This window comes from Malania oleifera, chromosome 1 (genome assembly GCF_029873635.1).
Source record: "Malania oleifera isolate guangnan ecotype guangnan chromosome 1, ASM2987363v1, whole genome shotgun sequence".
Taxonomy (NCBI): domain Eukaryota; kingdom Viridiplantae; phylum Streptophyta; class Magnoliopsida; order Santalales; family Ximeniaceae; genus Malania; species Malania oleifera.
In genome coordinates, this window is record NC_080417.1 from 128,958,751 (window position 1) to 129,030,839 (window position 72,089).

General features: G+C 36.1%; 1 protein-coding gene across 1 annotated transcript; it reads left to right on the top strand.

The window, feature by feature from the left end:
- The first annotated feature begins 20,541 nt into the window (after positions 1-20,541).
- On the top strand, positions 20,542-47,907 carry LOC131151367 (polynucleotide 3'-phosphatase ZDP). The gene is made up of 13 exons (XM_058102616.1): positions 20,542-21,025; positions 21,393-21,452; positions 25,698-25,757; positions 25,841-25,897; positions 25,997-26,056; positions 33,678-33,749; positions 34,265-34,321; positions 36,687-36,763; positions 45,157-45,238; positions 45,370-45,486; positions 46,834-46,961; positions 47,166-47,235; positions 47,735-47,907. Exons 1-13 carry the CDS (start codon positions 20,672-20,674, stop codon positions 47,780-47,782), a joined length of 1,242 nt encoding a protein of 413 aa, XP_057958599.1. The 5' UTR covers positions 20,542-20,671; the 3' UTR covers positions 47,783-47,907.
- Positions 47,908-72,089: the final 24,182 nt, after the last annotated feature.

The window sequence follows — 72,089 nt, forward strand, 5'->3', positions numbered from 1 at the left end:
TTTCGGGGGATCGAGCTACCCACCAGTGAACCAGGGTTGTACGATTGATCAATTCACCAGCTTAAAACCCTATGCTTTTGAGGATGACACTAACCCGATCAAGGATGAGACTTAGATGCAAGAGATGGAGAAGATAGTAGTAGTGTTGAAATGCACTGAGGAGTAGAAAGTTCTTTTCGCTACCTTTAAGCTAACTAGAGAAGCTGAACAGTGGTGGCAAGCAGTGAAACTATTGGAAGAGCAACGAGCAGTACCTATAGTGATGACCTAGGGTCGTTTCAAACAAGTCTTCTACGACCAATATTTTCTCACCACCACCAGGAATGCGAAGGCGGAGGAATTTTTTAACTTGACTCTAGGGCGCCTCACAGCTCAGTAGTATGCTGCTAGGTTCCTATAACTTTTCCGTTTTGCACCTTTCATGGTCCTAGATGAATATCAAAAGGTGATATGGTTTGAAAGGGGCCTAAATCAGAGGATTCATGAGCACATGACATGTTTACAGATACAAGACTTCACAGAACTGGTGGATAAAGCCACCATTGCAGAGTCGAGTCTTTAAAAAGGTGCAGAGGCGTCAGAACGGAGGAAGAGACCAATGTCTTCTAGCCCTCATGCAAATGTCAGACAGGGGTCCTAAAGGGGAGATAGAGATACTACGGGTCAAAGTCTAGAAAGGAATAATCGAGGACGACAACGCGATTCGTCACACCCCCACTGTTCTAGATGCAATCAAAGGCATTGGGGAGAATGTCGGGGTAGGGGTAGGGGTGTCGTGTGCTATAGATGTGGCAAGTATGGCCATATAGCCCAGGAGTGTCGAGAACCGCCGAACAATGCACCTGCTCTAGATCATAATTGGAGGAACAACCCGATGCCTCGTGGCGGCCGCGGCCTGGCGCGTGTTTATATGCTTAGTACAGCAGAGGGGGACAATACTAAAGGTGCAGGTAATATGTTTACATTTGCATAAGTAATAATCTTGTTTGACTTTGAGTGATTTGATACTGCATATGTTAGAACTAATTAAAATGTATGAATGTGGTTAGTTAGTTCTTAAAATTGTGAAAATATGAAATTAATGAATTTCGAGGACAAAATTCTTTTAAGGAGGGGAGAATGTAATAACCCGAACTTAGAAAAATAAAATAAAATAAATAAAAGGTAAAATGGGGAAAATAAAATAAAGGGGAAAAGAAATTTAAAAAGGGTATCAAGCAGGGACTTGTCGACGAATTTGTTCTCCTCGTCGACGAATATCCTTTTGGGTTTCATTGACGAGCACACGTGTCTCGTTGATGAGGAATTACCGAGAGCAGGGAAAATTGAGATTTTTAAATGCTTCGTCGATGAACATTTTGACCTCATTAACAAATGTTCTTCTTGACTTCGTCAACGAACCCACGTGTCTCATCGACGAAGGCCTAGTTATAAATAGGCCTTGGATATTCTTTTCTGCGAATTTCTCTCCTTTCTCATTTTCTCTCTCTAGGTTTCGTTTTCCCTACTTATTTTCTTCAAATCCAGCCCGAATTTAGCCCGATTCAACGATCAGAAACTACCATGAGGTTTCTGAGAAGATTCTCTACAACATAGGTGGAGCAAATTTTCAGTTTGGAGTACTTGGGCGCTACTGCAAAACTAGGGTAAGTAAGGTATTTTAATATTAAATTAAGTATTGGAAGCGTGCAGGCCTAGGAGATGATATATGTTAAATATCTTGGGCTTTAACTAATTAAGTTAGGATTTTTGGAATACAGGGTCTCGTTTCCTGTTCAATTTTAGGCAAAATCCCAAGGAGCAGGTAAGGGGAAAACATTATAGCGGCTTTTTAATTAATTTTTAAACCGATTAAAGTCGAGTATATAAACTTATATATATTTAGGTATAATTTTTTGAATGGTTAGACTTTTGGATCAAAAGATGATTTTAATTAAATATATCTTATTTGGGAAAAACCGTGTAGTATGAAAATAACTTTCATAATTAAATGGTTGCGAGCAGTGTTTGATTATAATCATTGTACGCTTATGGCTATTGTTTGGGTTGTAAATTCTGCTTGGTTGTGAATAGTGCTCAGCTGTAATTATTGTTTGATTGTGAATACTGTGGTGAATGTGTTGATGTGCCTGGATGATTGGTTATGCAATGGATGTGTATTGTTCTATGGTTTATGTAAATTGCGATATAGTGTTGGCAGTGGTATAAGGATGTCGTTATATGGGCGTTTATATTAAGGGGGTAAAACATTGGCAGTGGAATGAGGAGTTTGTTTTACCAATTTACTATGAACGGGATTATGTGTGTGAATTTGTAGCCTGTGTGGTTGAGAAGCTTGTGTAGTAACTTGTGTGAATGTGAGTCCTATGTGGACGTTATTCCTGTGTGGATGTGAGTCATGTGTGGACGGTATTCCTATGTGGATGTGAGTCCTGTATGGATAGTATTCCCGTGTGGATGTGAGTTCTGTGTGGACATTTAATTATGTGTGAATATAGACCCTGTGTGAGTGTGAATGAAGAATGTGTATATCTTGTGTGGATTTGTTGTGATATAAGTATACATGTGGATCTCTGTGAAATGATTTGCATTGGATGTGTGTAAATTTAATTACATAAGTATTTATGGTAAAGTAAAATTTTCCACCGAGGGATTGCTGAGAAAGGTGAGTGCCCTGGTAATTTTCTGTTGGTATCAGAGCAGAGGAAAACTATTTGTATGGGCAGGTAAGCTTCCCTATTCTCGGGGAATTTGTGTAACGCCCCGACCCAATAGGGGGGCCCGAAGTGCTACTAGTCATACATGGTCTGCACATATCTGATAACATACATAGACAATCCGCCCTAAACAGGGACATACGAGTGTATTCATACAAATCTGTCCTTTTATACATTACGGAAACATAAACATTCTTATAGATTCTAATAGACATACTAGAGTTTCTAACTGTATCCTTACATACAGACAATCGTACTTAAAACATAACCTGTATTGCATTCTCCAAAAGACCACCTGAACTAAGTCTAGTCCATATACAAAATACTTAGGTAAGCTAAAAACAGTACTAAGCTTCGATGTCCCTCTAAAAGCCTAGGACCTGTTTCTTGAAGGACCTGAAACAAAGGTTGTAAGTTAGGGTGAGACACTTATCAGTAAGGTGGAAGATATTACATTAGTGTGTGACAACATAAGTTTATTTTAGTTGAAAGTAGTTACATATAAAGCATATTCTCAATACTGTAATATAGGAGATATATAGATATAAATCTTGCAATAGCTAATTCAACATCATAACAAGCGAGAGTTCCCGAGGTTAGGGTAGGGTACAGGCACATACATTGTACAATCCCTCTGCCCAGTACTCAAACTTGTGACTTTACCCATTTTTTGTTTTTAAATCATGCATATGTATATTTAGAACATTGTCCAACTTGAAACATCATAATAACTATGTCAACACTACCCCGTGGCATGGGTTGTGCGATAATAAAGCACTGATCAAGCCCTGTTCGTGCAGGCATTACCAGACATCGTAATTTACTCCAATCCGTCTTGGCCATCACCACCCTGATCCGTGATCAACTAATGACCCTTTGTACATAGATACCCACACTGAGAATCAAATGTGTGGTTGTACTGTATCTCATTTCTAGCAATGGTACCGCGCTTATATAATAACATTAAACTTTTTAAGGATTTCATAATAATGTTGAGCTTCATAAGGCTCTCATAGTAACAAGCTGCGATCCCAATATTATATATACGATTTACAGTAAAACATAATAACCTATTTCAAATTCATAAATCACACGTACAGTTCCAGTATTTTCACAATCTCATTCATGCATTCTTTCATACATTCTTTCTTTCATTCAAACTGTGGTATAAACCGACACACACACTCTCGGTTTAACTTTTTCACATATAGAGCTCGGTATCTAACCATCACTTGTTTTCCATATTTTCTGATAACAATTTGGAACTTCAGTTCCCATAATTCATATATGTATTAATCAGTTACACATATTCCATTTCATAATATATGTCAGACTCATTTGGGTAAAAACAGACCATACATAGTATATAGTTCGAAAACATCATTTAAACAGAAAATAAGGAGTCCAGACATCTCCTACATTAGGTTTAATACAAATAAAGTAGTTTTGGAAAGTTTGAAGATCATATGCCAAAACTTGACCTTTTACCAAAACCGTAAAATCGACATTTTTAACCAGTGAAACTTTGAAAATAAGTAGTCATATCTTACATATATACATAAACTAATTTTCTAGCGGTTTAGTTTTTCAAAAAGACTGATGTAAACAAATCCCCTTACCTTTTTCCCCGAACACTGAAAACACGAACTACACGGCTCCAAAACAACGAACAGAGTTCTCAAAACCTAAAAAATCAAAGAACAATACTTTAATAAAATCTTATTTACTACAAATCTACCGAACCAAAAATGAACTTAGACACTTACCTCGATTTTGGGATAAAACTCAAAAATCCTCAAAATGAAGATCCGATCCGCTATAATCATAGAGGTTTTCCCCCCTGATCCATGTAGTAACGTCGAATCATGGATTCGAGTGTCGAACACCAGATGATTTAAGAGAGAGAGAGAGAGAGAGAGAGCTCGCAGGTTCTAGAGAGAGCGAGAGAGCTTTGGTGATTTCTTAATCATTGAGCAACTAAAAATGCTATTTATAGACCCCTTTACACGGTCAAATTCGTTGACGAGTCAGCGCCTTCGTCGACAAACACCAACCCGATATTTTTCCAGTCGCTCTGGATCTTTTCGTCACCGAGACTCTGAATTTCGATGACGAATCCTTATAAGGCATTCGTCGATGAGAAATTTGGCTTCGTTGACGAAGCTTGCCAAAATTACTTTTTTACCCTTTTCTGATTTATTTTCCTTATTTTATGGGTTCGAGTCTCTACACTTTGTCTGGATACATAACCCGAGGACTTACTGTAGTAACCCGACCCTGAGAAAAAAAAATAATAAAATAAAATAAAATAAATAATAATAATAATAATAATAATAATAATAATAAATAAACATAAAATAAATAAATAAATAAAGAGATATTTTGGAGAAGATATTTTGAAAAGAGATATTTTAAGATATTTATATATAAATATCTTGGAGGAGATATTTATTTAGATTACTTAAGGGCTAAGTTAGGTTTTATTTTATAAATTCTCTTACTCTCTCTCTCTCTCTCTCTCTCTCTCTCTCTCTCTCTCTCTCTCTCTGTGTAAGATCCTTCGCCGTTCGTCGTCCGTTTCCAAAAACAGAGGGTATTGCGTGGATCATAAGAGGAAACTCTATACTTTTAGTGGATCGGATCATCGCTTCGGAGAGTTTCGGGTTTTTCCAAGAATTGAGGTAGGAATCTTATCCTAATTTTGATAGGATATTTGGATAGCAGTAGAAAACATAGTATGGTTATGTTCTGTGGTTTTAGGTTTTCGGGATCTCGGGTTGTCGATTTGGACCGTTTTCATACGAACTTTCATTTCGAGTATAAGGTAAGGGGAATTTGATTACAACGGCTATTTTGGAAAACTAAACCGCTAAAAAATTAGTTTATGTTATTATGTATGATTTAACTGCTTATTTGTGAAATTCTACTAAGTAGAAATGTCGGTTTGACGATTTTACGATTTTTGGTAAAAATGAGGATTTCGACGTGTGATCTCCAAATTTTACAAATATTGTTTATTTGTGTTTATACCATAGTAGGAGAGGCTCGAATCCTTTATTTATTCAGATAAACTATGTATATTGAATTTCTATCATTTAGCGGGTTTTTGAAGCAAACTTGTGTGATATATGTTGAAATGGAAATGGATGGAATTTTATGTACTATTGATATAGAATATAGGAACGAAGTTCCAAATTTGTTATACTGAGAATGTGATAAACGGAAGCCGGTGATACACCGAGCTGAATCAGTAAACAAAGAGGGGTAAACTGAGTGGAAAGACGCCGGTTTGAACCCAATGCTATTATTTGAATTTCTGAAAAATACTGGAATTGCGCAGGTTATCATATTTGTATAAATTGAATTTATGATACATGGAACCACAGCTTGAGAGTCCCGGGAGGGTCGAAAAATACTTTCTTTGCAGGGTTGAAATAAACTACTGTTATATGATACGACGCGATATTGTAGCTAGATGTACATATGCAACCACACGTACTAAACGATGTGGGTACCAAGATGGTCGACTAGCAGGGTGAAACCATTGGCTGATATTGGGCCAATGGAGGTAGTCAGATCGTAAGTAGGTACTCGACAGTGCCTGCAAGAACAGGGCATTGGACGAGTATCAGTGCACAACCCGGGCCACGGGGTAAAACTGGTTATAGGGATATTTTGCTGTTGGTCATCTGATAAATCATTAAATGGTCGAAAGACAGATGTGTGAATTTTGTAATATGAATAATGATATACCTGATGCATTACTGTATTGAAAATAATTTATTTATATTCTAGATGTTGAATGAAAATATGCATGCATGCAGTCACACACTGTTGTAACTCCTTCTTCCTTACTGAGAGGTGTCTCACCCTATCATACAACCTTTGTTTTCAGGTCCATCAGTACGTCGGTCCTAATAGCTAAAAGGACTGGGGAGATTGTTTTTGGTTAGCTTATGTGCATCTAAATCTTGCATTAAACCTAGATGAAATTCCTGTTGGAGGATTGTAATAACAAGAATTTTATCCTATGTATGACTTTATGAGAAATGGTGTGGATGTATTAGTAAACTCTCGTATAAGTTTAGTAGAAATCTCAATGGATATTTATGTTTTTCCGCAACATTTACATTGTAATTATGTATGATTTACACCCGCATGTCCCTGTTTAGGGCGGGTTGTTTCCATATCTTGAACAGGTATAGGTATTATGTATGAATTAGTGATGCCTGGGTCCGTATAAAGGGCTGGGTCGTTACACTTACTGAGTAAGGTGAGCGCTTTGGTATTAGTACTAAAGAAGAGGGAAACTACTTGTATAGAGGGCAGTCTTCCTTATTCTCGGGAATTATCAGTAAAAATAATTATGAATGTGTGTATGAAATCTGATGTCAATAATGTTATTAAGGATGCATTTTGTTAACTTCTATTGATGATGAATAATGATTGATTGTATCTTGAGTATATTAAACTTTTTGCCACACACTACTTTAGCTTTTTCTTCCTTACCAAGAGGTATCTCACCCCGACGGTTTATTATTCTTTTCAGGTCCTTCAGGTGATCGAACTTAGAAAGCTCCAGGGCGGGGATTAGTTTTGTGAGTGGTTAAGGAATGGATATATATATATATATATATATATATATATATAAAACTCTGGTATGTTATTTGAGGTTGTCTATTTAGTTCTGCTACGTGAATGGTATTAGAGACGTATGATTGGTCTCATAACACCTTGGACCCCACTTGGCGGGTTTAAGACGTTACATTATGTGTGTAGGGCCACGAAATGGGTGAATTGGTCATGTTATGTGTGAAGGGCCATAAAATGGGTGAATTGGTCATGTTATGATGTGATATGCCGGTCTTATACCAAGATAGTTATGATATGACGGTTTTTATCGATTATGATATGATAGATATGATATGACAGTGAAAACATGCTTTATACAGATTTATGAAATGATTATTATGAAATGAGATTAAGTTATCAGTTATGTTATATAAATTGTAACGACCTGCTCCTTTTTCACATATATTTTTTTTTTATATAAATAAATTTTCATCACATCATACAATCCAACTCAGCAGGTCACAATCCACCTGAGCCCGTGGGCACCAGGGATATAACAAAACATACAGCAGAAGCCTACGCAGCAGAAAGTATAAAATCATATACATCTCATCATAATATGCATAACACATACCAGAGTCACTACAATTACTATCTCACAGTATATACATCTCAAAAATGAAATCTAGGGACAATCCCCACAAAACCTAACTGTCCCTACCAAAAACTTACCCTTCCAAAGAGGGCAAACAACTGATCTAGATCAGCAGGGCTTTTCCCGCTCTCCTATCAGCGGCTCCTGAAAAATGTATAAGATTTAGGGGTGAGACACCTCTCAGTAAGGGAAATAAACTAATACCAGTGTGTGGCAACATGAGTATTCTCTATTCTATATATACCATACATAACATATTTAATACTGTTTATCAAATCTGGGAAAACATATGCATATCAAAACATGGCAGAACATACTACATTTTCATAAACATTTCTCATCTCATATCATAATAATAATAACATAAAAACAACCCTGGTAGGTTAGCTGGCTGTTGTCATGTATTACCCCCACATGACTGGGTTGTGTGGCCCGAAGGCAGGACCTGACAATGGTTGGCCGACCACTGCCAAGTCAAACAGTAGTCTGTAGGTCTGATGGGTCTACCCAGACTGGTCCGTACACCAGGGGCGATAACAGCACACTTCTTGAAAATAACCACATCGACCATCCAATCTCACACCACTCCGTACAGCGGCGTTAACACAGATATCATGATCACGAGGACCATGGACACATAGCAACGGTACCGTGCAAGTGCTAGCCTAGACCAAGCCAACCAGGTTCTGATATCATATACATATACAAAAACCGTGATACATAAATATCTCATATCATTTATTTTCACATCAATCATATCATTTCACATATATACGTGTATCATAAAAATCATTGGCCCGTACGCCGGTATTACACATTTTAACATAGCACGGCCCGTACGCCGGCAAATCACATAGCACAGCCCGTACGCTAGCAAATCACATAGCACAGCCCGTACGCTGGCAAATCACATAGCACGGCCCGTACGCCGGCAAATCACATATACATATAAAAATATCTTGGCCCGTACGCCGGTTTTCCATCATAGAAATCCATATCGTCCCCATTCAAAAAAAAAAAAAAAAACAGTATTTCACAACATTTTTATACTCATGCCACACTAAACAAATTTTCTACGTATTCAACATATCATCATTTAAACAGTATTTTCCAAATATAAATCATATATATAAATATATTTATTTTTCTTGAAACCAGATGCTATATATATATACATACATTTTCTCAAAACAAGACTAGTTTAGTTTATCCCCTTACCTGATTCCTGAAAAGCCCCTAAGAAAATCTTCCCCGTACCCACAAGGTTCTCAACTCAATACCCTGAAAATGAAAACTCGCAGAATTAAAGTTTAGTATTTTAGTACGTACACCATTTTCTATAACTACCACTAAGTCAAATTCGACTTAAAAAGTCTTACCTCAACTTAGGGATGATTCCCAACGTTCCTAATCAATACCTTGGAACTGAAAATTTCCAGTATTAAAGTTTAGTATTTTTACGCGTATATCATTTTCTTCAACTGTCAAAAATCCAAATATTGAATATAAAGCCTTACCTTGGATTTGGGATGAAATCCAACTTCGTTTCCCTGACGATCCGCTCCGGCAGACTTGTAGAGAACTTCGTCAGGAGCGTCGTGGTGGCTTCGGTTTGTCGATCCGGCGTAAAACTAGCCCGAAATCGAAGAGAGAGAGTCGTAGGAGAGAGAGAGAAGAGAGAGAGAGAGAGAGAGAGAGAGAGAGAGAGAGAGAGAGAGAGAGAGAGAGAGAGAGCACTTCCAAAAAATATCCAAGTAAGCTTCTTGAAGAAGCTTTCCACTTTCTATATATATATATACCTTTAACCTTTATATTAAATATATATCATAATAACTTACTTATATATATATATATATATACACACACACACACACACACACATATATATATATACATGCTTCAATATATATATATATATTTTCCTTATCATACTATTCATTTTACTTGTTAATTTAATTAATTAATTTAATTTTATTATTATTATTATATATATTTTTTAAAATTAAATTTTATTATTATTATTTTTTTTCCCGGTTACTACATTCCTCCCCCCTTAAAAGAATTTCCTCCTCGAAATTTACTGTTTCCGCAACTCGCCATCCTTTAATCAGGAAAAAGGGTCTACTCATTTTATTACCTACCCTCACTTATGGCGGAGGAATACCGTGGTTACATCTCGAGTCTTGGAAGATTACATATACAAAAGAAAACCATTCTCCCAAAACTAAAGTACTACACTATTCAACCATTACATGTACCTGCAACAGAAAACTACTTAACTATTTACATTTATTCACTTAGACTTCTTGAAATAAATGCGGATACCTCTGCTTCATCTGCTCCTCAGACTCCCAAGAAGCCTCTTCTACTGCATGATTCCTCCACAAGACTTTTACTTGAGGAATCATCCTGTTACGTAGCTCTTGCACTTTCCTATCCAGAATCTGTACTGGTACCTCCTCATATCCTAGTGAATCACTAAGCTCCAACTCATCATAATTGATGACATGAGAAGGGTCTGGGACGTATTTCCTCAACATAGCAACATGAAATACGTTGTGAATTCTGGACAATACAGGTGGCAAAGCTAGCCTGTAGGCTACCGGTCCCACTTTATCTAGAATCTCAAATGGACCGATAAACCTAGGACTAAGTTTACCCTTCCTCCCAAATCGCATAACCACTTTCATCGGAGCTATCTTCAAAAATACGTGATCACCTACGTCAAACTCTAAATTCCTGCGGCGATGGTCGGCATAACTCTTCTGTCGACTCTGAGCTGCACTGATTCTGTCCCTGATAAGACGAACTTTATCACATGCCTGCTGAACCAGCTCTGGCCCCACTACTCGCCGCTTACCCACTTCATCCTAGAACAAAGGAGAACAACATCTCCTACCATGTAGAGCCTCAAATGGTGCCATGCCAATACTAGACTGATAACTGTTATTATACGCAAATTCTACTAATGGCATGAACTGAGTCCAACTACCCCCAAAGTCTAGTACACACGCTCTGAGCATGTCCTCTAATATCTGTATCGTCCTCTCAGTCTGCCCGTCTGACTGAGGATGGAATGCCGTACTAAATGATAACTGAGACCCCAGAGCCTCCTGCAAACTCCTCCAAAATCGTGATGTGAATCGTGGGTCTCGATCCGATACAATAGATACAGGTACCCCATGAGAACGTACTATCTCCTGAATGTAAATCTCCGCTAAACGGCTGAGGGAGTAGCTGATCTTGATGGGAATAAAGTGGGCGGTCTTCGTCAATCGATCAACAATCACCCAGATGGCATTATGACCATGTAACGCCGTCGGCAGTCCTGACACGAAGTCCATCGATATGTGATCCCACTTCCACTCCGGGATGAATAACGGCTGCAACTGCCCTGTCGGTCTCTAGTGCTCAACCTTTACCTGCTGGCACGTCAAACACTGCGCTACATATTCGGCAATCTCTCTCTTCATACCACTCCACCAGTATGACTCTCGCAGATCTCTGTACATCTTCGTACTACCGGGATGAACTGTATACAAAGATCTGTGAGCCTCCTCTAGAATAGTCTTCCTGATCTCAGTATCGGCAGGAACACATAATCTGGAACGGAACCGCAAAGCTCCGTCATCTGGGATACTGAACTCCTCCCCCTGCCCACTCTGTACTTTGTCTATCACCTCCACTAGCTCTGGATCTTCCTTCTGGGCAGCTTTAATTCTCTTCTGCAGGGTAGGCTGTACCACTAGGCTGGCAATACATACTGGGAGATCACTCTCCACCAACTCTATGCCGAGTCTCTCCAGATCCATTCTGATCGGATGCTGGATCCCCATAGTCGTCAACACTGGCTGCCTGGATTTCCTACTCAACGCATCAGCTACCACGTTTGCTTTCCCTGGGTGATAACTGATGGTACAATCAAAATCCTTAATCAGCTCCAACCACCTTCTCTGCCTCATATTCAGTTCTTTCTGCGTAAAGAAATACTTCAAACTTTTATGGTCGGAGAAGATCTCACACTGCTCACCGTACAGGTAATGCCTCCAAATCTTCAGTGCGTGTACCACTGCAGCCAACTCAAGATCATGGGTAGGGTAGTTCTTCTCATATTCTTTCAACTGCCTGGATGCATACGCCACTACCCTGCCATGTTGCATTAATACACAGCCAAGTCCCTTCAAGGACGCATCACTGTAAATGGTATACCCTTCACCCCTACATGGGATGATCAACACTGGTGCTGTGACTAGTCTCTGCTTCAACTTTTGAAAACTTTGCTCACAGCTATCATCCCACTCAAATCTGACATTCTTCCTCGTCAGTCGTGTTAAAGGCCCTGACAAAGCTAAGAATCCCTCAACAAAACGACGGTAATAGCCTGCTAGCCCCAAGAAACTCCTGATCTCGTGGACATTTCTCGGTCTAGCCCAATTCACTACAGCCTCAATCTTGCTAGGATCCACAGAAATACCGCCTCCAGATACAACATGCCCCAAGAACACGACCTTCTCCAGCCAAAATTCACATTTACTGAACTTGGTGTACAACTTCTTTTCCCGAAGTGTCTGCAAAACCTGCCTCAAGTGCGTCTCATGCTCCTCATAGTTCCTAGAATAGACCAGTACATCATCAATAAAAACAACAACAAACTGGTCTAGGTATTGGTGGAAGACTATTCATCAAGTCCATAAATACCGCAGGAGCATTCGTCAAACCAAACGGCATCACTAGAAACTTGTAATGCCCATACCTAGTCCTAAAGGCCGTCTTTGAGACGTCTTTTGCTTTCACCTTCACCTGATGGTAGCCAGATCTGAGGTCAATCTTCGAATACACCCGTGTACCCTAGAGCTGGTCAAACAAATCATCGATACGGGGTAGAGGATACCTATTCTTGATTGTCACTTTATTTATCTCCCTATAGTCTATACACATCCTCATAGTCTCGTCTTTCTTTTTCACAAATAAAACTGGAGCTCCCCACGGAGATACACTGGGCCGTATAAAGCCCTTATCTAGCAGATCTTGCAACTGATTCTTCAATTCTGCTAACTCCACTAGCGCCATTCAATAAGGTACTTTAGAAATCAGTGCTGTACCGGGAGGTAGATCAATAGAGAAATCCACCTCACGGTCGGGTGGCAAGCCTGGTAACTCATCTGTAAAAAACATCCACAAACTCCTTCACTACAAGTGTGCTAGCAAGTTTCGACTCATTCTCTGACATCTCTCTCACAACCGCTACAAACCCCTGACAACCACTCAGCAGTAGTCTCCTGGCCTGAATAGCTGAAACTAGTTGAGGCGGGGATTGTACATGCGACCCTACAAACTTGAATTCTGCTTCCCCCGGGGGTCTAAATATCACCTCTCGTGCACAACAATCTATGCTGACAAAATTAGCCGCTAGCCAATCCATGCCAAATATAACGTCAAACCCATGCATGTCTAACACTATCAAATCAACAGACAATGTTTTCCCCTGAATCTCTACTAGGCAGTTGCGGAGTACCCTACCACACCTCACTACCGACCCAGTCGGTGTAGATACCAACAGTTCAACATCTAATGATTGTGTTTCAGCCTCACATAATTTAATACACCCCAAGGACACAAACGAGTGTGTAGCTCCTGAATCAAATGATGCAATAACTTTAAAAGAAAACATAATGACCATACCTGTCACCACGTCACCTGACGCCTCAGCCTCACCCGGCGTCAGAGTAAACACCTTGGCTGGAGTCGTATTCCTCTGCTGGCCCCCCCGTGGTGCCTGATAACCTCCCCGGTATAGTCTAGGAGCTGGAACTGCATCTGGTGGAGTAGGGCAGTCTCGTACCATGTGCCCCGATCTACCGCAACGATAGCACACCGGAGCTGCATCTGGCGGGGTAGGACAATCTCGCACTATATGTCCCGATCTACCGCAGCGGTAGCACACTACACCACCAGCTCGACACTCTCCCCAGTGCCTCCTACCACAAGTCTGACAAACTGGAGGACCCTGCCCTGTCTGCACCTGGCGTCCTCCTGTCTCCTGTTTTCGCCCTCTACCATGATTACCTCTCCTCCACTGACCCGGCCTATGACCCTGCTGGTAGCTCGTGGATGCAGATCTCTTCCTCTGTCCCTGCTCATCCGCATCAAGACATTCACCAATCTCTGCCAAGGCGCCCCTGTCAACCAACTCAGCGAAGTCTTGGATCCGCAGCACCACCACCTGCCTAAATATACTCCGCCTCAAGCCTCTCTCAAACTGCCTCGCCTTCTTCACCTCATCAGGAACAATGTATGGGGCAAATCGAGAGAGCTCGATAAAACGTGCTGCATACTGCTGGACGGATAACTGTCCCTGCTTCAGACTCAGGAACTCTTCTACCTTAGCCTCCCTCACAGTAGCTGGAAAATATCTGTCAAAGAACAGATCTTTAAACCGGTCCCATGTCATAGCTATTGGAGTCACCCTCTGCTGCTCTAATAGTCTCACCACAGTCCACCACCTCTCAGCCTCTCCTGTCAATTTATAGGTGGCAAAGAGGACCCTCTGTTCCTCAGTACATTGCAGCACAGCCAAGATTTTCTCAATCTCCTGCATCTAGTTCTTAGCGGCTACTGGATCAACTCCACCTGTGAACGCTGGAGGATTCATCTTTGTAAATTTCTCTATAGTGCACCCATGGCCTGTAGATGGACCACTCTGCTCTCTCGAGCTCCTAGCAATCTCAGCCATAACCTGCTGAGCCACACTACGTAATACCGCATCAGAGTCGGTCCTAGCTGTACCTGATGGTCCTGCTCCATCACTGCCACTCGCATGGGCACTATTTCCTTCTAGATCCATCATGGAAAATAGCAGTTGCAATTCAGTAATCCTATCCACATAATTTACCCACCTATCCTCACCACTCATCTCAACATTTCTAACTCATTGTTAATCCCCAGTCCTACATTCTAGGAACACAACCCGACAATAGCTTACTATGGTTTTCCTGAAATCGTCACCCCAGGAAAAACACAGAAACTACCACGGAAGTCCTGCTTCTAGACTGTAGAACGAAACCTCAAATCATTTCCTAAACTCTGGTATTGTTCCTGCTGCACTCTAAAGTCTACAGAACCTAGCAACCTAGGCTCTGATACCAACTGTAACGACTTGCTCCTTTTTCACATATATTTTTTTTTATATAAATAAATTATCATCACATCATTCATTCCAACTCAGCAGGTCACAATCCACCTGAGCCCGTGGGCACCAGGGATATAACATAACATATAGCAGAAGCCTACGCAGCAGAAAGTATAAAATCATATACATTTCATCATAATGTGCATAATACATACCAGAGTCACTATAATTACTATCTCATAGTATATACATCTCAAAAATGAAATCTAGGGACAATCCCCACAAAACCTAACTGTCCCTACCAAAAATTTACCCTTCCAAAGAGGGCAAACAACTGATCTAGATCAGCGAGACTTTTCCCGCTCTCCTATCAGGGGCTCCTGAAAAATGTATAAGATTTAGGGGTGAGACACCTCTCAGTAAGGGAAATAAACTAATACCAGTGTGTGGCAACATGAATATTCTCTATTCTATATATACCATACATAACATATTTAATACTGTTTATCAAATCTGGGAAAACATATGCATATCAAAACATGGCAGAACATACTGCATTTTCATAAACATTTCTCATCTCATATCATAATAATAATAACATAAAAACAACCCTAGTAGGTTAGCTGGCTGTTGTCATGTATTACCCCCACATGACTGGGTTGTGTAGCCCGAAGGCGGGACCTGACAATGGTTGGCCGACCACTGCCAAGTCAAACAGTAGTCTGTAGGTCCGATGGGTCTACCCAGACTGGTCCGTACACCAGGGGCGATAACAGCACACTTCTTGAAAATAATCACATCGACCATCCAATCTCACACCACTCCGTACAGCGGCGTTAACACATATATCATGATCACGAGGACCATGGACACATAGCAATGGTACCGTGCAAGTGCTAGCCTAGACCAAGCCAACAAGGTTCTGATATCATATACATATACTAAAACCGTGATACATAAATATCTCATATCATTTATTTTCACATCAATCATATCATTTCACATATATACGTGTATCATAAAAATCATCGGCCCGTACGCCGGCAAATCACATAGCACAGCCCGTACGCTGACAAATCACATAGCACAGCCCGTACGCTGGCAAATCACATAGCACGGCCCGTACGCCGGCAAATCTCATCCACATAGCACGGCCCATACGCCGGCAAATCACATATACATATAAAAATATCTTGGCCCGTACGCCGGTTTTCCATCATAGAAATCCATATCGTCCCCATTAAAAAAAAAAACAGTATTTCACAGCATTTTTATACTCATGCCACACTAAACAAATTTTCTACGTATTCAACATATCATCATTTAAACAGTATTTTCCAAATATAAATCATATATATAAATATATTTATTTTTCCTGAAACCAGATGCTATATATATATACATACATTTTCTCAAAACAAAACTAGTTTAGTTTATCCCCTTACCTGATTCCTGAAAAGCCCCTAAGAAAATCTTCCCCGTACTCACAAGGTTCTGAACTCAATACCCTGAAAATGAAAACTCGCAGAATTAAAGTTTAGTATTTTCGTACGTACAGCATTTTCTATAACTACCACTAAGTCAAATTCGACTTAAAAAGTCTTACCTCAACTTAGGGATGATTCCCAACGTTCCTAATCAATACCCTGGAACTGAAAATTTCCAGTATTAAAGTTTAGTATTTTTACGCGTATATCATTTTCTTCAACTGTCAAAAATCCAAATATTGAATATAAAGCCTTACCTTGGATTTGGGATGAAATCCAACTTCGTTTCCCTGACGATCCGCTCCGACAGACTTGTAGAGAACTTCGCTAGGAGCGTCGTGGTGGCTTCGGTTTGTCGATCTGGCGTAAAACTAGCCCGGAATCGAAGAGAGAGAGAGTCGTAGGAGAGAGAGAGAAAGAGAGAGAGAGAGCACTTCCAAAAAATATCCAAGTAAGCTTCTTGAAGAAGCTTTCCACTTTCTATATATATATATATATATACCTTTAACCTTTACATTAAATACATATCATAATAACTTACTTATATATATATATATATATAGACACACACACACACACACACACATATATATATACATGCTTCAATATATATATATATATTTTCCTTATCATACTATTCATTTGACTTGTTAATTTAATTAATTTATTTTATTTTATTATTTTATTATTATTATATATTTTTTTTAAATTAAATTTTATTATTATTATTTTTTTTTCCCGGTTACTACATAAATTGTATTATATGATATTAGAACCCTGATGGACTAGGTATGTTCAGAGCACGGTACCGTAGCTAGCTAGTAAGGTCAAACAGTGTAATTCCCCTGTGTGCCAATTTGAGAAGTGTTGACAAGAGTATGATGGGTGGATTAGGTTGGGTGTATAGCCGGCAGTGCTGCCACACTATTCAGAAAGTGTCAATGTTGGAGTTGATTAGCCTCGAAGTGTTGAGAAGAGTAGGATACCCACTACGTGTCGACCCGAGAAGTGTTGAGAAGCGTAGGATGGGCGGACCAAGTTGGGTGTAAAATCGTGCATAGTTATGTTTGACTTAGTTTGGTAAGTCAGTCAGGGTTAAATAAAGAAAATAGTAGATTGTTATGGGAAAATATAATAATAGAATAAGAAAGATGACGGAATGTTATGAAAATAAAAAAGGATAATAATAAAATAAAGAAAATAGTAGAATGTTATGGGAAATAAATAAGAGTAAAATAAAAGACTTTAAAAGGTGAACAAACAATTGAATGAAAGGAAGGCAGTGCGGGGAAATGAAATTTGAAAACAACATTACAATGGATTAATTATATACGATAGAGAATAAAGGGGGTAAGCCATGTGCATGGACAATGGGCATGCACCGAGTGGGATGAGCTTCTTTATTCAATAGTGTCACACTCATTTTATAATAAAGAAAATATCATAAAAACAATAACAAATAGTAATAGTACTAATTATTATTATGAAAAATTATAACAACCAATAATAATTGTAATAATAATATTTATTATTATAAAACTAATAATAATAATAATAAAAATAAAAGCATTATTGATAATGAAAAGGCTAAAACAATGATATTATTTAAAGGATAATGATTATTGTAAAATTAATAATAATAATAATAACAACTAACAATAGTTACAACAATAATAGTTATTATACCCCCAGGGTGTGGTTCAGGTGGTAGTGTGGGTTGCGGGAGTGCCTCTCATGAGGTCAGGTGTTCAAACCCTTCTGGGCTCATTTGCGCCCTTGAACTCCTGAATTTACCCTTCTTTTGAAATTGTAGGGTCAACTTCAAGGGGCGCAGGATTAGTCACGTGAACCGTAAAACGGACACGTGGATATCCGGTGCGTAATCCAAAAAAAAAAAAAAAAAAACAATAATAGTTATTATTATCTAACAATAACAAGAACAAGAACAAGAACAATATTAATAATTAGAGGGTCAAAATAATAATAATTATTATTTTAAGGATAAAAATTATAAGATAAATAATATAAAATATTAATTACAGCTAATAATAATTGCAATGACAATAATGCTTATTATTATGAAAATAATAATAACAACCTAATTAAGGATAATAATTATTACATAAATAATAGAAAATAATAATAATAACTAATAATAATTACAATAATAATAAAAAGAGCCCCTAAAATCCTTTCAAACTTAACATGCCAAAAACTTCAAGGCTTTTCATTGGTACAAAGATGTTTTTTTTTTTTTTCCTTTCTTCTCCTTCTTCTTCTTTTTTTTTTCTAAACTCTATACTAGAATAGACACCAATTAACGAAAGAAAAATTCATGTATGGTTTTCCTTAACTTTTTGCAAAAAATGTTGAGAATAAAATTAGAGAAAAACTCAACGGTTCAATTCCTTATAGTAATTTAACATTTGAAGAAATGATTAATCACATAAATCAAGAACCTTTGAGCATTGTATTGATCTCAAATTTAAGGCAAAATTAAAATTAAAATTTAAAGAAAACAAAAAAGAATTATGAACTTTTTGTGATCGATATGAGAAAATTTTATTTCCATCTTCCAGGAAAAAGAAAAAAAAAGGTTTTCAAAAGAAAAAAACTTTAAGAGAAATATTAGTCTTAAAAATTAGTCTCTTCTTTTACAATAACTTTCAAAACACTATCATTTAAAAAATACTTATTTTGAAAGATAGTTCTTATCAACATTATCCATTTATAGACAAAAGTAGATGAATTTCAACAAGTTTGGAGTTCGTACAAATTTAATATCATGAACCAAGATAGTTGTGTTGGTGTGCGCCTTGTCCCACATCGCTTCTATGGTCAGTTTCAAGTCAGTATAAGATCCTTTTAACCCTCTCTTTTTAATACTTAGGTTTTAAGGATGAACTCTCTAACTTGGTATCAGAGCTGGGCCTTAGGTTACTTGACTCCTCTTTGGGTTTGACTCCTCCTTGCCTCAATTCCTCCTATGGGGTCGAGGGAATGAACTCTCTAATTAGTTGGACGAATAAACTTTATCTTGTAATATACCCTATTAGCAAGAAACTTAAATTACTCATAAAAAATTTGAATTATTGACATAACTTTTTGGAGCCAGTAAGTAGGTTCCATTATAATAATAATAATAAGAATTATTATTATTATTAGTAAACTTAAAGTAAGATTGAACTTTAGTGGAGTGTAATGGTGGAGAGTACTCTTTGGAGGTGTTAGGTCGAAATAACTTTAGCTTGAATTATTTATGCAGTGGTTGGAATCAATTAATAATAGCTACAATAAAAAATATTTATTATTATAAAAGTAATAATAACAAAAAGAATAATAATAATTATTTTAAGAATAACAATTATTATACAAATTATAAAAAAACAACAAAAGAAAAAAATAATAATTACACTAATAATAATCACAATTTTAAAAATAATAAAAAATAATAATAGATAATAATATTACTATAATAAAAATAAAAACAATTAATGATAATTACAATAAAAATATGTTTTTTATAATAATAATAATAATAAAATGGGCAGGAATACTGTTATTTTAATGATAATGACTATTATAAAAATTATAAATAATAATAATAAGAGAAATAATAATAAAAGGAATAATAGCTATTATTATTTTAAAGATAATAACTATTATAAAATAATAAAAAATAATAATAACACAACTACTAATCACTATTGCAAAATAAAAATAATAAAAATAAAGAATTAAGTAATAAGAATATTTATAAAAATAACTTATTTTTCACTTTACCCATTACATAATATTAAATACTAAAAATAAATTAAAACTAAAATTCTTATAATCTTTTCATGTTACTAATCCAATTTACTAAAATTTTAAAATTTAAATTTAAACTTAGGTAAATTTAGATAAATTTTAATATAATATAATATAATATTTTATTTAAATTCAGTACAAAACACAATTCAACGTCTCTAAATACAGAATAATTATATTTAAAAAATAATTTCGCCGTCAACCAAACGTGTTAGTGCTGGAAAAGTACACCCGAAGCCGCTGCCCACTTCGTCTTCATGGCGGGAAACACTTGGCCTGCTGTCCTCACTCTCTCATCTCTATGCTAAGCATCGCCAATCTTTCCAGTCTCTCCCGTTACTCTAGCATTTCCCTCGCGATTTCTTTTCCCCAAAACCCTAGTTTCTTACCACTCCTTTCGAATCGTTTTCTGTGTAACTGCGTCGGAATTTCTTCAATGGCCTCCCCAAATGTCGTTGTCGAGTACGCGAAGTCGAACCGATCATCATGCAAGAAGTGTTCGAAGGCCATTTCAGCCAATGCGCTCAGGTTGGGCTTGAGGAGCAAAGACCCGCGAGGGTTTGACATGACCAAATGGCACCACCTCGACTGCTTTCCGCGGGGTTTGGAGTCTATCACTTCAGTTGAGGCGATCAAAGGGTTCTCGGCGCTGAAGGTTTGGCTGGACTCTTGGATGTAGTTTAGGGATTTTGTTTTGTGTTTGAATGCGTTGTTTGAATTGAAACATCTTTTATCTTTTCCATAAAAAAGTAAGAAAGGAAGAAGGAATTGCGGTTGGGGTATTTGGGATTTTGAGAATTGGAGTGAAGTTAGGAATTAAATTACAGCCCGCAAAAGGAAGAACAGGAAGATTTGAAAAAGGAATTTTATCTAGTTAGACTTTTTGAAGCTCAAAGTTTGGTTGATTGTGGAGTTGGGGGCTTACTTATAAGTTTGGTAGTTAGAGGAGTGTTTGTATTTGCCTTCACACTGACACCAATTGAACTTTATTTATTTATTTTTAAATTTTCTTTTGTATTCAGAGTGATGATCAGGAGGCACTAAAAAGGATGGTGGACGGATGTTGTGGGCCTCAGGACAAGGTAAGAGTTGAATTTCTTGAACTATTTTCAACATTTTGTGAAACAACAGTATATTTTACAAAGAGAAATAAAAGTTTTCTTCGGTATGAGTTATCGGAAGGAATATATTAGAATATGCAGGTCTATTTTTGGTAGCTGCTGATCAAAATTGGGTTCTTACAAAGGTAGACTGGCGGATCAAAATTGGACTCTTACAAAGCTAGACTGGCACCAGTTAAAAAAAATTGTATATCCACAATGAAATTTAACCATTCATTTGGATTTGAGACTGGAAAAGTATGTTTTTTGTTAATTAAAAATCTCTCTAGTGACAAGTTTATGAGAGAGAGAGAGAGAGAGAGAGCACAACCACTTGAATTTATGAGAGAATAATATTGATATGCAATACTTTCTTTTCAAGATATATATGCATTCTTATGACAATAAAATTGTTGTACCTCCCTTCCTGCTTATTGTGGGCACTGATTTATTTCATTCATGTTCTATCAGGCAGAAAGCTGTGGTTCATGTTACCATCTTGATTCTTGACTAGTAGCACACATCTCTTAAATGTTGAATTTCTGTGGTGTGAAAATTTTAACAAATGGATGCTTAATCCAAAGTAAATATATGGATTTTGTGAATTGTATCTCCCAACTTTTATACCCATAAAGGAAGTTGCATAATTCAGCTAAAATAATTAAAAAGAGTTTGAAAGTACAAATTAATTTAATTATTTATGCTAATCAGAAGCTAAGAATGGGTAAAATGTTCATAGTTTTATGTCTTTGTTATAGGTGAAGTTGCAACAATGAAGATCCAAGTTCCTAGAAGTAATTGGCATGGTCACATGTCATCTTTTTGTTTGGCCATGAATACCAAAATAAAAAGCAAAGACTTGGGATTCCATACTAATGTCCTAAAATCATTGAAATCCCGACTGTCTTCAACACTGATGAGTCAAGTTCTTTGAAGTCATCATGATGCATACTTCTGATCTTCCTGTATGTTTTAAGGATCAATACAGAAGACAAAGTCTTGGGTTCGCAAACTTAAGGTTTAAAATAATTTATTGTCCTTAAATCTTGGCCTCCACAACTTTCTTAATATATCCCTTCTAGTTCTAGTCTGTACTAATATATCTCTAATTCTGTGCATTTTATGAATTCAAGGATGTAAATAACCAATTCGAAGTTTGGAATGTAATCCATAATGCATCACCTTGTAAAAGCTGGACACAATTGCCTTTCTAGACTATGGGACTATGGGCAGAATGTAGGTGGTCTGACTAAGCAAACTAACACCAACATTCTCATTGTTCAAGCTAAATTTTCGAGAAGCAACTAGATAAAAAAAAGGCGTCCCTGGGCCACAAGGCTCCCTGCTTTGTAAGAGTAGGGGGAGATGAAGCCTTATCCCTACTTTTGTGCAGATAAGCTGTTTCCTTAGACTTGAACCCATGACCAACTAGTCACAAAGGAGTAACCTTACCGTTGATCCAAGGCCCAACCTCGAGAGTTGTATAATTTGATTTCTCTAAGCGATGGTCAGCCTATGAAATCCGATGGTCAGCCCGAGATTTAGTGAATAGGGTGGTCCCGGTAGGTGGTCCCAATTAGGTAATCGAATATTGCAAAAATTAGAAAATAAAGAAAGATAATGGATAGATTGGTTCAAAGTATCAAACAAATAGGAAAGTTTTTAGGAGAAAGAAAAACAGATCAAAATGAGTCAAAAGATAAATCAAAAAAGAAAGAACTACAAATTTCATTAAGAAAAATTGAAAAAAGACTAGAAATTGGAAAGGTAAAAATTTACCAAGTCAAGATGCAAGAGAAATCTGTAAAATGTCTAGATCTGATTCTCAAATAATTAAACAAAAGGGATCATTAGAAATTAATGAAGAATATATTGTCAAAATTGTTAATAAGTCAATTTCATTAGCAACAAGCGAAGCTAGACAGAAAAAGAGACTGCTGAGTCTAGAAGAATTAGCAACCTTTAGGTCAAATTATGACAGGATTCATATAGGAATGGTCCAAGTCGGAGTTTTTCCTTTAACAAGAGCAGGTCTAAAGAAGCCAGTCTGTGTCTTACTTAGAGACGCCAGACATCATGAGTTCAATGATTTCTTGTTAGGAATGTTAGAATCAAATATAGATGTTACCCAAATATTAGGGCATATCTTCATGACGAATCAATATATAAACTCTTTAACATTAGATATTCAAACCAAGAATTATAATATGGATCATAGATCATAAAGGCCGTACCCAGTGCACAAGGCTCCCACTTTGAGTGGGGTCTGGGAGAGGTGGATGTTGGCAAGCCTTACCCCCATTTTTGGAGAGGCCACTCCCAAGTCTTGAACTCGAGATCACTTTTACCGAGGCGGAGGCACTTGCCATTGCACCAAGGCACGACCTCTTATCATAGATCATCAAATTTGGAAATGATTTACAGAGTTTATTACAAAGTCACAACCTCAACAGTCTTTCCTAATGCATTAAAATAAAGTCCAAAATGATCGACCCTTTTACTACAAGCTAACAATGAAAGAACCTCACTTATATCTCAACCAAAGAAATTACATTGGCATGAAATTCTAACTGGGGGAGAATGGGAATTCAATGAACTTAATATACAAGTGAACAATTCAAAGAAAAATTAGAAAAAGAGGTTTCTGAAACAAAATATTGATTCAAATGGGGCTAAGAGAAATAATGATCCATTGACTATTTTTTTATTTTTATTTTTTGAATGTGGTTTATATATATATATATATATATATATATATATATATATATATATATTGGTGTAGAATAAAAAAAGGAATAAGACTATTTAACAAAAATAATTCCAAAATAAATTTTTGAAAGTAGTGGTTTTAAGGAAATTAAGTTATGTTTGGCTTATACAATTCCTATTTTTAGGAATAAAATAGTTATAATAAAAGAATTTGATAGCTTGTATGGAAAAGAAGTGTTATTATCATAAAGTAAATACCATTCTAAAATTTTTTATATAGAGAATATAAATGAGTAATTGTTTGCAAAAATTTTAATATGGAGATGTCTATATATATATATATATATTCATGTTAGAATGAAATAATTATAAATAAATGAGAAATCATTGTTGTCTCACCCTATTCTAAATTTTTCATTATATTCCATCTTATTCCTATAAATAAATTTTCCTCCAAACTAAAATAATCTCAGAAGCATCAAGATGGTTAGAGTTTGAAACTTTATTTTTGAATCACATTTTACTAGCAAGTTTACAAACAAATTCAGATTAAATTTTCTATTCACATCGTATTTATTTAATTAGATATTTCAAAGTCTACACATTAATTGTCCTAAGAAATGATATACCTAAAATTAAATTGTCTTCTTGCATTTGAAAGTATGAAATTCGAATCCTAATTTTTAAGTTTCCATGGATTAGAATAAAATATAACATAAAATTATATTAAGCTTTCACTAGATACCATTTATGTAATTTTTTTTAAATTTTTGTTCACTTTTTTTGTAGACTGCATTATCCTGCTCGCACTGTATTTATTCCTTATTACTGTATTTCTGTAGGCTGCAAATGGGAACAAAGACGTAATTAATTGAAACATAGAAAATTCAAAGAAATTAAGGATAACCTAATTTGGTATCTTGTTATCATCACTTTATTTGTATTTGGTTCCTGCACTGATCGCGTTTGCTTACATATACATGTCTTTGCTGGGTTTTGTTTATTGTGTTGTTAATACATGTAATCTTCAATGGTCTGAACTCCAGCATTCCACACCTTGACAGAAAGCATAAGCAGCCCATGAGTATAACTGATGGGTTGAGGACCTTTTGTAAAACCAATATTTGGATATGCATTAACACATTTGGAGAGCTTCCACTGTAGTTAATATGAGCTCTAAATCTATGCATTTTGCGGACTAATGGAATTTGATCCTTTAGGCATTACCTAGTAAATGCTGGTCTGAATCACATAAATGTTTGTATAGACCATAGGAGTGCAATCCCTTAAGCTCCTTTTGCTATTGAGGGGTTGGGATGTGTGTTGTCCAGGTGGAGGTGTGGGAAGGGGATTTGACTTAATAGATAGATATTTTGCCATATATTTAAAACTGTGCCCAACGGCACTTAAGGGCTAATGTCTTTGATTTTGTACTTACATTCTTCATATTTTATTTTGTTACTCTTTTATGTGAATTTTGTAAACACGTGTATAATCAGTAACATTGTATTTTTGTAGATTTCAGATGGAAACGAAGACATAGTTGAAGAAAGTGTGGAAAAATCAAAGAAATTAAGGGTAACCAAATTTTCTTTATAGTTATTCTCTCTATTTGGGTCGGATCAAATGTCATTGATCCTCCTTTACACTTTTCCATGCAGATTCATAAATTAGATGAAAATGAAGACGATATTAAGGAAAAGAATTCAAAGAAAAAGGTATGCAAGTCTTCTTTGGTTTGGTGTGTGAAGTCTACTGTATAAATGTTTTTTCATGGATCATTTGTCATTGATCTTGTCATATGCTGTTCCATACAGATTCATAAATTAGATGAACATGTAGATGAAGTTGAGGAAAGTAATTCAAAGAAAATCAAGGTATGCAGGTCCTCTTTGTTGTGGTTTTTTAGATTTACTATTCTGTTGTTTAAGTCTTCTTTTTCATATTTGTGTCTATGTTGGGTTTTATACGTCTTCTTGTTGATAGGGTTACTTCCTGTGATCTTTGATAATCTGAGTTCCAATATTCCACAACTTGTGTGCAGAAAGCATGAACACCACATCCTTTTTTGTAGGTTGGCTACTGGTAGGAGTTTGTTTTTAGGTGGTACATTAGTTGGAGATTAAAAACTAGACTGAAATGGGTGCTTGAAGTGGATTGCAGTTCCAGATTTTTTCATAAGCTGACCAATTGTAGGAGGGGGGAAATTATTTAATAGTTGGATGTTGGGTGGAGTCATATCTTTGAGTATCATGTGATTTTGGGGAGGAAATTAGAGTTTTTTAGGCCTCTTTATGTGGAGGAGGTTAATGATTGACCTATGAGAAAGTGAGGAGAGTGGGTTTTCTTTTTTTCCTTTTAGTGTTTTTCTTTGCCATTTCTTTTGCCAATGATGTATTGGGAAGGAGCATTAATTCCACCTTCATTACCCTAGTGCCTATGAGGATATATTAAAGTTGGGTTTTAAGCCTGTTATTTTGCTTACTAGTTAGTGTTTTCATGATTTTGATTGACATGTTGGCTAATATGCTTTGCAAAGTGCTCATTGACACAATCATACCCAAAGTGATTTTATTGTGGTAGGCAGATCTTGGATGCACATTAGGTGGCTCATGAGGTAGGGGATGGTGTTAAGAAGAGACGAGAAAAGTGATTGTCTTGAAATTGGATTTAGAAAAGGTGTATGACCAAGTTTGTTGGAAGTTTCTCATTTAATGTTTGATAAGAAGGGGTTTGGGTGTGCATGGAGAAGTTGAATTAGTGGCTGCCTTTCTTCCTTGTTATTTTCAGTCTTAGGGTCTGTTTAGTATTGTTTTCTGTTTTTTGTTTCTCTATAGTGAAAAAATAAATTATAAAAACGGGTTTGTTTTTGTTGTTAGTTTTTTGTTGTTGTTGTCAGTTTTCAGCTGTTTGCCAAAAAACTAAAAACCAGATTTTATGGTTTTCAGTTGTTTTGGCAACCTATTGCCAGAAATTTTAATATCCAAAAATAGTATTTTTGGATTAAATTATTCATTTTATACGCTTTTAAATTAAAATCAAAATTAAATGATTATATGAATTTAAATATAATTAAAAGAAAACTATACATAAATTTCAAAAAATAATAATAAAGCCAATTACAAAATACTTTTATTATTTTTCAATTGTCATGTTCTATAAAATTTTTATTGTAAATAAATTTTGAAAGTAGAACAATTAAGTAAAATAATTATAATTTTTTTATTATAGTGATTTTATTATTTTAATCATATTTTTATAATATTTTGTTTTAAAGATGAAAATGAGCATTTTTTTTAATTAAGTTGTTAGTTTGTATTAGTTTTATAAATGTTAACCAAACAGGTTGCTGGTTTCGAGTTTTTAGTTTCTGTTTCTGCTTTTTGGTTTTCGTTTCTCTAATTTTTGACTGTGATACCAAATGGCCTCTTAGTTAATGGGAACCGAGCATCGGTTTAAAAGTTATAGAGGGGTGAGACAAGGGGATCCTATATCACCTTTTATTTTCACCCTAGTTCTGGACCTTCTTGTGATGTTGGACATACCAGACTTGATATTAGTTTTGATAACTATAAAAGTCCCTCTTGATGATTATAGAATTCCCTTGAGTTTAATTTTAGAATCATCCCATGCTCTTATACTTAAATTTGTGTTTCATTTGCATACTTAAGTGTGACATGTTATGGTTCTTGCATTTCATTATTGATTATATTGTGTAATATTATTTGAAAAAGGTTGTAGACAGTTCAATACCTAATTATTCTTCCAAGCTTAGATTAAGATGAAAGATCTGTGTATATAGTAGCTTTGATGGGTTCATTAAATTTTGAATAAATTCAAAAAATCAATTTAGATACTTTTATGGCTAGTAATAACTGTCATCTCCTCTTATTGGATGGAAAGTGGAGTGCTACATAATTTTCCTAAATAAGTTCAAAATCACATTAAATTTCTAATGGACAGAATTTATCAACTTTTCAGAAGATTTGATTGTGCACAATCTTTTTATATCTTTAATTTAATTTTATATTGCTTGCTTATGTATAGATTGCCTTTTAGATTTAATTGTTGCCTTTAAAATAGAATCAAATATGTTCTAATTTTCCCAAATATTTGAATTTAAATTTAATATTGCTCTTACCCTATTTTCTTTTGGATAATATATTTTGAGTTATGAATGAAGTTTGACTTGGTGACTTAGCTCTGGGGAATCAAAGGGCTGTCAACCATTAATGGTCGCATGTTTGAAGGCTATAAATCCAAACTCTCAGACATCCATAAAGCACGCAAAATAAGCTACCTGTGCTCCATGAATTTAACTTCCTTAAATTTTCTTTAACCTGATGAGGTTTTTAATTATATTCTGAGCTTGAGTCTGTGAGTTATAATTGTATTCAAAAGGATTCTTGTTAGGTGTGTGAAAGTGTTCTCGGGTGAGAGAGCATGGAGGGATGTATAGCCCTTGTGGTAGAAAAGGTTAGGTTCTTTGCTTGAGGAAAGTGTCTTCCTGTTGGTTTTGCTAAGAGTCTTTGTCATTAGCTTTGATATTCACTATGAAGAGGAGTGATATAGTGGAAAGTTGAAGGATAAAGAACCACTATAAAATTGTTTCGCTCTTCCATACTCTTTATCTTTTAATTGCTTTGTGGTTGGTTTCTTATTGTAATTATTTTAAATTTCTTGCTCTTGAAAATTGAAAACTGCTTTGTTGCATTTTTTTTCCAAAAAAGGAAAAAAGAAAAGGGAAACCGAAATTTGCTTATCAATCCAATTCACCTCCCCTCTTCTTGGGTTGCTCTTTGGGCCAACTAATGTGCTGAGCAAGATATTGAGCAGGTTTCTTGAAGGTTTGAAAGGTGAAGGGCTTCTTTTTTACTTTAGGGGTACGGTTACTTTAATTCAATCTTGTCTTTTGTCCATTTGTATAATTTATCTTGTTCTAGATTTTGGTTCATGTAGCTCATACAAATCATGTAGGATTTTTTATGTTCTGATATGGGTTTTAGTAAGAGACATCATTTGGTTAGGTGGATTATGTTATTGGTCCTAGGAGGGATGAAGGGTTGGGTTTGGGCGATTTGTTGTTGAAAAACATACTTTGGTGGGAAAGTAGTAATGGCATTTTCTCTTATAAATTTATTCCTTGTAGCATAAGGCGATTCATAGTAAGTATGGGTCTTAACAAAAAGGGTGAGGTGCTAAAGCTGGGTGAATGTTAGCCATGCTAGTCACCAGGAATTTATTTCACAGGTTCTCTATTTGTTCTTTCCAAGGGCGAGATATACAGTTGCTACTGGTAAGAGGAATAGAGGATTCAGTTCTGAGAAGATCTTTGGATTGGGAAGCTCTTTCTTTTTGAGCTTCTCCCCGTATTTATCACTTATCTAGTCTCCAGAGTTCCTTTTAATCAGGGAATTCACCTTCTTGGAAATTTCTTTTTGTTCATAGCTTGAACTACAGGAAGATTAATAATCATTCTTTAGATGAATGTTCTTGATTGTTTTATCTTTTAGTTGGGAGGGATGCCAAATCTTGGGTTTTGGATTCCACTGGGCATTTCTTTTGCAAATTGTATTAATTCATCCAACATATGTTCCTAATATTCTTCCCTTTTGATTAGACACCTTCAATTGGAAATTTAAGGTCCCTCCAAGATATAGGCTTTTAGTTGACTGCAGCCCTTGAGAGCACTTACTCAAATGATGTCCTTGAAAGAAGAAGGCCTAATAAAGCTTTGTCTTTTGATGTATATTGCTTGTTATTAAAGTGGCACGAATGCTTCTCATTTTTTTTTTTCTTTTGCATAGCTCTTTCTCTTTGGAGATTTAAAAAAATGATCATATTCTTTCATGAATGTATTTGATTCTTTTCATCTTTCAGCGGGGAGGGACGTCACTATGTCAGATCTTGGGATTCTACTAGGTATTTTTTTTGCAAATTATTTTTATTCATCTTACACATGTTCCTAATATTCTTCCCTCCAAGATCAAGGCCTTTATGGATTGCAGTCCTTAAGAGCATTAATTCATTGACATCCTTGTGAGAAGATGATAAGTTGTTTGGTCTTTTTCTGGGGAACAACAGATTTGTGCTACATCCCTAGAATTTTTGTGTCTCATGAGATTTTCATAAAGGGAAGGCGAGGAAGGTGTTATGGAGAAATATGTTATTTGCATTGACTTGGTGTATTGGGTTGGAACATGCAGTGAACAACTCATGAATTGGGTTGATAAACAAATTCCAATTTTCAAGATTAAGAAACTCAAAGCTAATTAAAATTAGAAACCAACCAGAAAGCAATTTAAAGATAAAATAGTAAGGGGGGAAAGACACAAATGGTTTTATAATGTTTCCCAGGAACCTTTGACTGGTCCCCAATGGTTATCCTTGATCTTTTGACCATATAGATCCTCTGTGGCAAAGATAAAGCTATTCATGACAACCGGTTGTTAGTGAACCACGAAGGCGAACCTTAATCAAGCAAGAAACCCAATTTTGCTTAATGCAAGAACTACCCATCCCCGCACAATCTTTCACCCAAGAACAATTTCATGTACCCAAGGAGAACTCTTTTGAATGTAATTATAATTTGACTCATACTCAAAGTCAAAATCACACTATAACATAAGACCTCAATAGGTGGATAAAGACAAATGAAGCACAATGATCACAAAATTTGAGCAAGTTCAATTTCTAGAGCACAGGCAGTGTGTCTTGTGTCCAGCTGCCTCAATGGTTGGACTTGTAGCCGTCAAAACATGTGACTGTTAATGCTTCAATTGCTTTTTAATTTCTCAAGGTTAGTCACAATGCCACACTTCTTCCATATCTTGCAATTTCTCATCCCATAAAAAAAGAGAGGGAAATATAATATTTAAATCCAAATATCTCTCTTGCAGACATAATCTAAAAGATCATCTATAAAGAAGCAAGCAATATAAAATTGAATCAAAGACATACAAAGATAGTGTGGTGTTATATTCTTGTCATTTAGAATTTGAAGTGATTTTAAACTCACTAGGGAAAATGTGAATCTCCACTTCTCATCCAATGAGAGGAGGTTACTGATAGTGGCTAAGCTGTTTATCTTATTATGCTTTTCTTGTTTTCTTTGGTGTACCCTTTTTCTTGTCTGCTTCTCTCTCACATCTATGTTTGGTTCTAAATTTATCGGATGTTAACCTGGTTTTAACTGCTGATATTTGAGGTTTTAATCTTTCAGACTTCATTTCCCCTTTTTCCCTTATCCTTTTCTTATTGGCTTGTAAACTTGTCATATGCATTGCAGCATTGCCCTTGATATTTAAGAAGTGGATGATATTGAGTAAATATGGGGGTGGGCCTTGGATCAATGGTAAGGTTGCTCCTTGTGACCAGTTGGTCACGGGTTTGAGTCTAAGGAAACAGCATGCCTGCATAAAACCAGGGGTAAGGTTGTGTATACTGTACCTCTCCCTAACTTTGCAAAGGTGGGAGCCTTGTGGCCTGGGGGTGTGTTAGAAAAGGTGTAGTCCCAAGGAGAGAGGGGGGGGGGGGGGTGGAATTGGGTATTTTAAAAATTTAAGCTAATGATTTAACAATTTTAACCACAACTTTAAGCATGTGATCTAAATGAGCAAATGCAATTAACAATCACAACAAATATAAGCAAATATAAGTGTGCTTAATTTAAAGAGATTAAGGAAGAGAGAATAAAACCCGTATTTTTACAAGGTTCGGCAATCCTTGCCTATGTTCTTGCCTCAAACAATCCACTTGAGGATTCCACCATGTACTCCTTCGATAGGTGGAGAAAAACTCTCTCTTTCCAATAGGCGGAGAAGCCTTTACAATCCCTCCTTCACTAGGTGGAGTTACCTCCCCTTCACTAGGTGGAGATGCCTCTCTCCTTTACTTAGGCGGAGTCGCCTCTTTCCATCACTTGGCAGAGATGCCTCTCTCCTTTAATAGGCGAAGATGCCTCTCTCCTTCAATAGGCGGAAATGCCTTTACAATGTGGAATCAATGAAAATGATGTACAAAGAATGCTCCAAACTTGAGCGGATAAGTACTATAGAATATCACACTAATACACTCTCAATAGATTATGAGTGAAGCTCAAAAAGTATCTAGAAGGTGTGCACTTGAAGGATAAACAAAGAATTTGCAAAGTGCTTGAAAAGATTTTTCAACAAAGATAAAAAATTTGGATGTGTCTGATATATGTATATCCCTCTTTTCTCATCATTTAAAACAAGTTTAGAAACTTGTATTTATAGGCAAGATAATGAACTAGCCGTTTTATGACCGTTGGGCTTTAGAAGATAATTTATTACATTCAAAACTAGCTGTTGCGGCTTTCTGCCACAAGGTTCGGTCGACCGAATTGGGGTCTCGGTCGCCCGAGTTTTTGGGAAATTTAAGTCGCTATTTTCTTGAAACACCCTTCAGTATTTGGAGCATAACTTTGCTAGAGAACTCCAAAAAGGGCGATCTAGGTATCAATAGAAAGCTAAGAAAAAATCCCACAACTTTCGTGTTGAAGATTTTTGAAGATGAGAAGATATAGATAGAGAAAATCGCACATCATGGCGGCTGCAGAAAAAAAAAGGGGATTTAGAGAATCTTTTTTTGGGGTTTTTCATTCCAAAAATGATTTTAAAACTTTGAAATAATATTTGCACATTTATAAAATAAATTTTCAATGAAATATAGAGTGCCTAGGGTCCAACTAAGGTCACCTATGAGCTTTTTCACATAATCAATGATAGTGTACTCACATAGGTCCTATTTGCAAAACTTCTAATTCTTCAAGCTTGGACTTCAGGAGCTCCAAAATCATAGCCATAGTCTTCAAGTTTGGTTTTTATACGGTCCATGTTTATAGCCAAATAACGTTGTCTTGTATGCTTTACGGTTTTCCAATTTGCATATGTTATTGTGCTTAATACCTTAATTCCCGTAAACACACTTAGTAGCACAATTAGATGCCTTGGTTTGTCATTATTAAAACGGGATGAAACCTAGAAAAGCAAACAAGATGCCTTTTTGAGTAAATATGCCTGTGTTATTTATAAAATTAATTTTATGAATGGATACTACTTAATTTGATAGTAGGAACAGAAGATCTTATTGAACCATTGGCCCAATACAAGAAGCAATATTGCAGAAATTTTGAGTAATTAGCTTGTAATCTGAATAGTATTCTTTAAACTAAATTCATAGTTGTTAGAAAGTCTAATTCTTAACTTCATAGAGAGCGCGTAGGACTGGTACTCTTGCTAGATAGAAAATTTGCGACTGGATTATTGTATTATTGAATATCTAAAGTATTAATACTTCAGCTAGCAACCTATAAAGAAGTGTGCATTGTAAAGGTTGCTTTATTGATATTTTTGTTTTATCTTGTGCATAATTCATATCATACAATTTTTTGAAAGTTGTTAGCATATTTTCTCATTCTTTTTAATATCACACATATCTTCTCATTCTGCTTCTTTTTGCATGGAATGCTCCCAGTTGTCTATACATAAAGAGGAAGCCAAGCTGGAAATTGCCTTTTCAGTGTCTGATATTAAGAACACGTATAAGGTAAAATCCAAAATTTTACTGTTGAAATTTGCTGATATTTGATATAAGACCTGTTGGTTATTTCTTTTGCTGGTTTTGGGAAAGGGAAGGATACTAAAAGATTGTGGAGATGTGCTCTTTGCGCTGTGTTGTGTGGAAGTAGGCTGGAAAGAACTGCTAGCATTTTTTCATGGAAGATTTTTTCAGTGGGATTCAGTTGGGGCATGATTCGATACTTGGCTTCTATTTGGGCATATAGCTTGGCTGTTTTAAGGTTGCTGTTTTCAAGACATCACCAGAGATTGGCGTGTTTTACTAAGATGTAGTTCTATTTTCTATATTATTTTGATAGTGGACTACTTGTTCTCTGTTTTTTGGGTATCTTCTTCTCTTTTTAATAATTTTTTTTTCTAGCCCAAAAAATTGTTGTACAGGCCATTGCTTTGTCTTGTACTCCTGTTATGGTAGCTTCTTTTGTTTTCTTGCCTTTTATTTTCAAAGTTTCCATCTTCCATTAAAGTTTCCTTTTTATTCAGGATGCTACGCTGTTACCAGAATGGAAGGCATTTGAAACTATTATTTTTCTCGAACGGGTGAGACATTTGTTCTTTTTTGTAAACAGTTTCTTCTGGACTATTTGTTGGAGCAATGGATTGATATTGTAGTGAATTATGAGGTTTAAATTTGTAATCATTATTTATGTTTAAAACTATGTTAGCAGTCAATTTCTTCATTCTTTCATTTATTAGATGAAGTACTTGTGCTTATATTCGTTGATATTAGTTCCTTACTTTGATGCCAGGTATGAAGTTTAGCCTTATTGCTTTATATTATTTTTTCTCAACCTCTAACTCAAAATTTTTTCATTGATTTCTTTTAATGAGCTGGCTCAAAAATACACAAACATGCACTTGTGCTTGCAAATGTTTACTCGTGTATCATGTTAATTTTGGTCTGAATTATCTTCGTTAACATCCCCCCTCAAATTGATGCTGGTAAATCAAGAAGCATCAATTTGTCAACCAATAACTGATGCCGGTGCCGAGAAAGAGCTTTAGTGAATATGTCTGCAGTTTAACGTTAGGTGGAAATGTGAGGAAGAGTAATCACTTGTTTGTCAAAGGATTCACGTATGGAATGGCAATCAACTTCGATATGTTTCGTGCGCTCATGGATGACAGGATTAGCGGTGATCTCAACAGCACTGGTATTATCAGCATGAAGAGGAGTGGAATGAAGCTGAGAAAAACCAAGTTCACCCAATAACCCACGAAGCCATGTGATCTCAGAGCATGCAGAAGACATAGCACGATTCTCTGACTCAGTGGAGGACTTGGAAACTCTGTCTTGCTTCTTACTCTTCCAAGAAATGAGTGCATTGCCTAAGAACATGCACCATCCAGTAACAGAGCGACGAGTATCCGCACATCCGACCCAATCAGCATCACTATACCCCACCAACTGTAAGGAAGATTCCTTAGGAAAGAACAACTCGCGTGTAGAGGTGCCCTTCAGATATCGGATAATGCGGCGGACAGCGGCTAAATGAAGATGTCGAGGAGCCTGCATAAATTGACTGACTTGCTGCACAGCAAAAGAAATATAAGGACGAGTAATTGTTAAGTAGTTCAAACTCCCAACAAGCTGCCGATACAAGGATGGATCTGATAGAAACTCGCCTTCCTCTTGACGAAGCTTAAGATTTACTCCCAATGGAGTAAGAACAGAATTACCCGATTGGAGACCTGCCAATGAAATCACTTCCTGTGTGTATTTGTGCTGGTGTAACAACATACCAGTCGGAGTAAGCTGCACCTCAAGGCCAAGAAAGTACTGCAGGAGACCAAGACCTTTCATGTGAAAAGAGGCCTTGAGATGCTGGTGTAATTGCTTAATTAACTCAGTACAGAGCCAGTGATTACAATGTCATCAACATATACCAGAAGCAATTCAATTCCTCCAGAAGTCTTCCAAAGAAGGAGAGAGGAATCAAACTGACTCTAGTAAATTCCACAGTGCTCGGAAGTTCCAAGAAATCACCTTAGCACAGTGCTCGGAAGTTCCAAGAGATTACCTTAGCATCCTTGATCTCCCATTGTGCAAGTTCCTTTTCATCAGTGGGAACTTGAGCAGAACTATCAATATCAATATGATTTGATAATTCGTTTCCTTTCAAGAACATTTTAAATTGGAATTCCTACGTAGAGAAATTCTTTCCAGTAAATCAAAAATAGTCTTTTCAATAGATATGATGAAAGACAAAAAAATATAAGACCAAGCAATCAACCAAATAAACGGCAAGCCTAACCCAAATCAGGTCCAAATCCAAATAATAAGAGGTCCACAAACACAACCAGATTACAAAAGTCCAGCAGGAAAAAAAAAAAAAAAAAACCAGATCAAACACAGAAGCCTAACTCAAAATACCTGCCCTGTGTGAAAAATGACACAGCAGAGGAAGAAACACAGCACCTTCGTCAATCACACCAGGAGGAGTCGAAGCTGTTGACCACCACAGAAACTGCCGACAGCCACAAAGATGCGCAGCCACCATGAGAAAAAACACCAAGATGAGTAGCCTGCAACGAAGGACAGCATGCGTAACTAAAAAAAAATTCCGGCAGCCCCAAACAAAACTCAAAACCACCAAAGTGGACACCACAAAGAAAGCTGACGCTCACGAAAAGCAAGAAAGAACTTGCTGAAACCGAGAGAAAGAAAGAAAAAACAGCGATGAGAATCACACCCAGTGATTAAGACCAAAATGACGGAATAAGAAGAGGGGCTCTGATACCATGTTAATTTTGGTCTGAATTATCTCCTTTAGCATATCATACCTTGCATGTATGTAATTTTTAACCTTTTCTTTGTGTTGAAGCGCTTTGCATGATATATGTTTAGTAGCAGCTTTCATTTTCTTATTGTTTGCATGCTGTTTGTGTGTTTCAATTTTTGTAGGATGACAATCTTCATGATTCAAGAAAAATTGCTGCATTTGACTTTGATGGTTGTCTTGCGAAAACGTCTGTGAAAAGGTGATTACTTTAATTGCCTGCAGCCCTCATTATAGTAGTGTTTATCTAGTATATACAAATACATGTAATGGTTTATAGACAAATGAGGTAAAAGACATTTTCTTAGACAAGTTGCCTCAAGCAACAGATGGTAGTTTGACATATTGCATGACGTAAATGGCTCGATAATTGACTAATGCATACTGATTGTATGGTGATTCGAAGTATCAATTGAAGATATGGTTATGGTTACTCCTAAGAATGAACGACACAAAAGTTGTTTTCTTTTGAAATATCTAATAGTTCGGGCCAATGTTTTAGTAGGCTCACTCAAGGCTCAGCTTGAGGCTTGCCTAAAATGCCTTGAGGCTCAATCCAAAATACCAAATTCCAAAAAGGCTATCACATTGTACGTGGAAGCTTACACATTTGAACAAAAGGTATGCCTTTTGCGCCTTCCCAGTTGAGGCTTATGCATTTTGAGTGTGTGATCTCAAATTAGATTTGGCTAGAAAATTTTAACTACATATTAATATAAAAGGAATGTCAAAATATGCGTTGAATTCTAAAAATCTTGAAGCTCAACCTTTCCAAAATAAATGAGAGTTGTGTCTTAAATCATGAAAATAATTTGAACTTTGTAATAGTGTCATGATTTATGTCATGAATTCAAGTAGCAATTTTTGAATGGCCAACAAGTAGTTTGCAAAGTATATTTATTATTTTTGACATTATATTAGTGATCTTCATATTTTTTTTTTCTTTTTTTTTTTTAAAGCATAAGCAATTTATTTACATATTATTATCTAAAAATAAATTTCTCAAAAGGCTTTTGCCCAATGCCTTGCCTCTTGAGGGTTAAAATGCCTCACCTTACACCTTTGCCTTTTAAAACTTTGGTTCAGGCGAATGAACGATTATTGAAGGAAATTCCGATGATAAAGGAGAAATTAATGTTCACTTTTTTACATAAGTATTTGTCATGGAATTTGATTATTAAATTTATACGTAGTCTCTTAGCCATGATATGATAAATCAATACATTATTTTGGTGTCTCATGTAGTATTTAGTGAAATTTTAAATCAAAATGCATGTAGATGCGGAACATATTCATTTCACTGCTTTGATTATTCCATTTTCTTGTTCTTTTGAAGATATTGGTGTCTTAGGGTGCCTATTACAGTGTATCAGCCAATACAAAGTTGTATTGAGGAGACTAGTATCGATTGAAGTTACACTATAATATGGTGCTAGGTTTGCAGAAACACTGCAATATCAGGTGGCTTTTTAGGATGCTTTGGAGTGACACTTCCTCGTTGGATTTCAGAGTGGCCACTTACTAGTTTTGCAACCCACACTCTTACCTTTAGTGTCCATGCTTATGGATCTGATTTTTCCATCATCCATGGTAAATGTCTTTTATTATTATTATTATTATTATTATTATTATTATTCATGAATTATCTATGTCTCACGGTCTTCCTGTTTGCGACACACATTTAACGCATCAAGCTGCACTATAAAGATACACAATGTATAAAGACTCCCTTGATTATAGAATGCAATAAATTTTTAAGAAAAAAATTTAATTGTGATAAATAAAGATAAGCATGTGTTTTTTTTTTCACACTTTCAACCTTATTTGGCTGTTTGTATTGGTAAGAAAACCTATTCTTGGGTACCCACCTAATGCCCAATTGCTTTAGATTGAGTAGTTCTTTGAAATGATATAAAAGCCTTTTTTGACATAAAAATCCAAAGTTTGAATCTTGTATGCCCTCATTTTTATATTAAATTTTTATTCACTGTAAAATGATGGGCACATGCTTTGTCTATGTTTTTGAGTTCAATGGGCTTGCATGCATTTGATAATAAAACTTATTATTGAATCCTCACCTAACGACTGAAGCTTGTAGGTTGACTATATTTAAGCACTTTTTTGGTACTTTTTTTTGGGATTTTTGATAAAGAAATCCCATGCACGTACAGCTCGGTTTCTAGTGTAGAGGTAAACAAAATAACACCTAGTGTAGGGAATAAGATAGTTTTTTAACAAGGCGACAGACGTGGGCATCATGAATAAAACCTAGGACCTCCTGTAAACCATGGCTCTAAAACAGTGTTAAGTCATTGATTATGTAAAAGTTTAAGCTTTTGATTGTGGGCTAATATTAACCTTAACATTGTTGTACCTATATAGGACTATCCATGTCATGGAGATTGATTATTATTGGCCAAGTTCTGTGCTGTAGGACGGGAGTTGGGCCTCAGATGAATTACTTTGACCCTATTTAGAAGCCAATTCCAAAGAATGGGGTCAAAATCTTGTTGGGTCCTAAACCCAAACATGTGTAGTTTAATTATTGGTTAGGTTTATGTGTACATGGGGGTTTTGTTTGTGAATGAATGTGCCTTTACTCTGTTTAAGTGCCCCTGTAAATTAGAGTGTTTTTTAAGTCATGTAAAACAGTTTGTGAATTTAAAATTTGAGAGTGACGCGAGTTGTCCATCTGTGTCTTCTTCTGTCTTCTCTTTCTCCTTCTCCATCCCTTCTTGATTCTACATCAATGTGGTAGCAGTTGGCCCACATGGCGGAGGCATGAGGTATGGTTCAAGTCAATCAAAATGCAATGCTTGGATTCCTATAGTATAAGAAATTTGAGTTGCATTCTCAATATAATCTTTTTGTTTTGGCTCTGCAAGTGGTATCACTGCCAAGGTCATGGGTTTGATTCTAGCAGTAACAGTGTGTAGTTTGTTGGGAGAGTTTTTTTGGGGGGGGGGGGGGGGTGTTGTCCAGGAGGAGCGAATTCATTAAAGGGCACCATGAGGGTGCCACTTGAGTACAAACAAAAAAGAAAAGAAGGGCCAGCGATACAAGGTGTGAAGAAGTCAATAATTGTGCAAGTGTTGATCAGTTTGCCTGGGAACATTATGTAGTCTTGCACTCACCACTGTGAACCTCAATTGCCACATGGCTTTGTGCAGCTCTGCCATGCACTTGAGTTTCCTCGATGCAGCACAACCACAAGCCGCCGTGCAAGTGTCTCCCTGTGGCTCAATCAATGACCTTCACCAATGGTTGTTTGAAGCGCTCCTCTCTCTCTCTCTCTCACACACACACACACACTCACCGATGACCTCCATCGAGCCCAGATTCATGCACCACGAGCCCAGATTTAGGTTTCTATAATTTCTGATCCTTCTCCTTTGTGCATCTCTGACAAGACGACTGGTCATCATCCCTTTCCAGCTGCCATTGCTTTCTCCGATGGGATGACATAGGCTGCCAAAGAGAAGACTGGGCTGCCGTCGAGAGCCTTCTAATCTGATCTACTCCTTCGAGCCCAGATCTAGGGCACAGAAAGCGCACACCCTCTCTGTCAAGCTCTTCCGTCCAGATGACTGGTTTATCATTGCATCCTGGCTGTTCCCCTCTTTTGTACAAGATGTTTGGGCGGAAGTTGGGAGTCTCTCTTCATTCTCTTGTATTTTAATTGCCAGATCTGTTCCTCTCTCCCTACCACTGCATCCACCACTTACACGATACCATTAGCGCACTGCTGCGACTGCCAGTTACCTTCCAAACCATATGACGTCACTCAATCCCTCTCTTTCCTGTTCTATTTGTAATATTTCTGCCTTGGTAGCTGGTGAGATCCTTTCCCACTCTTGATCTATTTGTATTTTCTCAATTTGTTCTTACCTTGCTGGTTGGTAGATTAGGATTTTGTGTTTTGATTTGTAGGCTTAACTAATGCATTGACTTTGCATTTTTCGGGTCTAAAGACAATCATCAATCATTATTCTCGGATTCTACTAAATTTTTATTGCACAAGTTTTTGATTTTAGTCTAGCTTTAATTCACACATTGAACTTGCACGCTCTAGATTTTAAGTTCATTGAGATTTTTGCGTGGTTTCCAAATTTGATTCCAGGGCGTGTTTTAATTAATTGTGAATTGGCTGCCAGTTATTAGTTGACTAATTAGTTAGATAGTAGACTAACTAGTTTAGATTACTTAGAGTAGGATGTGTGGGTTTTATAGTTTTGCTTACATTGAATTTGTGAAAATGGTTTGCATCTTTCAATTAATTTTTCAGTATAATCAATAAAGAAACGATAGATACTTGCACTTCGCTAGTGTAACGCTAATTGCCCTATCGGTACCAAGCTCGAATAAAGGAGCAAGGTTGTGTTAGGTAGGCGATAGCTAGTATAAAGCTTGTCAGAACTTTGTTTTAACATGAATCCTTACCAGACATTCACAGGGGCATCCCCTCTATACCACTCGGGTGCAGTGAAAAATGGACAAGGGTGGACTAGACCTGGTCATTTTGGTCGAGATAGGGTTAAGAAGTTAGTAGGGGAAACTAGGATTAGATTAGCAATTTGGAGATAGTGGACTTAGAAGGAAAATTAACTTAATTTGCCTTCAAGAGATGAAATGGGTCAGGGAGAAAGTTAGAGGAATTGAAAAATTAGGATTAAAACTTTGGTACATTGGAAAAGAAAAACATAAAAATGGGGTGAAAATCATTATAGGTAAAGACCTAAAAGATAATGTAGTAGATTTTAGAAGAATAGGGAATAGAATCATAAAAATAAAGATAGCTCTAGTCCTAGAAATGTACATCATTAGTGCATATGCTCCTCAACTAGGCATAGCAGAAAACCCCAATAGATTATTTTGGGAAGATACGGACAATATTCTACAAAAGATACCGAGGTTTGCAAAAACATTCATAGAAGTTGATTTAAATGGACACATTGGCAAGGACAATATAGACTATGAGAGGATACATAAAGGCCATGGATATGGAGATAAAAATGAGGCTAGTGATGCGATTTTAGGTTTTGCCATGTCTTACGATTTGGTTATATTGAAACTTGCTTTATAAAAAGAGAAGAGCACTTAAATAGCTTTCAAGAGTGAGCGAAATAAAAGCTAGATTTCTCCTTAACTAGAAAGGGATCGTGTATCATTTAAGGATTGTAAAGTAATCCTAGGTGAAAGTTTGACTACACAACAAAGAGTCCTAGTATTAGATATATATATTGAAAAATGGAAGAGAGAGCAACTTAAATCAACACAAGAGGACTAGGTGGTGGAGCTTGAAGGGAAAAAATATAGTAAAGTTCAAAGATAAAATGATCAAAGAGAGTGATTGGACAACAAGGGATAAGGTAGATGCAAACACTATGTGGAATAGGATGACTAACTATCAAAAAGATAGCAAAAGAGATTTTAGATGAATCTAGAGGAAGAAACTTGGGTAGTAAAGAAAGTTGGTGTAGGGATCAAGATATCCAAAAATCCATAAAGACAAAAAGATACAGGTATAAAGCATGGCATAATTGTAGAAATATAGAAAACCTTGAAAAGTATAAAGAGGCAAGGAAAAAAAAATGCAAAAAAGGCCATTTCTTATGCTAAACATAGAGCTTATGGTACTTTATATAGTAGATTAGATACAAAAGAAGGAGAAAGAGACATATATAAACTTGCTAGAGGTAAAGAAAGATATTGCAGAGATTTAGGTAATCTTAAGTTTTTAAAGGATGAGAATGATAATGTCTTAATTAAAGAAAAAGGCATAAAAGAGAGGTTACGGAGATACTTTAATAAGCTGTTTAATGAGAACCAAATCGAAAGTGTGAACTTGGAAGCGACAAATGAGGAAAATATTTAAAGCAGGAGATTCACAGAATTAGAGTCACTATTAAGATGACTTTAAAAAAGATGAAAATTGGGAAAATATCTAGGATTGGATGACATACTGATTGAAGTTTGAAAATGTTTATGGGATGAAGGAAGTATATGGTTAACTAATCTATTCAACACTATTATAGAAACCAAGAAAATGTCGGAGGAATGGAGGAAAGTACGTTAATGCTTTTATTCATAATTGTAATAACTTTTGCGGAATTAAGATTAATCATACAATGAAATTGTGGGTAAGGGTAATTGAACAATGAATTAGATTAGAAATGAGGGTTCTAGAGAATCAATTTGGTTTTATGCCTAGGTGGTCATTAATGAAAAATTTTAGGGAAAAGAAGAGGGACTTGCATATTGTTTTAATTGGTCTAGAGAAAGCTGATGATAGATTACCTAGAGAAGTTCTTTGGTGGGTGTTAAAAAAGAAGGGAGTTTGTAGTCCATATATTGAGGTCATTAAGGATATGTATGATAGAGTAATGGCTAACGTTATAACTATAGTAGGAGAGTCTAGAGGATTTCCAATCACAATAAGTGTATATCAAGGTTCTACTTTGTGCCCATATCTTTTTGCTTTAGTGATTGATGAACTTACTAGGATTATCCAAAACGAAATCCCTTGGTTTATGTTGTTTGTAGATGGTATTGTCTTGATTGATAAAAGTAGGAGTGGAGTGGAAACTAAATTAGAACTATGAAGAACTACTTTAGTGTCTAAAGATTTAAAGAGAAGTAGAAATAGGACAGAATGTATGAAATGTAATTTCAGCAATGAAAGGAGGAGTATTGGAGATAAGATTAAACTTGATAATCAAAAAATTACTAACACTAGTAGATTTTGATATCTTGAATCTAGTATGCAAGTGCAGGGAGAAATTGAAGAGGATGTAATATATAGAGTTAAAGCAGGACGGGTAAAATGGAGGAATGTGTCAGGTGTGTTGTGTGATTGTAGAATACCCTTAAAATTAAATGAAAATTTTTTTTAGACGACTATAAGGCCAGACATACTTTATGGATAAGAGTTTTGGGCAACTAAGAGACAGCATGTGCAAAAAGTAAAAGTTTCCAAAATGCGAATGATAAGGTGGATGAGTGGTATAACATTAATATATAAATTAAGGAACAAACATATTCGCAATAAACTAGGTATAGCACCAGTGGAAGACAAGGGAGAGGCGATTTAGATGGTTTTGGGCATTTTTAACACAGACCTAACAACACACCTATGAGGAGTCAATTATTATTTCTGGTATAAAAAGGGGTAGGAGTAGACCTGAAATAAACTGAAATAAGATAGTGAGGAAGGACATGGAAGCTCTTAAGTTAGCAGAGGAAAATGCCTTTGATTGGGTGGATGGTCAAAAAAGGATTCATGTAGCCAACCCCACCTACTGGGAATTAAGGTTTGTTGTTGTTGTTGGCAGGCCCTTGGTTCTATAATTAGAATGTTGCTCCTAGTATTAAAATTGATTAACCAAAGTGGAGTTAGATGGTGACCGTTACACTTAAATTAGGTTAGTTGATTCACTGAAGTGTTGTTAGATATTAGGCTAGACAAATGAGGTGTTGATGTGGGTGAGAAGATAAGGGGAAAAGCTGACACTAGAGATGGTCTCATCAGGAAAGTGCTGGATGATCTATGGTTATCTATCGTTGTGCGACTAAAAGAGAAGGGGCCTTTCAAGCCTAGCCTAAAATTACTTGATAAAGGTGGTGGCAAAAAGCCTTCCCCACCCACCACCCCGCCGCCCCCCCCCCCCCCGGCCCGCGTGTAGAATCATGGCTTGGCTGAAGAATGTAAACCCTCTGATTCTTCATCTTTCTACACAACACTTTCGTGTAGGTACCATGCTCTTTGGTTTGCGTTATCTAGACTACCCCTGAAGCACTTTATGCTTTCTTCAACATTGTCATCGTTTCATCGGCAAATTTCTAGCTTCACTGATTGCCCAAAAATGTCTTTGCCATCTTTTCTGTTCTGTTGTTAAAGACGTTCCTTTTTATATTGTCAATCAATTGGAATAGTTTGACCTTTCTCTTAAGAATTCATTCATTGCTGTATAAAAAAATGAATACAATCACCATATCAAGTCATATCATGATTTTGTTCTCAATTTTTGATTTTTTATATTCCAATGGTATTTTCCTTCTATTATTTGCTAATTCAAACTTCATTCATTATTGATGGCAAATAATTTTATTTGTTTGTGAACTAGCCAATGTTTGTTGTACACTTCTGCTGTAACCCTTTTGGTTTTTAGATTCATTTCCCTACTGACTGATGTAGTTATTAATTTTTATTTAGTTTGCCACTTCGTTTTGTGGTTTAAGTCACTTTCTCCAGTTTACTGTAGCCAGCTTGTATCGTTTTATTCACCTAAGCAATATATAATGCATAAATAATTTTTGAAGCAGAAATGACAGCCCCATTTAAATAATTAAATTATATATCTGCTATGATCTCATCTATTGCCTTGAATGATGTATGAAATACACCTAGACTAATTGTTGACCAACTTGTGTATTGACTCACATGGCTAAGTATATGTTGGAACTTTGAATAAAATTTATCTCTTTGTATCTTTGAGAGTTGTGCCTGGCTGATTAAAATCATCAGCTCATCTTGTTTTACAACGTAGCATTTTTAAGAAATGGATTGAGTGCTTAAACATACTTCTTGGTTCTCAGAATAGGTCCAGATGCTTGGTCCCTTATGTATCGGTCAATACCAGACAAGCTGCAGAGCTTGTATAATGATGGCTATAAGCTGGTTAGTGTTTCTAATGCCATGATACTAGAAAATTTCAGCATGAAATTTGAAATTTCTGTTTGCACGAGTATCCTTCTTTTAACTGTTTTTACAGAGTATGCTCCACTTCTCCATTTAACTACAATTACTAGGTAATCTTTACTAATGAATCCAACATCGAGCGCTGGAAAAATAAGAGACAAGTAGCCGTGGACTCGAAAATTGGTCGCCTCAACAATTTCATCAAGCATGTGAAGGTCCCAATGCAGGTTGTTAAATCTAGCGACTTTATATTTTTCTTTATGATTGAATCAATATTGCCTCAAAATTTTTGGCATTATATTTTTTAGAGATTTTTCTGTGGTGATTATGAACTTTATCATGAACTCTACTTTCATCCCATTGCTCCAAAATTTGGTACCAGAGATAATCTTATGTATATAACTGATTGTGGCATGGGAATGCCCTTTATAATTGATTGTCTTGCAGATAGGAATGACTGGTTATGTACATATTTATACACCCAACACCACCACGACCCTGGTGCCTGGTTCAAAAACAAGAAGTATTTAGAAAGTCCAACTTTGACTTTAAGCTTAATAATTTACATCTTATAACGTGAAACAAATGGAATATACTTGGTTCAAAGATTAAAAATGATTCACAATTTTATGTTATCCTTCTTCGCCCTAGTTTTCCTATTTTTATTTTATCTATTTATCTTGGTTGAGGGGCAGACTAACAATGTATTTCAGGGCTTAGGGGGCAAATCGTGATATATGGGGGTTCAACTCCCATAGTGGATATTGTGCATGTTCAGTGTCAGTGTTTGTGGAAAATGGAAATTTTGAGGGTCTAAAAGAAATTGCTCAATTTTTTTTTGAGCTGTACTGATATTGGTGAGGTTGCTCCATCGCAACATGGGCATCATGAGTTTTGAGTCGCTAAAAAACTGCCTTTTCTGAATGCAGGTACCATCCTTCCCTCACCCGACATCAGCAGGAGCCCAATTATTGTTGAACTTAATTACTATGACATTCCCCAACTTCCTCATATCATCTTTGATATTCCTGAATTTCAAGATATTTGCACAGCTGATTTTCTCATGATTTTGGAGGTTGTCATGAAGTCTCTTGTTTCTGCAGATCTAGTGGTGTTATCAGTTGCTTATTTGCGTGCCTTTTCTTTTCTTAGTCAAATTATAGCATTATTTGTGCAGCTCAAACCATCTGCCTTGTACTTTTTTTAGAGACTACATGAAGCTTTGATCGTCTAGAAAGCATGGTTGGACAGCTATCATCTTATTATGGGCTTGTACAATTATTTCTTTAGTGATCCATCTTTTGTATGGCAGGTGTGTTAGTGGGTATATGTCATTGTTTGGCCACTGCCCTCTCTCTTTTTTTTGCTTGTCTGGAACGAAATTAGTTTAAGAATAAGTGGATCTTGAATTTGGGATTTATATTTTATTTAATTTTTAACCTTGCCCCTTTTGGTGGATGGTCATACATTGCATGACTGCATGTATACAGCCCATGTTAATATAATGATAGTCCAAAGAGTGGGAAAGATATGTAGGGAAGTATGAAGAGAGTTTAACAGAGATCTGTATGCAGGTTTTTATAGCTTGTGGGATAGGTAAATCTGCTGGCCAAGCAGAGGATTGCTTTCGCAAACCCAAACCTGGGATGTGGCAAATTATGGTGAAGCATTTCAACTCTGGCATTCCAATTGATATGGATCAGTTAGTTCTATTTTCCCTTCTATCCTGTTTCATCAAATGTTATGTGTTTTTTAATTTAACTATAGCCAGCCCTCTCCACGTAGAAGAATTACGTGATTCAGTCTAATATTTTTTGTCAAATTTTCATCTAGTTTCTTAATTCTGAAATGGGGCTCTATCCAAGAGATAGACATAGAAGTTTGAGAGTTTTCTTTGTTTATGCAGATCCTTTTATGTTGGAGATGCAGCTGGCAGAAAAGACGATCACAGTGATGCTGATATTGAATTTGCAAAGGTATTATGAATCTCATCATTTTGATTTTATATTGTCATTTTCATGCCCCAAAATTATCTACGCATTCTAGCATTTATCTTGATCCAGTAAACCTAAATTTTGTATGTCCTTGGGCAAAACTACTTTTGTCTGAATACTCTTGCTGGGGTTGACATTTTTTACCACCATAATATGCTAACATGTTTTAAGAATGCTTTTTTTTTTTAATGGGCGGTTGGAAACTCTGTTTTAAGAATAGCTATTGTTCATGGATTGTGACTTTTCCTTGAATAGCAATAAAATAGAGAATCAGCATATAAAAGTGGCAAAATTCTGGAGCTTAGAACTGATGCAATTACTGAATGGTCTATCCAGAGAGTCTCTATTACTGTAGAATTATTTTATTTTGCATTCTTATTTTTCAAATTTTCCCCCTATATCAAGATTAAAATTGTTGTGTGTTTACATTTAAGATTGTCTGCAATCTGTTGTCTAATGCAATTTCTGTTCTTGCTTGTAGGCTGTGGGATTAAAATTTTTTGTTCCTGAGGAATATTTTGGTGTGTAAAGTTACCTATTTGAACTATTGGCTAGGATGCAGTTTTTTGAAGTGGTCCTATATTATGTACCTTGCTACCCCCTTCTTTGGGGTCGACACAGCTGTTTTTGCAATGTTTCTGGAAAGATTCTCTCTCTCTCTCTCTCTCTCTCTCTCTCTCTCTCTCTCACAAATTTTAGTAGTCCTGGGGATGAATGCAAAATTCAGTTGCAGTTGTACTTGAAATGAAAGCAGGGTTAACATTAGGTCCCCAACTCCCAAGGTAGCTATGGCCAATTTAGGGAAACTTGATCTCAGTCCTGACCATAGACATAATATGTGGCTTGTTTGGAACTTAGAAAAAGAACAAAAAAAAAAAAAAAAAAAAAAAAAAAAAAGAAAAGGAAAAGGTAAAAGAATGGAAAATTTACTTAAATGCTGGGTTAATCAAAGCTTCTTGGAGGCTTTTTTTCCCAGTCCAAGTGATTCTAAACGAATCATCATAATGTCCTATGATGTTTGAAGGCACCAAGGGTTTGGGCCTTTTGAGCTAGTACCCTTGTTAGCATGTTAAGTTTCAGTTTGGCTTAATAGTTGTTTAAGTGGATTTCAAATCTTGAAATTGAATTTGCAGAAATTTTGAACAAAATATAAAACGAGATTGTAGGAAGGATTGAAATTTATGCACTTGAATACAGCTTTACTTTGAGTTTGGGAGTATGTTTGGATTTTTGTGAATTGAGCAAAATTTAAGAGTAAATTCTATGTTTGAGAGCTTCAAGTACGAACTTTGGATTTTGATTTTTGATATTTTGTAGATTTAAATAGAATGTGATGCGGAATGGTACTGTCATTCAAATTTATAGAAATTTAAATATAAGGATTGAAAATTCATGCTCCCAGCATGGAGTTGAGAGTTACTGTGTTGAAATTCTGTCCCTGTTAACAAGGTGGTCGCAAGCATAAGCATCTGTATGTATCTATATATATATTTACATCGATACAAAATAGTCTGTATTATATGAAGATAAACATGAATATTTATTCTTAAAAAAAAAAAAGTGCATTTGATAATCGATGTTTCACCGGAAGTATTGCGAGAATCTATTTATTAAAATTATATTAATAAATTAAAATAATTATATAGGATATGATGATCCTTCTCGAGTGTATCAACGTTGTAATAAACAATCATAAAATGTTGCTAAGCTAAGATAATAAATTAACCAAAATTCCTCAAAACTGTCCCAAGTGTGCAAAAGGTTCAAATCAATCTAAATTGAAATTGTTGGGATAACCTATGGAGCATTACAGAGGTTCAATATTATGAAAAAAAATTATAAAAAATTAAAAACTACATGAAATCAAACAATTAAATTTTTTCGATAACCTATGGTAAATTGAAAAAATAGTATTTGAACTATTTTGGGAGCATCGAAGAGATTTAAAAAATTAATAAAAATTAGAACATTAATAGTCATTGGATCATTTATATAATAATTCCAATTTAATAGAACGTTATAATTTTAATATATTAACTTAATTTGCCAGGTAACTCTAGGGTATGAAAAGCCCTTGAAAATTATGACATTATAGTGATGATGGTTGGAGGTTTATGTCATCGTTGAGGATTGGAAATCTTCAAATGAAGTTTTTAACCTTTTTTTTAATGCTTGTCTTTATTTGTTTTAGGTCATGTTTAATCAATTAAAAGACAGAACTATTCCTTGCAATTATAGCAAGGATACTCTTTTTTTAGGGAAAGTGTCTTCGAAGTCTTGCCTTAAACCTAACATTAGAACATGAGACGTTTAATATGGACGTTCTGACCTTTACTCACTAACATGTCTTCTGAAAAATCAAACTAAATGTACTACCTAGTTGGGTTAATTTCATATATATATATATATTAAGCTCTTACCTTACCATTAGACTGAATTAGGCTAACATTTCAACCTTAAAATTAAAACTAGTAAAATATTTGGTTGTTATTTGCAAACTAAAATAAAATAGAAATTTAACTAAAAATGCTCATTTTGTTTCTTTAAATCAAATAATATTATAAAATTATGATAAAAATAATAAAATTACAAAATAATACATATTAAAAAAAATACTATAATAAAAATAAAAGTTATTATAATTTTTTACTTTATTGTTATGTTTTCAAATTTTAGTTTACAACCAAATATTTATTACATGATAGTAGAAAAATAGTAAAAAATATTTTATAATTAACTTTATTATTATTATTTTTTAAAAAATATTTGTTTTAATTATATTTAAATTCATATGATCACTTAATTTTAATTTTAATTTAAGTGTATAAAACGAATGATTTTATTCAAAAAAATATTTTTTTTAGATATTAAAATTTTTGACAATAGGTTGTTAAAATAATTAAAAACCATAAAATTTCCTTCCTATTTTCCCTTTCCTTCCTTTCTCCCATCAAAATCCTTGATCTAAAAACAAACCCTAACGATTCAATCTTTTTATTCATATCATGATATATATATATAAAAGATGATAAAAGTTTGATGGAAAATTTTATGTAAATCTTGATTGAACAATCAGAGAAATCTTAGGTACAAGGAGAGCATCATACACAACTTTTACTCATAGAACTTGGACTTTCAAAATTCCATATATGAAGAGTCATATAGGGTTGGGAATATACATTTTGAGATTTAAATTTAATTTGTATAGATTTGAAAAACACCCAATAAAAGTATTTAAGCTATAAGGTCATAAGTTCAAATTCTATAATCCCAACTAACAAGTATCTTCAATCTTTCTTGTTGGAAAGATCTTAATTGGTAGGCTAGTACTCTTGTCACTTGCATGTAGAAAGCTTAGATTTCCTCAACTCAAGCACTCAATTTGCCGATCAAGGAAGCATGAACATTTTAGATCTTGAGGAGACACTAGAACTTTTCTCCTTTCCTGCTAGGATAAACCTGCAACACAAAATCAAACAATGGAGATTGCTCTCGCCATAACCCTTTGATGTTAATTAATGGCCACTTAAATTTTTTATAAATCAATTAGGCAACAAAGGTGTTGATTTCTAGGTTGGGGCTTTATATATATCACCTGTTTGGAAAAAGTAAGGACTGGATGAAAAATACTTTTGTCTAGCTAGTTTGAGTATAGGCCAGCCTCCCATGAATAAAAAGAAAAGACAAAAACTATAACCTGCAGTCTCAATCTTAATTACCTTATCAAGAAATTTCATTTTTCATTAATATTCGGCTTTGAGAACTTTAAAAATGTTTTTTTTTGAAAGATAATAATCTTAACTTTCATTAAATAGCGAAACCTCAAGCTAGCGGCTAGGGAAAACAACTACAATGTTATAAATTAAACTTGATTGGACTACTAGCTAGCTAGATCATTTTCTCCTACTCGTTGCTACCTTATTATTTTTCTCATTCATTTCTTTCGTAAGTTTATGCTTGAGGCCGGTTAAATGGATACACACGCATACAAGATTTTAAAAAGAAAACATGTCAAGATATATATATATATATATATATATATATATATATATATATGAATAATGTGTGTAGAGAGAGAGAGAGAGAGATAAAGATGGATGAATGGAGCTCCCTTCAATCCAAAAAAGGAAAGGAGAAGGCAAGCTCGTCTCCTGGGTCATGCAAAACCCTTAACCTGCGCATGCACACCCAAATGAACTCATACATATTTATATCTGCCATCTGATCTCATCTCATGATCATATACAAAAAGCATGCGCAGCCAAAGGTATCCATGAACCAGCAGGCGTGTTCACAACCCTCTCTTCCTTCCTCTGTTTGGATCAAAGGGAGCTCCATATATACCTGTTCATATATATAACTCTTTCTCTGATATATGTACAAACCCACCCTAAAACCCGAAACCCTACAAACACAGAAAGAGAGATAGAGAACACTGGTGCAAGTAGGGCTATCCCAATGTGCCCTTTTATAGGGTGCCAAGGGCCTTGGATTCTTTCACCGTTAAATGACGCCATTAATGTCGCGAGAAAAAAAAAAATCCGGGGGTAGATTTTCTCGTCAACCAAACACCCCCAGAGAGAGAGAGAGAGAGAGAGGATGATGATGATGTGGACGCATTGCATGGTTGAGATGGAGAAATAAAAAGAGGTAGTTGGCATGGGTTAGAGTGAAGAGAGAAAAAAATAAATAAATAATGGCGTGGCCAGCATTCCTTTTTTAATATTTGGTAAGAAAATAAAGGCGCGGGGTACAGGCATTGCTGTGCCTCTTAATGCGTAGTGTAAAACATTTACTATAATATGCAGAGAGAGTCTCTACAAACAATCCAATCCCCAATGTTTTGTCAGCAACAGCTTGGCGACAGGTGCCCACCACCTTTTAATACATAGCGCTGGCACCACCACCACACCCCTCGCATTATTATTATTATTATTATTATTATTATTCATTTTTCATTTATAAAATGAAACAAATTCAAAAAGAAAACTGTATTATGTTATTTAATGTTGAAAAAAATATTAATATCAAAATCTTTTCCATGACATTCTAATATTTTCTCTAATTGAATCTCTCTCTCTCTCTCTCTCTCTCTCTCTCTCTCTCTCTCTCTTACACACAAAATGAAAACTAAGAAGGGAAGTTCATTAATGCACCCCTGATAATTAACCAGTGTAATGTCTCAAAGGGGAATCGAACCTGTGACTTTAGGATTTTCAAAGTCACAAGTTTGTCCTTATATTATAATAAATTCTATTATTGATTTCATATTTTTTTATTATTATAATCACAAAAATAGTATAATAGTGCACTATATATTATCATTCGCATACTTTTAAAATATATGATACATTATGATATATTTAAAATAAAAATTAATATTATGTTACGTTTTATGATGTAATATATGATAATGTGATTGTTCTATCGTATAATATTAAAAAACTATATATTCATATTAAATATCTTATAAAAATGTGACTATAAATTATTATGCAAAAGGTAAAGGACATTTTGATAAATTTACTGATATGCCTTAAGGGATTCGAATCAAGCATGTATATTAGTATTCTATATATGTTCATTAATTCTTATCAATAATTAATGTAAATCAAATAAAATTTTTCTCAAAAAATTTGCACGATGTTCCTAGAAATATGTTTTTAAGAGAACATTTTAAATTCCACAAAAAGCAACACTAGCTAGTTTAACTTAAATTTTTTTTTTTTTTTGATAACTCGAGAACTCCAGCCACCATTGCACCTATTTGGACACTATAGTGCAACACCAAACTTGGGGGGTGAAAGTCGTCCACCCATTAATACACCCTTGGTAATTCATTGGCATAATGCCTCAAAAGGCAATCGAACCTGTGATTTTGGAGTCACCAAAGTCACAAGTCGCCTTTACTACTTGAGTTGGCCCGATTGGACTAGCCTAACTTAAAATTTACTACACGCCTATAATTTTCATACCGTTTAAATTTGAATAATTTTACCACATGCACTATTTGTGTTATATTTTGTTTGGTGAAGTTTAAGTCAATTAAATTCTGTTAGTCATATATATTATAACAATAATAGCTATTCACTCTATTCCTAAATAATAATAATGATAAAAATAGTGATCTAGGAAGATATTCCTGAAATAGATTCTTAATGTGTGTGTGTGTGAAGAGAGAGATGAGAAATTATGATTAATTTTCTTTGAAATTCATATGATATAATATTAAAAAATTCAGTGTGAAAAATTAACCAATAAATATCTCCTATTTTTTTATTTATTAATAAATTAATTTTTATTTTATTTATTTATTATAAAAGGGATATTACATGTATGTCATAGCATGCATATATGCATTATTAACTTATTGTGTATGCTTGTAAAAAAATTCCAATTTTCGTCGTATTATAAAGTAAAACAATATTGATAATAGTTAGATTGTGCAATTATTATAATCCGCCAAGATCAACTTTAATAAAAAAAATTCGTTGTAGTTCGTTACGGTTTTATTGAATAAAGTGTATAATAACGATTAGTGACAATTTATAACAGTCTTGTTAGATCGGAGGAAGACAAAATACTCAACTAAAAAACATTTTTAGTTTAAATTTAGTAGAAGTCAAAGTAATTTAATAAATAATAACTGTAACAATAATAATAGCTCGGACTTGTAAACGACAAATATAGTTGTTTTCTATTGTTTCATGACATTTATTTATTTCACAAAAAATTAACTCAAGATGGAAAATAATTTTTAATAAATTATTTTTAAAATTAATTTATATTTTTGTTTGAATGTAATTCTATTAAAATTTATCTTCCACTAATTCACATTTATTAGGAAAAATTTATGAGTGAAAGCCTAGGAAACAAATTCCTCAAAATTGTTTCTCACTTCATATATTTTCACCACTTTTTCTAGTCGTGTAAGAGAGTTTTTTCCCTCCAATATTGAAGGTAGTCCAACATAGGAAATTTGTATGTTATTTATTTATTTATTTATTATACAAAAATGGCCATTATATTTAATATAGGTAATTAAAAAGTAAATATAAATTATAAATTAAGAAAATATTAATTACTTAGGTGCTACAATTGTCCAATATATATATTGATATATCCCAAATATATTACTTATCATAAGTCCAGAAGAGACTAGAGTCCAACATTGATGATGACAATTACCACCTAAATCAACTGCTTAGCCAGAGCAATTAATGCTAACTCCATGATGATCAGAGCAATCCATGCCAACGCTATAGCAACCGGAGCGATTCACGCTTGCGCCATAATTCGCCAATAAATGGCACATCACCCTTGGGTCAAACTCTATCATTATAAATGGGGATTCAGAGAAGAGACTAAGGTATCTCATTTTAAACTCTCATTTACTATTGTATAAAAAACCTCTCAAGCCAATCCCTGACTTAGGCATTGGAGAGATCCCCCGGAGTACACCTCGGGTCCTCCAAGCCATGCTTATTTATCTTTTTTCAGTGATCAGGGATCGTGAAGGTCGTTTAATTTTTTGCTGCAACAGTTGGCGCGGTCTGTGGAAACTTTTTGAGAGGTTTTGTAACAACCCAAAAATTCATACCATTTTTTTTTGTGCTCTAAAATCTTATTACTCTAATACCCATGTGATATCTATTATAATAACTCGATTCTTAAGTGGGCACCGAGGAATCCCTATTCATAAGATAACACACTTATACAGCGGAAAACATAAAATAATAAAACCATAATTACAATACCAGAATCCAGTATTTTCTCAAAACACACACACACACACCCACACACACACACACACATACATCTCTCCATTAGCATCCACCAACCCTCCAAAGATTTACTCAAAAATACGTCTTCCTAACACTTACCCTTCAAATAGGGCAGTACAAATGTCCCCTATTTCTCCGAGCCTGATCTGCTCGTCTAACTGGATCACCTGAAATATGTTAAGTTACTGGGATGAGACAATTCTCAGTAAGACGAAATATGTTATTACCAGTGTGTGGCAACTGAGTTTACATAAACTATATACTATTAATAAATTGAAATTGAGATAACATGTAAAATGAAATACATTATAACTCACACCTATGTGACTTAAAACACAACTGTTTCTGATCTTTCTATGTAATCATACTTTTAGTATCTATAGATATATCTACTGTTTTCTGTAAATCTATATATATATATATATATATATATATATATATATATATATGTGTAATTATGAAAACTTCCCTGGATGGCTGTATGTCATGATTTAACCTCTTATGACGGGTTGTGCGGCCGCAGGCTAGACTTAACACTGGTTGGCCTACCAGGATAAGTCAACTGAAACCTCTATCGTCAGATTGGCCGCGTCAACCCAGACTACCAGGGAGTCTGCAAACACTCCCAAGGCACGATCAACTACTGATAAAATCCACCCGCTATCTGAGATTGGTGGTTGCACTCTGAACTAAAATAGCTATGGTACCATGCTCTGTAATCTGATCTGTCCCATCAGGGTCTGATAATTTATAAAACTATTTAATATATCTTACTGTTTTACCATGACTCTGTTTCAACTGTAATAACCATAACACTGTAAAAGCTGATCTAAATAAACTGTAAAATCTGAATGTTATGGTTCTGAAATTTATATATCATAGTATTCTGAAAATGCCGTAAAACATCTTTTGGTGTGTATTCTGTAAATCATGATTTTGTAAATTCTATAAAACATCTTTTTGTATATATATACTGTAAATCATGATACTTTGAAAGCTATGTAAATTTTGTATTGAACTGATACTTACTCATGCCACACAATTAAATAAATAAAACTCATGTACTAAAGTATGTAAAACTGTATAATTTTTATGCTCCAATTTGTTCAAAAATTGCACTTTGAAACTCATAATCAAATACTGTAATTTATTGGTAAAATTTCTAATTTAACTGGCATAACATATTTCCCTTACCTGATTCCTATGAAGCCTGCTAAAGCTCTAAATATACGCCCCTACAGCATTCGAAGCTCAAATTTTTGAAATTATATTTTTCCCCAAATCAATCAACTCAATCACCAGAATATTATCAATTAATATTCCCTAGGCCCCAAATACTCTAATTTAACCATTAAAACTAATGTTTAACACCCTTACGTCACTTTTGAAGTGGTGCCCCGGGACCCTAAACTAAAAATCTGCTCGGCCTACACTATAGAGAATCTTCCTAGGAACCCTATGGTGGTTCCTGATCGTCAAAAAAGGGCTTAATGGAGCCGAAATCGAAGGCAGAAGGGTGGGGGACAATAGGGTTTGAGAGAGGAGAGAGAGAGAGAGAGAGAGAGAGAGAGAGAGAGAGAGAGAGAGAGAGAGAGAGAGAGAGAGAGAGAGAGAGAGAGAGAGAGAATTTTGGTTTTTAATTTCAGCCGAAGGCTTGCGGGATTTCTTATATTTCCGCACTATCAAGAAAATCTTCACTGGTTTTCTTGAACTCCCAGAAAATCGTCGCCAGTTTTCTATTTAACCGGCCCAGATTTACCATTTACCCTTTACTCGGCCGCGGTAATTTAACAAAATCGTCGACAGGTTTCTCTTTAACTGGCTCGATTTTACCATTTTACCTGTTACTAACTCGCGATAATTCCATAACCATCGTCGGTTTTCTTTCTCCTTCAGAAAACCGTTGCTGGTTTTCTCCTTCCTCAACCAAAATCCATTTTCCTAATTTCTTCTATTTTTATATTTTCCAAATCTCTACATTCTCCCCTCCTTTTAAAAATTTTGTCCTTGAAATTTATTATTTGTACTATACACCATCCTCCGAGAAAAATTTGCTACTTATTTTATTCATCAATATTGTCTTTATCTGAACTATTACGTTCCTTTTCCTAACTAATACTGATCCCCACCGAATAGATGTGGGTACTTCTGTTGTATTTCCTCCTTAAGCTCCCACAACACTTCCTCTACTACATGATTTCTCTACAGAACTTTTACTAGTGAAATTTTCTTAGTGCGCAACTCCCATTCTTTTCTATCTAGAATCTACACTGGTGTTTCCTCATTTGCTAAAGTATCTCTGATGTAATAACCCAAAAAAAATGGCTATACAAGACTAGTGGGGTGATTCCAAAAAAAAAAATTAAAAAATTAAAAAATAATTAATTAATTATATAAAAAAAGAAAAAAATAATAATTAATTTTTATTTTTATTAATAAAATATATTATTATTAATATTAACTAAATATTATTATTTTATATTTTATATATATATATATATATATATTTATATTTAACCATCCTGAAGCTAAAAGAAGCTTTAGGATCTATTTGAAGATGTAGAGAAGCATCTCTGCGCAGGAGCCCCCCCCCCCCTCACTGTACTCTCTCTCTCCTCAGTTCCGTGACGGATTCTCACCCGATCGAAAATTGGAAGATACCGCTGGACTCCATTTTCCGCTACCATCATTTCTACCGGAGCGGATTGGTGGTAGAAGCGGCGTAGGCGTATCTCCTAGGGTAAACTAATTTCTCCTCTTTTTTTTTTTTTCTCAATTTCTTGCAAATTATAAGCCCAATCAACGATTGGACACTGCCACGAGAATCTAGGGATGATTCTCTACAAGTCTAGAGAAACAGAATTCTCGTGGGGTCATCGTAGGTATAACCCCAAATTTGGGATAAGGGGGTTATTATGGGGCTTATTATCATTTAATTAGTATTAATTTAGAATTGTTAAAATATTGAGTATCTGAGGTTGAAGTAGGATTTTCAAAATTTAGGGCCCGGGTGAGCGCCGCCGGTGTAATTTTGGGACCTGCAGGCATAGTTCAGAAAATTAAGTGGGGGTGTTAAATATTAGTTTAAATATGAATTTGGGGCATATGGAGCCTAGGGAAGGTTAGATGGGTATTATTTTGGGAAAATGAGTTAATTAATTTGAAAAAAATGTAAATTACCGGATTTGAGTTTCGAGCGCCAAAGGCGTAGGATTTGGGTCCTAACGAGACTCTCAGTAAGTCAGGTAAGGGGAATAAATTATAGTAGCATTTTTAGAATTACTGTTTAAATTAAAATGTGAAAATGAGCATATGGTATTTTGCTTGAAAGTTATTATGATATAAATATTAGATAAATTGTGTGGCATTTGAGTAATATTAAATTGTGATGTTTTGGAGTGTGAAATTAATATATTATGAATATTAGATGAAAACTGTGTAACACATGACATGTATTGAAAAATGTGAAATATAATGATGAGTATTTTCTGAGAAAATATTGAAATAAGAATGATTGTTGTGATTAGTGGAAAATAATGAAATATTGTATTTATATGTGAGTAAAAATAATTTGCATGAAAAATGAGATTTTGCGAATTACTGAAATGGATATTTTGAGAAATGTTGAAATACGTGAAACACGATATATACTATTATGAGATGATGAAATGTGCACAAAAAACGATGAGAATATTTATACTGAGATGAATTGAGATATACTGATATGAATTTAATAGTGTATTGATATGGAAATACTGAAATGTGAAATATGAATACTGTAATATGGAATTGAAATATGATTGATGAAATGCTAATACCGCATAATGATTGCGGGTATGTGGTAGTGAACCTTGATGGATGGTTGTGATATTGAGTACGGTAACGTTGCTAGTGGTGTAGTGCAACCACACGGACTCTTGGAGAGTGTGGCGTGATAGTCGACTGAGCCATTTTGTAGAGTTGTTGGGCCCCTTGAGTTTGGATCAGGGCTATAGGCCGGCCAGTCGTACTACAGACGCGATATGTGATATGATATTTTGATCTAACTGGGTCGGCCAACTGCGGTTAGATCCAGCATTCGGGCCGCACAACCTTGACCATGGGGGGAAGCATGACGTGGAAAGAAAGATCCTTAGGGTGGCCATGAGTTACAGATGCGATGTTGGTATTTGATACCAAGGATACTTATGAGTCGGAAAGTAAAATGGAAACGGAGAGTGAAAGAATGACAAAATGGGCTAAAAATGAGAAATGAAAGATATAATGGAAATTGAGAAATAGAGAATGATAAAATTGAGAAATGGATTCGCGTGAGTTAATACTATAAATAATTGAGGCGAAGTGAAACTCTCCGCCTGAGGGCTTACTGAGTAAGGTGAGTGCCCTGATAGGTATCAGATGTGGTCATACTTAGATGCATAACGTGTTAGGGTAGAGGGAAGCTACCTGTATGGGCGAGTAATCTTCCCTATTCTCAAAAACTTCGCAGGTAAATATGTGTTGGAAATCATTGAATTTGAGAAATGATTTTAAAGCTTATAAAAGCTTGTGTTGTATATCTATATGATTATGGGAATATGTATATCAGTGTATTTTCTTAGATGAAATGATGATTTGAAAAGTAAAGTGTATTATAACTGAATTGATATGACCACACACTGTAAATAATTTATTCCTTCTTACTGAGATGTGTCTCATCCAAATTATCTAAATTTTTCAGGAAACAGGGATAGACTAGGTGATAGAGCTCCGAGACCATTGGGAGTTGGGACCCTGACACACAGGGTGAGTTGTTGGATTAGGGAGGTGTAATTTCCCTAGGATTGTGTTGTTTTGGGTATGCGATGGTGATGCATATATGTATATATGTTGATACTCTGGGTATTGTATCATGACTGTTATGTATATACCGTTTTCCGTTGTTAGGTTGTATAAATAAAATAATTTTTTACCCGGTACCCAATGCGGGTTGGGTCATATGACTGGTAATAGGGTTGTTGACGTGGCCGATTTATGGATGTTGTTGATGGCCAGTGAGTATTTATTTATTATTTATTATTAAAAAAAATTGTACAAAAATTGGGGCGTCACAGTTTGGTATCAGAACCTAGGTTGCTAGGTTCTGTAGACTTTAGTAAATAGCGGAATACAATACCAGAGGATAGGAGTGGATTTTGAGGGGAATAGGTGATGGGTAGATTGAAATGTGAGTTAGTGATTGTAAGAGGATGGGGTGAGAATTTAGAGTTCTATCTTGCGACCTAGAGACAGGAGTACCGGGGTTGTTTCTGTGTTTTTCCTAGGGTGACAATTTCAGGAAAACCATGGATACTATCGCTGGGTCTTGTTTCTGAGTGGTAAGACTGAATCCTAAATGAGGATTAAGGATGTGGAGATAAATGGCCATAGAAGAGTAATTTATGAATGTAACACCCCGACCCCGAGGGGCCTGGGATATTAACTTTTTACTACTAATTTACAGCAGAAGCAAAATAAACTCAATTATTATTAAATCAAAGCGCTAATTATCTATATTACAATCATTTATTTAAAAAAAAAGAAAAATTTCACAACATAAATATCTGGTATCATGCTAATATTTCTAATCAATCTTTATTTTTCTATCCCTACCCGCGTGCTTGTTAAGCCTGATTTCCGACATGCTCTTCAGAATCATCTGAAATTAAAATATGATTTGAGTGAGACGACGCTCAGTAAGTAAATAAGATTATTATTAGTGTGTGGCCAAAATAAGCTTTTAAAAAAATTTCGTAAATCAATATTTAATACTATAAATTTAAAACTGCTTTTAGAATAAATATAAATTTAAAATTTACTACATAAAACTTTTACCATCAATTACAACAGTAAAATTTTATAATCATATACTATAACTGTTAAATTAAACTTTTAACTTTAAAACTGTAAAAATATTTAATGATAAACATACATATACTTTTCCTTATACGTTTTCCTTAGATTGTCATTTAAGTACCAGAATAATCATTTTCATGTAAACTTACACTTTTCTTTCAAATCATCAGTAACTTTGTACATGTAATTAAATATGTATAAACATATATTGTAAAAAAAACTACCCTTAGACCTGTTTGTCGTAAGTCATGTTTACCCCCATGACTGGGTTGTGCGGTCCGAAGACTGGACTTAGCTGGCTGGCCGACCAAACTAAATCAACGTACGTAAACTTTAAGTGAGATTTTCCTTATTAAGTCCTGGTCCGGAACCAGGTGTGCACTCAGGAGAAATGCACTAACATAAATAACCACTTTGTAAACAGTGTGGGTGCACTCTGATCCGTATAAACTTTAAGCTGCGGTACCGAGCATCTGTAACTTTAAACTTTCATTGCCATAAGGGGTTTTAAAATCATCTTATTATAATTTATGCAATTTAAAATAATATCGTAAAAATCTCATCTTTACTCATATTTTCATAAAAAAATGCAACATAGAAATAAACTCATGCCACACAATTTTTGTGTTAAAAATATATATAATTTTATTTTTGAATAGAAAGAAATGTTGAAAATTTACCCGAGGGGATTAGAACATTTCTTAACCCAAAAATAGATGCAAGTATATTAAAGATAGAACTGGTATAATTAAATATGCGTAAAAATAAACTCATGAAAATTTTGTGGAACTAATTAACATAATTGAAATTTACTTATAAAATAAACTCGGGTATAAATTTTAAATAAAAAAAAACTAACATAATCAAAATTTACTTACCTTCTTCCTTACGAACACTGTAACTATCTCTAAGAAATGAGATCGGAAAGAATGGGTGATTGAGAACTTATTCAAAAATTCTCTCTCCACCACAAATTCTTTCACTCACTAATCCTTCTCTTCCTTGGAAAATTGTTGTGAAAAATGAAGGTTGAGAGCTCCCTATTTATAGGAAAATTTTGGGAAAGAAATGAAATTTATAAAAGTGTGGGGAGATGGGTGAAATTATAATTTTTTAAAAAATTAAAGAATGGGCAAGGGATGCGCAAGGTATGGGTTGAGTATGGGATGGGGATGGAGGCCATGTGGGAGTGCTTGCCACCATTCCCATTAAATAAATTTTTAATTAATCACTTACCTAATTAATTAGTCAATTACTTAATTAATTATTTTATTATTTTTCTTAATCATTATTATCATTATTATTATCATTGTTTTTACTTTTAAACTATTTTTAGTATTTATTTATTTTATTATTTATTTTTGAACAAGAATTAAATTTGAATTTTGAAAACTCATGTGGGCCCCACATGGTCTTGTGGGTCCCACACAACTTCGAGACTCGAATGGATCCTACGTAACTCGAATAACTCCTATACGATTTTATGCATCTTACATAGCTTTGAGACTCATGTAAACCTCCATACGGCTTCGGGACTCATGTGGGCCCCACAGTCTTGTGGGCCCCACATAGGATACCTATATTATTATTATTTTATCATATATTTCTGCAAATTATGTCAGTCAAAATATTATTTTATGTACTTATTTACGTGTACAAACAGTGTCTATCCTGTTTATCCTATGAAATTTCATTTTGACCAGGCCGACCTCCAGGGAGCGACTGAGCTGCAATGGTCTCTGAGCACTCGCTAAGATAAGGTCTTTCTTAGGCATTAAACATGGAATCAAGGATCCTACAGAAAAATACTTCTGTATTGATATTAACTTAATGACCATTTTTATTATTTTATTATTATTGTGCTTTAATCATATATATATATGGGTCATCACAATGAATTATAGCAGTTTATTGGTTGTGTGATAGTAATTGTATGTTTAGATTAGTTGCTTCCTTTGCAGGATGGATTCGAGGAACAGTAACATGAGTGCGGGAGGTGATGGAGTAGAACATTCCAGTATGGGTGGTAAAGAACCTGATGCGGTGTTGCGTAGCGTCACTTAGCAGGTGATGGTTGAGATGACCAGGAGCTCGAGAGAGTGGAGCTGCACGATCGAGCAGTTCACGCGTATGCGACCCCTGTCTTTTGCTAGAGGAGCGAACTCACTGGTAGCAGAGAACTGAGTTCAGGACATAGAGGACATACTGACAGTTCTCTCATATACAAACGAGCAGAACATGTTGTTTGCCACATTTAAATTGACCGGGGAAGCAAAACGCAGGTGGAGGTCAGTGAGATTACTGGAGGAGCAGAGGCCAGACCCTATAGTGATGATGTGGAGTCGCTTTAGGGAGATTTTCTTCGTGCGGTACTTTCCCACTATGGTCAGAAGTGCAAAGGCGTCAGAATTTTTGTATCTGACACAGGGGTCTTTGACGGTGCAGCAGTACGCAACGAGATTTGTTGAGCTGTCCTGGTTCACCCCGTATCTGGTGCCAGATGAGGAAAGGAAGGAAAAGAAGTTTGAGAAGGGCCTAAGGTAGAACCTGTATGAGTAGGTGGTAGGTTTTCGAGCTTAGACATTCTCAGATATAGTGGACAGGGTTGTAGTGATTGAGAGCGGCCTATAGAGAAGCATAGTAGCACAGAGCTAGAGGAAGAGGCCCGCGCCATCTGATTTTCAGGCAGGGTCCAGTTGAGGTCCGTGGAGGATATATGATAGCAGAGGGGGACGATGAAAGGGAGGAGGAGATCGAGCTATACAGGGCAGACAGATGCCCCCTCCTTGTCCCAGATATTTGAGGAGGCACCCAGGAGAGTGCCGAACGAGGGAGGTTGTCTGCTATCAGTGCAACTAGCTTGGGCAGATCGCGAGGAACTGTCAGGTATCGCCAGTGGTATCGACTGCTCCTCGACCATACAGAGGAGGCTATCAGGCTCCTCGAGGTGGACAATAGAGGAATACTGCTCCGACACAAGTTTATGCACTGACGCCGAGAGATGCTGAGGCGGCAGGAGATGTGGTGACAAGTACTGTTTCAATACTGTCATTTAAAGCTATTGTCTTGTTTGATTCTGGGGTGACTCATTCTTTTATCGTCCGAAAATATGTGAAGTTGTGTGGGTTTGAACCTTAGTAATTAGATATTAATTTGTCTGTTGCTACACCGACTGGGGCTGTAGGGATATGCAGAAAGGTACTTAGATACTGTCTAATGGGTATTTAGGGGAGGTCCTTGTCAGCTAATCTGGTGGTTCTAGACATGCATGAGTTTGAGGTAATCTTGGGAATGGACTAGCTAGTTGCCCACTATGCAAGCATTGATTGTCATTAGAGAGAGGTAGTGTTCAGACCTTTAGAAGGATAGGAGTACAGATTCGTGGGATCACGTGTGCGCACCCCACCTCAATTACTATCTGCTTTTCAGGCACGTAGGTTCCTATCAGAAGGCTGTCAAGAATATTTAGCCTGTGTGAAGGCAGTATCAGAAGGGGAGCTGAGGGTGGAGGATATCCCAGTGGTAAGGGATTTTTCTGATGTATTCCCAGAGGATTTGCCAAGACTACCTCTTGATTGTGAGGTAAAGTTTGTTATTGATTTGGTTCCGGGGACAGCGCGATTTCGAAGACACCGTATAGAATGGCACTGGCAGAACTGAAAGAATTGAAAGAACAGTTGCAGGAACTGTTAAATAAGGAGTTTATTCAGCTCAGTGTGTCGCCCTGAGGAGCACCGGTTTTATTTGTGAGGAAGAAGGATGGGTCGATGAGGTTGTGCATTGACTACAGGAAAATACACAAAGTAACTATCAAAAATAAATACCCACTCCCGCGTATCGATGATTTGTTTGATCAGCTACAGGGGACACAAATCTTTTCGAAGATAAACTTACGCTCCGGGTACCATCAGGTGAAAGTCAAGGCAGAAGATGTTTCGAAGACAAAATTTAGAACACGGTATGGTCACTATGAATTTCTGGTTATGCCATTTGGTTTGACGAATTCTCCTGCAGTGTTTATGGATTTGATGAACAGAGTCTTTCACCAGTATTTGGATCAGTTTGTGGTAGTATTTATTGATGATATATTGGTGTATTCAAATAGCCCAATGAAGCATGAGGAACATATGAGGAAAGTGCTTCAGGTGCTGAAAGAAAAGAAGTTGTATGCGAAGTTGAAGAAGTATGAGTTCTGGCTGGAACAGGTTACCTTCCTTGGACATGTTATATCCAGGGCTGGTATTTTTTTTGATTTGAGTAAGATTGAGGAGGTAGTAGACTGGGTACGATCAAAGAATGTGCACGAGATCAGGAGTTTCCTGGGATTGGCTGAGTGCTACCGTAGGTTTATTGAGGGCTTCTCTAGACTGTCAGGCCCATTGACCGAATTGATCAGGAAGGGAGTGAAGTTTGAGTGGTCTGATGAATGTGAATAGAGCTTCCAGGAATTGAAACAGCAACTCATCACTGTGCCTGTGTTGACGATTCCTTCAGGAGAAGAGGCGTTCGTAATTTACAGTGATGCGTCCCATAAAGAGCTCGGATACATGTTGATGTAGCGAGGGAGAGAGATACCTTATGCCTCACGACAGTTGAAAGAATATGAGAAGAACTACCCTACCCATGATCAAGAATTGGCGGCGGTTGTTTACGCGTTGAAGATTTGGAGGCACTATCTATATGGGGGTAGGTGTGAGATATTTATTGACCATAAGAGCTTAAAGTATTTCTTCACGTAGAAGGAATTAAATATGAGGCAGAGGAGATGACTGGAGCTAATAAAAGATTACGACTGCACTATTAGCTACCACCCAAGGAAGGCTAATGTGGTCGCTGATGCTTTAAGCTGAAAATCAGTGGATTCATTTGTTTCTGCAGTAGAGATTTAGCATCTGATCCAAATGGATCTATAGAGGCTCAGTGTGGAGCTGGAAAAGGGCGATCATCAGGCATTTATTGCTGACTTGGTTTTGCAGCCAACTCTACAAGAGAGAATTAAAGTAGCTCAGAGGAATGATGTAGAACTAGTAGAGCTTATAGGGAAGGTACATGATGGTCAGGAAATAGAGTTTAGCATCTTAGATGATGGAGCCTTGAGGTTCCGTATCAGGTTATGTGTTCCTGTTAACCCTGAGATCAAGAAGGTTATTATGGAGGAAGCACATCGGTCTCTGTATACTGTACATCCAGGTAGCACTAAAATGTACAGGGATCTTCGAGAGTCCTTCTTGTGGAGCGACATGAAGAGGGAGATAGCCTAGTATGTGGATCAATGTTTGACATGCTAGCAAGTGAAGGCTGAACATCAGAGACCGGCGAGATCATTGCAGCCACTCCACATTCTTGAGTTGAAGTGGGAGCATATAGTGATGGATTTCGTCATAGGATTGCAACCGACATTGCATGGACAGGATGCTATCTGGGTAGTGGTGGATCGACTGACAAAGACTACCCACTTTTTGCCGATCAGAGTTAGCTACTTCATGGACAGATTGGCCGAGTTATATATCTAGGAGATAGTTAGGTTCCACGGCGACCCAGTGTCCATAGTTTCAGACAGAGACTTATATTTCACATCTCGTTTTTGGAAGAGTTTGCAATGGGCCATGGGTTCTTAGTTGTTGTTCAGCACAGCTTTTCATCCTCAGACAGATGGGCATAAGGAGAGGACAATACAGATTCTAGAGGATATGCTGCGAGCATGTGTGTGGGACTTTGGAGGTCATTGGATACAGTATTTGCCACTGGTCGAGTTTGCGTATAACAACAGCTACCAGGCCAGCATTGGGATGGCATCATATGAGGCATTGTATGGAAGGAGGTGTCGATCCCCGTTATATTAGGATGAGATTGGGGAGAGACAGATATTGGGGCCCAGAGTTGATACAGTAGACTTATGATAAAGTCAGACTCATTAGAGACATGATCAGAACAGCACAGAGTCGGCAGAAAAGTTATGCAGATACTCGCCGGGAAGAATTGAAATTTGACGCATAAGATCACGTGTTCTTGAAGGTGGTACCATTGAAAGGTGTTATGAGGTTTGGGAGGAAGGGTAAGCTGAACCCTAAGTATATTGGGCCATTCAAGATTCTTGAAAGAGTGGGTCCAATTGCCTATCGACTAACATTACCACCGGTTCTGTCTAGGATCCATGACGTATTCTATGTTTCTATGCTGAGGAAATACGTCTCAGACCCCTCCCATGTGATCAATTATGAAGCACTGAAGTTGAGTGATACCTTAGCTTATGAGGAAGTGTCAGTGCAGATTCTTAATTGGAAGGAACAAGAGTTACGCATGAAGAGGATTCCACTGGTGAAAGTTTTATGGCGCAACCATGCCATTGAAGAGGCTTCTTAGGAATTGGAGGATCAGATGCGTCAGAGATATCTACACTTATTCAGTGGAGTTTAGAGTTGAGCCAGTCAGAATTAAAGGAATAATATTGTGTATTTTTATTTGTATAGTGTAATGTAGGATAGATAGAGTTTCTAGTTTTGGAACATGAATGATTTTGGAAGAATTTTGAAAAGTTGCAATCTCCCAAAACCCTCTTTGTAACCACGGTGTTCCTCCGCCATAAATAAGGATAATTAATAAAATTGGAAGTGTTTTCTCTAAGGATGGGAAGCAGACGAATAGCAAATTTCGAGGACAAAATTTTTATAAGGTGGCGAGAATGTAATAACTCCAAAAAAATGGCTATACAAGATTAGTGGGGTGATTGCCAAAAAAAAAAATTAAAAATTTATTAATTAAATTTATTAAAAAAAGAAAAAAAATAGTAATTAAAATTTATTTTTATTTTTATTAATAAAATATATTATTATTAATTAATTAATTAATTTATTATTATTATTTTATATTATATTATATATATATATATATATATATATATATATAAATTTAACCATCCTAAAGCTTAAAGAAGCTTCAGGATCCATTTGAAGATTTAGAGAAGCATCTCTGCGTAGGAGCCCCCCTCACTGTACTTTCTCTCTCCTCTCGTTCTCTCCCCCTCTCTCCTCAGTTCCATGACGGATTCTTGCCCGATCGAAAATCGGAAGATATCGTTGGAATCCATTCTCCGTTGCCGTCATTTCTATCAGAGTATTTAATTATTAATTATTATTAAGAAAAAAATTTGTACGAAAATCAGGGCGTCACATCTTAGCTCTAACTCCTTGTATCTGATCACGTGGGAGGGATTTGGGATGTATTTTATTAGCATGAAAACATGAAATACATCATGAATTCTAGATAGAGCTGGTGGTAAAGCTAACTTGTAGGCGATTGAACCTACTTTCTCAAGTATCTCGAATGGACCAATAAACCTAGGGCTCAGCTCACCTTTCTTCCCAAACCTCATAGCTCCTCTCAGCGGTGCTACTCTAAAAATAACTTAATCTCCCACATCAAACTCCAACTTCCGACGATGAGTATCTGTGTAACTTTTCTACCGACTCTGAGCTGCTCTGAGTCTGTCTCTAATAAGTCAAACTTTATTATATGCCTGCTGCACCAATTCTGGCCCTAGAACTCGCCTTTCACTTATTTCATCCCAGTATAGTGGAGAACAGCACCTCCTACTATATAATGTCTCGTAAGGTGCCATCCCGATGCTGGTCTGGTACCTGTTATTATACATAATCTCAACCAGTGGTATACACTGGGTCCAAGTACCCTCGAAATCCAGTACACACACTCATAGCATATCCTCTAGTATTTGGATCATCCTATCTGTCTGCCTATCAGTCCGATGATGAAAGGTTGTGCCAAATGATAACTGAGACCCCAAAGCTTCCTGTAAGTTCCTCCAAAATCGTGATATAAATCGTGGGTCTCGATCTGAAACTATGGATACTGGCACACCATGGGGTCGAACTATCTCCTGAATGTATAACTCTGCCAGTCTATTCATAGAGTAGTTAACTTTAATAGGGAGAAAATGAGCGATCTTCGTAAATCGATCAACGAACACCCAAATAGCATTTTGTCCATGTAACGCCGGCGGTAACCCTGTAACAAAGTCCATGGATATATGATCCCACTTCCACTTAGGAATGAGGAGTGGCTGCAACTGTCTCGCCGGTCTCTGGTGCTTAGCCTTTACCTGCTGACACGTCAAACACTGCTCCACAAACTCAGGTATCTCCCTCTTCATGCCGCTCCACCATAAGGATTCTCGAAGGTCTCAATACATTTTAGTGCCTTCATGATGCATTGTGTAAAGGGATCTGTGTGCCTCCTCTAGGATAACCCTCATAATCTCAGCATCTGTAGGTACACATAGCTTGGTACGGAACCTCAGAGCTCCATCATTTGAAATACTAAACTCCTCCCCCCCGTCCGTCCTACACTTTATCTATCAGCTCTACCAATTCTACGTCATTCCTCTAAGCAGCTTTAATCATTTCTTGTAAGGTAGGCTATAACACTAGGTTGGCAATAATTCCTAGTGATCATCCTCTACTAACTCTACGTTGAGCCTCTCCAGATCCATTTGAATTGGATGCTGAATCTCCACTGCTGACATTGCTGCTTCCACTGATTTCTAGCTCAGAGCATCAACCACCATGTTTGTTTTCCCTAGGTGATAGCTGATAATGCAATCATAATCTTTAATGAGCTACAACCATCTTCTTTACCTCATATTCAATTCTTTTTGGGTGAAGAAATACTTCAAAATTTTATGGTCAGTGAAGATCTCACATTTCCCACCATAAAGATAATGTCTCTAGATCCTTAGAGTATACACCACTGCAGCTAACTCTAAATCATGTATCGGGTAGTTCTTTTCAAACTCCTTAAGCTTTCGAGAAGCATAAGCAATAACCCTCCCATACTGCATCAACACACACCCGAGTTCCTTCTGGGACGCGTCACTGTATATAACAAATCCATCATCTCCCGATGGAATAGATAATATCGGTGCAGTGACCTACCGCTGCTTTAACTCCTGGAAGCTCTGCTTACAATCTTTGATCCACTTAAATCTCACATTTTTCCTTGTGAGTTCTGTCAGTGGACTCGATAATCTAGAAAAACCATCCATAAAATGCCGGTAGTACCCTGCCAAACGTAGGAAGCTTTTAATCTCCTGAACGTTTCCTAATCTTACCTAATTCACCACCGCTTCTATCTTGCTCGGGTCTACTGAGATTCCCAACCCAGAGATCACATGCCCGAGAAAAGTGACCTGCCTTGGCCAGAATTCCCATTTATCGAATTTAGCGTATAGCTTCTTTTCCCTTAATACCTACAATACCAGCCTCAGATGATCATCGTGCTCCTCAAAATTCTTCGAGTAGGCCAGTATATCAACAATAAATACTACAACAAATTGGTCCAAGTACTGATGGAACACTCGATTCATTAGGTCCATAAATCCTGTCGGTGCATTAGTGAATCCGAACGGCATTATCAAGAACTTATAGTGCCCATACCTGGTTCGAAAAGCTGTTTTCAAAACGCCCTCTGCTTTAACTTTCACCTGGTGATATCCTGACCGAAGGTTAATCTTGGAGTAGACCTGGGTTTCCTGGAGCTAATAAAATAAATCATTAATTCTGGGAAGAGTATATTTATTCTTGACTGTCGCTTTATTTATCTCTCTATAATCAATGCACATTCTCATAGTCTCATCTTTCTTCTTCACGAACAGGACTGGTGCTCCCCAAGACGACATGCTAGGCTTAATAAACCCTTTATCTAGTAACTCATGCAACTGATCTTTCAATTCTTTCAATTCAACAAGAGCCATTTTGTAGGGCACTTTAGATATCGGTGCTGACCCTGATAATAAATTCATGGCAAATTCAATTTCTCGATCTGGTGGTAAACCAGGTAATTCTTCTGGAAAAAATATCTGGAAATTCTCTAACTTCTGGAATATCAACTTGTTTTCAATTCTTCCTTTGACATCTCCTTTATATAGGTAACATACCCCTAACAACCACCCTGAAGTAGCCTCCTCACCAGAATAGCTGACACTAGCTGTGGTGAGGCGCGCACATGTGATTGCACGAATCTGAATTCCTACTCGCCTGGGGGGGGGTCTGACGATCACTTCTTTTATATAGCAATCAATGCTTGCGTAATTAGCTGCCAGCCAGTATGTACCCAATATCACATCGAACCCCTGCATGTTTAATACCACGAGATCAGCTAGTAATACTTTCTCCTAAATGTCCACTGGATAGTTTTTAAGTACCCTCCTACATCTCACTACTGATCCAGTAGGCGTAGCTACTAACAACTCAACATCTAGCAGCTGTGTCTCAACCCCAGATAATTTGACATATCCTAATGATACAAACGAATGGATCGCACCTGAGTCAAATTAAAAAAACAGCTTTATATAGTAAAACAACAAGAATACCTGTCACAACGTCACCTGCAGCCTTGGCATCTTATGGCGTCAATGCATAATCCCTCGCTGGGGCTGTATTCCTCAGCTGGCCTCCACGGGGTGCCTGGGTATTACCTCAAAACTGCTTGGGAGCTATAATATACTGCGCACGACAGACTTGTGCTGCATGACTTGGTCTACGACATTGGTAGCAAACCTTCTTCCTTGCTTGACATTCTCCCATGTGTCTTCTCCTACATGTCAGGTAAACAGGATAGGCCTGCTTGCCCTGAACCTCACGGCTCCCAACCTCCTGCCTCTGTCCACCGCTATAACCACCTCTCCTCCATGGGCCTCGGCTAGAGCCCGCCTGAAATCCAGGAGGCGTAGGCCTCTTCCTCTAATTCAAATTTATAAACTCCTTTGCCTAAGTCTCTCTGTTGGGAGAGTGAATGTATCATTCATAGAAAATTTCTTTAAAACTATTCCATGTCAGGGTTGCTGAATCTAGCCTTTTTTCCTAGAGTAGCTTCACTAACATCCACCAATGCTTGGCCTCCCTAGTCATTCTAAAAACAACATACAAAACCTTCTACTCGTCTACACAGCAAAGATTTGCCAATATACCCTCCATCACTTGGATCCATTCCTTTGCAATGATTGCATCGGCTCCTCCAGTAAAAGTTGAGGGATTCATACAAGTAAATCACTCGATAGAGCAACTCGACTCAGTTGGTGGGTAGTTCTGTACCATAAAGTTTTGCACAATACCTGCCATGACCTGCTGGCCTGCACTATGCAACATCTCTTCAGAGTCACTACCA

Coding starts and splice junctions, on each gene's coding strand:
- LOC131151367 (XM_058102616.1), top strand. CDS start 20,672: ATGCTAAGCATCGCCAATCTTTCCAGTCTCTCCCGTTACTCTAGCATT. Junction 21,453..25,697: donor GTTGTGGGCCTCAGGACAAG/GTAAGAGTTGAA, acceptor GTATTTTTGTAG/ATTTCAGATGGAAACGAAGA. Junction 46,962..47,165: donor ATTCCAATTGATATGGATCA/GTTAGTTCTATT, acceptor TTGTTTATGCAG/ATCCTTTTATGTTGGAGATG.